A 61,360-nucleotide genomic window follows, 5' to 3' on the forward strand; every position below is an offset into this window, starting at 1 on the left:
TGGTCCATATTGACATGATAGCATCACGCAGTTGCTGCAGATTTGTCGGCTGCACATCTATGATGAGAATCTCCCGTTCCACCACATCCCAAAGGTGCTCTACTGGATTGAGATCTGGTGACTGTGGAGGCCATTGGAGTACACAGAACTCACTGTCATGTTCAAGAAACCAGTCTGAGATGATATGAGCTTTGTGACATGGTGCATTATCCTGCTGGAAGTAGCCATCAGAAGATGGGTACACTGTGGTCATAAAGGGATGGACATGGTCAGCAACAATGCTCAGGTTGGCTGCGGCATTTAAACGATGCTCAATTGGTACTAAGGGGCCCAAAGTGTGCCAAGAAAATATCTGAATGTCACCATTGAAATCAAGACTCATCAGACCAGGCAACATTTTTAATTAAAACATTAACTTTTTTAAAAACATTAACATTTAACAATGAACATGATGATGACGTTTCAATGAAGGCTGTTTTATTGCTAGTCTTCTCAAAACTCATGTTTTCCAAAAAAGCTTTGAAGGCTTTGGCAATATTTGTTCAATCTGCCAATTACAAAACATCAGAAAAAAAAAGACAAAAAATATTAAAAAGTTTTAATCAAGCTGTCCAAATGAATGAAAAAAAAAAAAAAGTTTAAAAAAATTTAACTGTGATGCCATTGATCTGATCCTTGCATAAAATAAAGAACATTTCAAGTGTAAAAAAGAGATCAAAAGCTCACCATCATATTTATAATCCTTCAGCATGTTGATCATTTTATACAATTTTCTTTCATCCTCCCTTTTGTAATCTGCAATGCGAACTATTCTTGTCACCTCTGTGGCAAAAATGACACTCATAATTTGGAGAGACCTCATACTAACTGATCTGTTGGTAAACAGGAAAAAGTTGAAGGACAGCTAAGAGTACAATGGAAATTATATACAACGTAAATTGAAACTAAATTTTAATATTTATAATGAAAATAAAAAGATCATTTAGGCTATCTAAAAAATACACATATAGAGAATGAATCAAGCTTTAATCACTAAAGAGCACAAAAAGAGGAATTGATTTTGAAAAACACCAACATCCAACTTTTATTCTGACATACCTTGTCTATGAGAAATATAATATAATATAATATAATATAATATAATATAATATAATATAATATAATATAATACTTCTGCTGGAGTGTCGTATGTGAAATCAGCTACATAAAAAAAGTAACACATCAGAAACCCAGTACCTGTCACGGTTGGCTCCTCCCAGTCCTGTCCATGTGCTCATGTTTTGGTCTTGTAACTCCGCCCCTGATTGTTTTCACCTGTCCCTCATTGTTCCATGTATTTAAGCCCTGTGTTTGCCCTTTGCGTTTGCCAGTCTTTGTATCTTTGTATCTTTGTATCTTTGTATCTTTGTATCGTTGTACCTGGTCTTTGTTTGTGTTGGTTCTGGTTGTTTTCGTCATGTATTACCCTCGATCTGTCCGTGTCGGCTCATTGACCCTGGACTGTTCTGACCACGACCCTGGATTTGCCCGTAATAAATCTCGCTTATCTCAGCGTGTGCGTCCGCCTCCTCGCTCCCCGTTACAGTACCAGTAAAACCACTCATAGACCCTTTACTGTTTGTAGGCTGTAGAATATTATGTTGGACTGCTCTTTCTTTCCTGTGGTAGGCTGCCATTATTACTCACCGTAGCACTCCGGCTCTCGTCCTGACCACTGGCCACCATCCTGACACACACGCATTTTGGAGTCCAGCAGTTTCAGCTTATTATCACAGCGGTTGAAGTTTAATTTGAAGTTTATAGCCCAGCTGAAGTCCTGTGTAAGCTGCTTTTGATCTTTCTGATGTTTGTGAAAAAGTTATCCACCATCTTTGTTGTCGTCATGCCAACAGCAGAGGTGAACATAATTAGTCAGTCAGGTTTTTTCACTGGTAAATATTTGCAAAAATCAAAATGAGGACCAATAAAATAATGTTGCATTTTTGCCATCCAAAATTTTTTTTTGATGTACAAGATACCATCAATACATGTATTGTAGTATGAGTAGTACAAGTAAATCGCTGGAATAATCATGTTTGGTGTATCCTTATAGACATTTGCTTTGACACTTTGACATAGCCATTTTAACTTTTGTAGTAAAAAAGCATCATGAGTACCAAACTCACAGAAAATTGGCTGCATATAATGACATTATCTTACAAAGGCAGCATAATGAATATTCTGTCCCCATTTAAATGCCCCTGACACCACAAAATGTGAAGGCTCTATAACAATTAAAGTTTTTTTTTCAAGAACCATGTGAGTAAATCAGGAACTATTTAGGAACAAAAATGAGCAAAAAACAAAATAAAAAAAAATGGGATGTGAGGTCAAATTTCTGGGGTTGACCTGGGAAGTGACTGATATAATAATCTCCTGTATTTTTACATAACAGCTATAAAAGTAATGCCAAAAAAGTAATACACACAACAGTGCCATCATTCTTACAGACACTCAGGTGAGTGTGTATATCACATGACAAATTTATTTGAAGTCTTTTAAGATAGTTCTGGTGATGAGAAAGATTTCTACTGTTATCATCACATCCAGTTAATTATCTACTTTGGTTGGTATGTAAATCCAAATCAACGGGCCAAATAAACTAGTTGCTTCATAACAACAGGTATTTTAACAGCTAGACAGAAGGCTAGCTAACGGAGCTGGTTAATATGTGTAACTAGGTTGAAACTAATCTACATGCTCTGCAAACTTGTATGTAAATCTCCTACTTACCTGTCTTTCATCTCCATAGGGACTGAAGACATACTCTTATTTTAATTGTTAGCTGTAAATTTGAGCTAAAAGCCTCTCGCTAATCCCTAGATATATATATCAGATTTCCAAATGGGATGTAGCCCTCCACCATTGATGAACTAAAAAATACAAACTGTATTTCTGGAAAAGTTGGGACAATATGGAAAATAAAAACACAAAACTGCTGTTGTCAATAATTTAACTCAGTCAACTCAGGTATTTTTCCAATACGCTACTTATTTCTTCTTACTTGAGGAAATTACTTTATTAATATTTCTACTTGTATTGAAGTAAACTATCACTACAGTAACAGTACTTTTATTTAAGGATTTTTACTATTCTTTTATACCCCTGGTTGTGGCTCACCACTTTGTCCCAAAGTTCATGAGAAAATTGTCAAACGGTTCAAAAAGAACATTTCTCAATGCAAGTTTGCAAAGAATTTAAGTCTTCTACCATCTACTGCATATAATATTGCAAAAAGATTAAGGGATTTGGGGGAAATCTCATTCCATGTAGGGCAAGGCAGGAAACCACTGTTGAATATACATGACCATTGTTCTAAAGTCTCACGCTTTGAGCGTGTGACACATGCACCTCAGCGAGTTCACATGCTCACATGCCACACATGCTATTTCTCACTCTTGATTTTTTTTTTTCTAAAAAAAAAAAAAAAATCCAATCAAAAATGAATTCGCCCTCTCTACAAACCAGTCACAGCCACTGGTCACAGCGCTTCTGTGCTCAGAGAAGTTACCCAGTTACCACACCCTATTCAGCCAATCCATCGGTTGCATATTATAAAGTACTCTCGTTGAGCCAATCAGGATATAGATCGCTCAAATTGGTTTTAACTCTCCCACACTCGAATGCCGATGCAGAGAGGGTTTTTTCCATGGTGGACTTGAACAAGAACAAAACCAGAAATGCCTTGGCTCTGGATGGAACCCTCTCGGCAATCATGACCGTCAAAATGGCTGGCATTGAGCCTCATTGCTTTAAATGGGAGCCCCCAGTGTCTGTGATCAAGGCATCTAAATCTGCCACAAACACTTACAACACTCAGCATCACTCATGAACACACACAAAATATCCACCATTGTTCAGTGGGGCTAAATTTGTGTTTTTGTTTTGTTTGTTTTTCTTCTTGCTTGTACTTGTACCTGTTTGTACTTTTAATTATATGTCATAGAATAAACCCGTTAAATTTGATCAAATCAAACTTGTTCTCTTTTAAGTTGAACACACTTGGAGGGTCAATGGGTCATTGGGTCGATGGGTGACCAACCCCCCCCCCCCCAAAAAAAATCTCACTCCCACCAACCTTAAAAACTTGAGAGCCCTGTACATGACCATCAATCCTCAGATGGCATTGCATGAAAATCAACATTTTCTAGCTTGGTGGCCGTATCCCATTTCTAGCACTAGTTTAGCATTGATGAAAAAAAAGATGATATAAATGTTATTTATAACAGGCCCTTCAACAAGACACTGACATGCCCAGCTCAGCACTACCTTACCATAAAACATAGTGTTGGGGTAACATATAGACAGGCTCACACAGATGCCCACCCTCCACACATTCCAAGAGTCACTTTGCATGGCCAAAATCCATAATCTAGAGAAAACAATACCTCGCACTGACTGATTGTCAAAACCAGGCTTTTGTACTCTGTGCTCTAATAAGACAGCGGTTAAAAGTCTGGGGATTGTGAGTGCTGATAGGTGACCAGAGTCACAGGCTCTCCCAGGGTATTCTGGGAGTTGGAGTTCAACTGATGAGTCCAATGCGTAACACTGAGCAAGACTTTTTATTTAAGTATCTAGTTATTTATTGTTGGAGATAATTTCCTGTCTGTCATTGTCAAATGTTTTAAATTGTTATTAATTGCTCTATAATTACTAATAAGCATCCTAGAAAATGTCATGGTGTTCCACAATTTCATGTTTTCTCTTCATTTTAGTTGTCAAATTGTTCTCTATCAGTATTCACAAGCATCCTCTACTGAAAAGGTATTGAAGTTTTTTAAAAGGAAATTATGCAGAGGGTCTCACTGTCAGACAACATTTCAATTAGTTTTGTGGACTAAGTAAAACTATATCTGCTGGCTTTAGAAAGATCTTTAAATCTTTTAGTGCTTCTGTCAAATGTGGAAGGACATTTGTGCTTTGTCTGTACAGACCCATATGTGTCTGAGAAAAATTGGAAATAATTAATAGGCGCTTTCAAAATTTCATATGAAAGAACAGTGAACATCAACTCAAAAGCTCAGTGTTGTCCTGCAAAACATTGGAAGTTGGGGCGGAGGAAAACCTAGACTTTTTTGATGAACTAGTTGAGAAGGTGTTTGCAGAAGGCAGATTCTGTGTGGTACTTCACCCCCTACCATAACTTTGGGAGAGCTAGTGGTTTACATCTAGTTTTGAGAAGTAATTATTTATCCTCTAAATTACCCATAAGTCTTTGTAATTTTCTCCAGCAGGCTTTTCTAGCACAAATTGCATGGCAAAAATATCAGCATAACAGAAATGGAGCATTAGATTACACCCCTTAAAATGATGAGTAATGGGAAGAACAATAGTTTCTGCAAGTGTCTGGAGCTTTGATTACTGGAGCAGATTGCATCGCAAATGGCGATGGTCAAAGTCTAAACATGACACACCAGTGTGAAGCATTATGAACCGATATAGGCTTTTTAGCAGATAGAATAGTAATGATGGTCAGTAAAAGATCTAGAGTGGCAACTATTTATAATTATTGTGAATGAGGAGTTTCAATCAAAAGATTGACCTTTTGACTTTGGTATAAAGCACAATTAAGACACCTTTATCATTTAGTTTCATAAAACAGTGCAGTTGTACAGTTTGACTTGTCTTGAACTTGATTTTTAAGTTAATGTTTCATGTCTCTATTTAAGGCAGCACTATGTGCATTTTCTGTTAAAACCAGAAAAAAGTGTCATTACTGTGTCAAGACAAAAATACATGCAAAATATGGTAAGTGAGCACTTCTGTAAGTCACCATGCAAAGCTGTAAATAATCATTTTCAGATTATTCATTAGAGATATTGAGTTGGATTTCGCAGGTTTTGAACCATATCATATACCTTTATGTATTAGCGCAACACACACATGCTCAAAAAAAAGAAGGTCCAGCTCAATGTTTAAGTCTCAAATGCAAAACCAACATTATACTTTTGAAGATATGATGACAGTAGTAGAGATTTCACCTTGATGACATGCCCTGCCTACAGTTTTTAACAGGTACTTAGTAGTCTGTAGTGGCAGAAACTGCATTGTACTGTTTAAGCACTGCTCTGCTAATAGCCCACACAAAGTAGTGTCACACAGATTGTTTGGAGGTTGTATACTGGTGGAACAAGTTTGACTGACTGATAATCCAAATGAATACCAGATATCATGCTAATCAACATTCAGAAAGCTTTATTTTGTCACAGTGTCCAAAAAATGTTCAAAAGGTAAATAGTTAACAAATCTGTATCAGATTTGATGAGGGTAGAATATGTTCCCAATCTATGCCTGTGCCAATAAAATGATAACTCTACTGCTTTCTGCTTTTACAGCTCCTAAATAAGCAATCTGAACAATCCTGCAGCTGTGGTACACTCACTCACTCATACACACTCGTATCCTCTCCTTACATTCTTACAGGAAACCTGCTTTCTGTAAAATAGCAAATATAGAATGTCCAACTGACTGAATAAAGCATGTCCTAAAACAATACAGGCCTTTTCTGTATCTGCTGTTTTAGACTGTAACTTTGTCCATTATTATTTGTAAAAATCACAGAAAATGTTCAAAAGTTACAGTGATAAATTTCTGGTGAAAAGGTATAAAGAAAATAGGTCAAATGACAAGGGTGGACCTCAGCTTTTATCTTTCCAAAAATGTCAGAGGAGTCCCTCTTGTTTCATTACCCAGGTACAACTTAAGAAAATCCTGCACCCCTGGATTGAAGAGGTCTATGTGGAAGTCTCTGGCTGTTGCAAGTTCACCGTAATTGTCGCTGCCTGTGCACAGATCTTTCAGACCCCAGCTGACAACTCCAACCTGTTAAAGGTAAATCAAAACATGATCAAATTTCACACCTTTTGGAGCATGACTTTGCTGGAAGTGCTGTTACTGTTATCTGATTCTTTTTTACACAAATCTAGAGATGTCTTGATTAATCGGTTAAGCTACTTAATCGGTCACCCTTTACCCATATATATATATATATATATATATATATATATATTTTTTTTTTTTTTTTTTAAACAAAGGCTTCCAAGATACTTTGAGCATTACTGTAATCTTTGAAATGCTTTGAATAGTTTGTTATTGTTTAAATAAGTCAATTTATTGTTTGGCCTTTAAAAAACATGAATTACTCAGTTAAAGTTTATACATAATTTAGGTAATAGGTAATAGGTAAGTCAACTCCTAATGATTTGACATAAAACTGAGTCATCAAATCTAAATCAGAAGGGGGAAGGGGACTTGAAGTCTGACCTGGAATGCCCGAACCTGGTCCTGCACGAATGTAGCCCCACCAGAGTCACCTGAAAAATGTCGCTTTCACATGTAAACTTGATCTGACATGGTTCACATGACATGCCATTTATATAATATGGAACAGTAAGACAGATTACAATGTAATTACAAACAAGGGCCTTGTTGTCACTTGTTGTCAGATTAACCATGTAACGTAACATACCAAGAATCTAATGTAAAGAGTCAGATTTAAAATCCAACAATTTTACAAAAATGTCTGCATAACTAAATTGCTGACATGTAAACTACTGTGACCAAAATGAACCCCTATTCCCTCATTAAAAAATAGATTAATTAATTTGGGCATTTTCTCATTATCAGGCTGCGTCAGTAATCACCAGTTGCATAAACACAGCACAGTAATACAATCCAGTCATGATGACGAGCTGGACATGCAGGATGTAAATATTCCCCAATTAAAAGTTTTTTTTATTTATTTTGTTATTTTATTTACAACTATTTTGTGACTATCAACATAACATATAAAAATCCAAAAGATATGTATATATTGACTGGTTGTTTTGGATAGTAAAATCTATTTGGCTATATGAATGGCTATATTGTGTTAAACATTACAACCCCAGGTTCCTATCACATACAACTATAGGGAATGATTTTGGTTACTGAACTGTACTTTTAAACTGAACTTTTAAAATACTCAAAAATGTTGAAAAATTATTCTGTTTCCCCTTTAATAAATTCTGAGGCTGCAGTGCATTTATTCTGTGTCCAGGACGCTGTTCCTGAATTGTGTATGATCAGTTAGTTAACAGTAAATTACCTTTGCAAGAAACTTCATCAACATGATTTTGTTCCTCTCCACCGGTGCATAAGAAATTGTCTGTAATAAGCAGCTTTGCTTTTTCATCTGAGATGTTTAATGCCTTTTTGGCATCTTCAATACATGCATCCCTCTAAAGAAAGAGCAAAAACAGAGTAGTGATACCTTTAAAGCAGTGATCCATTTTAGTGATACATTTAAAGGAGCATGGAACATTTCTGTTCTGATCAAAAGTCTATAGTGCTGTACAAGCAAAGTGTTTCAGCTTTTTTCCCCTTTTTTTCCCCTTTGGGAAAAAAGCCAGGTGAAGAGTCTGAAACAACATGTTTCTCAAGAAACCTTCCAACATGGTTGGGGAAGAAGCTAGCTGAAATCTTTGAAAAACATCTGGCAGTTGTCATACCCCATTAAATCCACTACCAGTGTTTGGGTTTTTGTGACACTGGATCTTTTTCAGTTGGTTTGATTGGTTTCATACTACAATGGCTAAAATATTGATTAAAAAGGTTTGTTGCCATTATGTATGATTTTTCATTTTAAAATTTTGCCAATCAGGTCACTAATGCTTGGCCAAAAATACGCATGTGTCAAAATCAAATGCATATCTGTGCTATTTCTTGCTATGCCCTTATTAACAGCAGCTCATGCTGAAAGTAAATTATGAACAGAACTGGTGTTGAATTCTTCCATTTGCTTCAGATCATTGCAAATCTATATTCCCACCAGAAATGTTCACTGGAGTTCACCAGAAGCAGAATGAGACTGGTGATTTTCACATGACCACAGTTCAGTTGTTGGTGAGGACCTGAATACAGGTATAGTGTTCACACTTCAGAATAGACTAAAGGAAAAGTTCAATTGCCTGGACCAACAGGCTACACAGTACACTTAAATTAGTGTAAAAAAATCATTCAAACCCACTGCTTCAAATTCTGCTTACTATTGATATACCTAAATTAACCTGAAGCCAATATTCTTCCTTATGTAATGTATTGGCATTATATACAGAAAAAAAACATTATATTAAGGGATTGCTGCATACAGTAACAAATAAACAGCTTAGATAAGACTAGAATTACCCATCACTGAGGACTTTAATATCTTAGTGAATATTTGCTATTCATTAAATTCACTTAGTGTAGTAACTGAACACAAACTGCAGCTGAAATGGACATTTTCATCGATTCTGTTAATGAGTTTTTAATTTTTTGTTTCTTGTTTATATGTCAGCACTCTATAAGAATAAGCATGCTGAACTCACTCAAAAAGTAGTGAGTCATTGTACTAGTACTTTGAAAGTGGGGGAGTCAAATGCCCGCTCGCCACTGTGGTTCCAGTGCCCCTGGGCTTCAATGAGATTGTATGCAGTCTCATTACAATCTCATAGCCCATGTAAGTCTATGTTGGGCAGTTAAAGTTTTATGGCTAAGAATTTTATTTTTAGGTTATTATTACTTCTGGTAAAAATGTGATTTTGTGACATTACAAAAGCAAAGAATTCAGAAGTTTTGAAAACTCATTTTGAATTTGAACATTTGGAACTTGATGCCAGCAACATGTTTCAAAAAAATAATGACAGTGGCACTACTACATCTACTACTCTGTTGCATAACCTCTTCCTTTAATAACTCTGTGCGCATTTATAACTGTGGAGATCAATTGCTGTAGTTTTGAAAGAGAACTGTTTTCCCATTCTTGCTTGATATATGATTTCAACTGCTCAATAGATCAGGGTCATGTTTGTTGTATTTTTTATTTCATAACGCACCAAATTTTTAGTGAGTGACAGTTCTGGACTGTAGACAGGTCAATTTAGTGCCTGGATTCTATTTCTACAGAGCCATGCTGTTGTCATGGCAATGAATGTCACTCCAAAACCTGTTTATCATTTAGCATTAATGATTCCTTCACAGATGTGCAAGTCACCTATGCCATGTGCACATAATGCACCCCACACCATGCTGGCTTTGAACTGTGCGCTGACAACAAACCAAATGTTCCCTCTCCTCTTTAGCCAGGTAGACACAGCATCCATGATTTCCAAAACAATGCGAAATCTTGATTTGTCAAACCACATTAGACTTAGAAGTGTTCCTGAGCCCATGCAGTGATTTCCACTACAGAATCGTGTCTGTTCTTTTATGTTTTGCATGGTGAAACGTTGTTCTTGAATTGTTGCACTATTTGATTGTGCAGTCTTTCAGAGAGGTGAACCCTTCCCCATCTTTACTTCTGAAACATCTCTGGGATGCTATTTTTATACCTATTTATTTTACTGACCTGTTGCCAGGTAACCTAATTAGATGTTCCATCAGGTGTTTTTTAGCATTGCGCAATTTCTACAGTCTTTTGTTGCCCATGTCTGAACTTTTTTTTAAATGATTGCTGACATCAAATTCAAAATGGGCATATATTAAAAACAATTCTGTTTCAACATTTGATATGTTGTCTTTGTACTATTTTTTAGTTAAATACAAGATTTAAATTATTTGCATATCTTTGCATTCCATTTTGCACAGTGTCCCAACTTTTTCGGAAACAGGATTGTACATCAGTTTTATGACATCAGTGTTCCTGCTATTTATTTATGTAAGCCTTCCATGTCATGTGCCCTTTAAAGTGAAATAAAGCAGGACCACCAAAGGTTCTTTTGATTATTTGCAATCAGTTTTGCTGTTTTCTGTTGTGTAAAACCTCAAAGACTGTTTTTGTAATGACAGCGAGAGCGACTGTATTTTGGTGTGTCTCATTAATGACTGCAGTAAATTCTTCTTTAAGGACAAGTACCTTTCCATTTTAGGAATGCATTACAAATTAGGAGTTCTTTATAATCAAAAGCAGTAAGACGTAACATTACCTTATGCCCCAGTTTGATCTGGATAGGATTCTTTGGAAAAATGTCTTGTTTTCGTTTAGATGACATAAAGAAAGCTTTAACAAGGTCACCTTTCAAAAGCTCTTCCTCTGTAAGGGAACAAACACAAATGTAACAACATGTCATGTGTATGACATTATTGTTTTATTTGTTGATAAGCTTATATATTTATAAATATTTCTACATGCTATATCTTATTACTCACTGTGTTTTGCGCATGTCACATCACTGCCAGTCAGTCTTAGAGCCCCACTCGTCTCCTTGGTGCAGGGAATGCAAATGGGTCTAAGATTGAATTGTGAGTAGAGTTATTAAAATCGAGTTAGTTCCCAATGATTAAGGTAAGAATGACCTTTAGGCAAAGTGCTTTGTATAACTTTTTTGATGTCTTTTACATTTACGGCATTTGGCAGACAGTATACAGCATAGAAGGCAGAGGTGTTACCCACTACACTATCCAACCAAACATTAGGCCAAAATAATGTCAAGGTTACATATTTGATTCTTTCAATATTATGATTCTTTAGCTTTATTTTATAGTTTGGGAGGGCTTGAGCTTTGTATCATTTTTAACTTGCAAAAATGTAAAGTGGAAAGCTGAGCTGTTCTCGGTGCTATTGCAGTCAATCGCTGCATGAAAAGTTTTTGTAATTATGGCTGGATCAGTAGTATTCATGTAGGCCACTCACCTGAGACTGGCATCAGCTTCTATCTCCTTTTCCAGTTCTATGAGAGCCACATCATATTCATAATACTCCGAAATTCCTTCTGACACTTTACCTCTGGGTTTGTATTGTGGATGAATCTTGAAGTCCTTTGCCTTTAGTGGCTGCGTATCTAAAAAAGAGGGCAGGGATTATTAGTGCCACTAGTAATTACTAGTTAACTATGTTTTGTTATCTTTGTATTGTTTTATTTTATTCAGTTTCAAATGAAAAAGAATATAGCTTTGTTATAATTGTATGCTGTACTTGTGCCACTTGGTATATGGAATGAGATTTGATCAGGAACATCTTCAAGCAACTTGAAGCAGTGGGCCGCAGTTAGAATAAATGAAGGAGTGACAAGCGATCCTAAGCAGTTTGATGTTTGGCCATCATCGCGCTGTGAAGAGCAGGAAAAAATGTACTATATATTTACCTTGTTAGTGTTTATTAGTCTAATTCCTAACAGTTCAAAAAACAAAAGAGTTTCTAAATCAGGGGTGCAGCACTTTGGTGTTGGAGGGCAAGTGTTCAGCACCATTTTGAGATTCATCTACTCAAATACATCCAATACAGTTAACAATTAACAGATGAGTTGCATCAGGTGTATTTGAGCAGGTAAACCACCAACCTGTTCTGGACACCAGCTGTCCAGGACCAGAGTTGTGCACCACCATTCTAAATTGTCTTGCTCAAAACTCATCAACTACAAGGCATTTGTGTTATTAAAGAACGTCTATTCCTACTACATTTCAGAAGGAAACTAATCACGTTTCAATACTGTGTGGTTTGTTAAGGTAGAATATCTATGAATATATGACCTTAAATCCAGAAACAAAATAGAATAAATCAAACAATCAAGACGATGCTCACAGTCACCAAAAAACTGATCATCCAGGGATAGCTGAAGCGTCTGATTTCATCGTTTTGTTCATCAGGACTGTGGCTTCTGTGGAGTCCACACAGACCCACACTAGTGCTTTCATCTATGTGTAGAGAAAACACATACAGTGAAAGGAGCAGGTGCAGTATATAATATACATAGTACAAACACAGATAAAGAAGTATATACCAATCATCTCATCAAACGTTTCTTGCACATTTTTCATGTCTGGGAGTATGAAGAAATGCTTTTCATCTCGTCTGTTTGTCACCCATAAATCGATATTCTCCTTCTCTACATCTTCACCCACTCCAAACACATATATATCTGTAAAACAACCATATCTGTATCAGTACATACATATTGGTTATTATTTACTGAGACATGTGCATCCATAGCACCCAGTGTGTTCAGCTAATCAACATCTTAAATTGCAATTACTCATATATTACAGTGGTTAAGTTTGAGTATTAAGCACTATAACAAGGAAAATATAATGGATAAGAAGGTGTGGAGTCACCTGGTAGCCTATGTAGCAGACTAAAAGACTAGATCAGTAGAATTAAGGAAGTTTTTGAAGTACAAAGATGAGTGCATTTTATTATTCACAAATAAACTGGATTTATAGAATGTCCACTCAGTCATTCATGTCTGCAAACTAAGAGAAATAATGCTGGCCACTAAAAAGAGATTGTAAAAGACTGTAAACACCTCAATGAAAAATCTCTAAAAGTTCTCTATAGTTAAATGGTTAAGATGTAAAGCTATTCAGAGTAGTTTGATGTGAAATGCTGACACCCCAGTGCTCCCACTACAATCCTCCCTCCTTTAAAACAGTTTGCTCCATCTGGCAATCTAAGCAAAGTAAACTTAAAAAAATAGTAATTGATTCAATGTTTTCTGTACAAGAAAAGTAAATATTAACATTAACATAAATACTAACAATCTTAGCATAGCACCTGAGAAATTATAGATAACATTATTACTAATTTTATCAGCTGCAACAAGCCAGTTTAAGCTGGCTCCCTCAGATTTCTTTCTATACATCAAACATAAAATGTTATTTATACTATGGTTTGGCTAAATACTTGATGGTTATTATTTCCTGAGACATGTGCAGCTAATCAACATTTTAAATTCAATATTTATTCAAAAGTCAGTCAATCCATTGCTTTCCATTTTGCATTAGTCCAGAGCTGTAACTAAACTTTGGCTGAGAGACTTGATCATTGTCTTGTTTTAAAATAATGTGCACCTGTGAGGAATTTGCCATCATGTACATATATTGTCTGGACTGGACTGGGCTCCACAGAGGTTGCTGTGGCAAAGCACAGGTCTTATTTAGTGTACTGCAGTTATCTTTCCTGAGCTGCCATTTATATACCCCTGCCCATTGGCCTTCGTCAAATGAAACAAATAGTTGACTAGAGAGTGTTGCACTGACCAGCTAGTACATCAACCTTTGTCTGTTAAACCTTTCTGTCATTTGATGACATCAAACTGATATCTAATTCATATTCATTCTCATGTTTTTTTTCTTTTTTCATTATGATGAAATGATGTATAGTTCTGCGTCGTCCTTTCACCGAAATTGTGAACAAAAAGTAGCTTTGACACAAGGGGGAGGTGAGACTCTTGTGCAATTTGCAGGACCCTATATAGTGTGTATAGCTAGATATTTTTGGTTGGTGGACTATTCTCAGTCCAGTTGTGACAGTGAAATGTTTTAAAATTCCAGCAGCACTGCTGTGTATGATCCACTCATAGCAGCACAACGCACACCAACACACCACCACATCAGTGTCACTGCAGTGCTGATAATGATCCACCACCCATATAATATCTGCTCTGTGGGGCTCTTGACCATTGAAGAACAAGGTGAAAAAGGGCTTACAAATATACAAAGAAATAGTTGGGCTACTGTCTGTAATTGTAAAACTACAAAGTGCACCTCTATGGCTATATAACTACGTATATTCTTACCAAGATATTGATCCCGTTTCACTTCATCTCCATTGTACACAAGTTGCTTGATTTCTTCAATATTGTATACGGGGGTTCCTCCCATATTGTATATACCTGTGGACACAGCCACTAATTATTAGTAAATAATTCATTATTATTAGTAAACAACTAATTAAAAAAATACTGTGTACAAAAGACAAGATCAATACCATCAGTGAACATGATGATGACATGACGAGTTTCAGTGAAGGCTGTTTTATTGCCGGTCTTCTCAAAACTCACACTATCCGCAATAACTTTGAAGGCTTTGGCAATATTGGTCCCTGTTTTCTGTCCTTTATCTGCCGATTACAAAATACCATATAAAAAGCAGATGGTACAGTTTTCATAAAGCTGCACAAAGGAATTAAAACTGTCATGTTACTGCCACTGATTCTCTGAATATACAGATCTGTGCATATAATAAAGAATACATTTTTCCTGGTTGGCATAATGGTTATACATGGACTGTGTTTAGAATAACTGGAAATGGAAACATTTAGTCCATTTTAGCTCAGATTAAGTGCAAACTGGTGTAAAATCGAGATCAAAAGCTCACCATCATATTTATAATCCTTCAGCGTCTTAATAATTTTATACAATTTTTTTTCATCCTCCCTTTTGAAATCTGCGATGCTAACTATTCTTGTCACCTCTGTGGCAAAAATGATGATCTCATAATTTGGAGAGACCTCATAGTAGCTGATCTGTTGGTAAACAGGATAAAGTAAGTCAGTCAGGACTGCATTCAGTGTAAATCACAATCAACAATATAACTGTGAAACTGATGCTGAATTATTGTGTGCATTTTGTTTGTGTTTTGAATTCAGCATGTGAACATTCCAAAACCATTCAGGCTGCATCTTCAAAATAGATAAACTCAAGTAATAAGGCTTTAAACATTTAACTGCATATTTTGAAAACAACCTAGTCCAACTTTTATTCTCACATACCTTTTCAATGAGCTTTATAATGACCGCCTTTGCTCGTTCAAAGTCTTCTTCTTCTATGCTGTCAGATGCATCCAGAGCAATGTAGATGTTGAGCTTTCCTTTCCGGTCCAATGTGATTTTCTTCCCTTGTTGATCTGATGTGTTGTGCACGCATTAATGAGGTCAAAATTATAAATAGATAATGTAATGAATGTCAAGAAAGGCTTCCAACAAATTAGTTGTTAAATTCATTGTAGAGTAGCAGCATCAAAATGGAGGTATTAATGTATTTATAAACAACTTTAGTTTATTGGAAACAGTGATTCTGAATAGTGATTCCAGACTTTTGAATGTTAGTGCATTACAAATTGAGAAAACACTTGTCTTTATTTCTTTAACAACTTTTATTTGGAAAATGTATGTTGTGAATTCCTGCTGTACCTTTTTCCTCATGTATGGTCAGAGTAGTCTTTAGAGTGCTGCCGAAAGCCTCCGCTACTTCTGCTGGAGTGTCGTATGTGAAATCAGCTACAATGAGAAAACAGGAATACATCAGAAACCCAGTATCAGTAAAACCACTCATAGACCCTTTACTGTTTGTAGGCTGTAGAATATTATGTTGGACTGCTCTTTCTTTCCTGTGGTAGGCTGCCATTATTACGCACCGTAGCACTCTGGCTCTCGTCCTGACCACTGGCCACCATCCTGACACACACGCACTTTGGAGCCCAGCAGTTTCAGCTTATTATCACAGCGGTAGGTCACTTTGTCATCAATATTGAAAATGTGCCCTGTTCTGCTGCCACCAGGGGGCGTTCCGGGATCAGGGCAGTGATCAGCTGTGGGTTGAAGACGTTTCATCATTAAACACAGAAGGGCAAAGTTTGAGGTTTGTGCAATGAGTGTTTAATTAAGACTTGTACAGGGTTTATCATGGAGAACCAAATTTTCCTCACTTTTCTGAAATAAAAGCTTTTGGGAACTAAGCTGCAAATACAGACCATTTTGAAAATGTTCTAGAAGTCCTAGATATGTCCCTGAATGTGAGCAAGAGTGGTAGCCATGATCAGTGCATTTACTGCTGAATGAGAGCTCTTTACAGAAAGCATCACAGAAACCTGCTACAAGGTAAAATATGTTAATATGTCTCTTACACACTTTAAATTTAATCTAAAACGTCCAAAAATGTTTGCTATTAGCTTAGTTAACATATGACTGGAATCCCACAGAGGTGCTACAAAATGAGCATTTTATAAGAAGTGTTTGATAACTGAAGGCCTTACTGTAATAATTATACACATGGCAAAGTGACAGTAGAGACAAAGAAAGACATAAATAATCAGGCTAAGACCACCACAGAGGCTCTGTACTTACAGTCACGGCTACAGATCGGCGTGCTGCCGCTCCATTTGCCGTTGAGCTGGCACACACGTGTGGGGGACCCCCGGAATGTGTAATCAGAATGACACCTGTAGGTAGTCGTGTCATTCACATAGTACAGCGGCTTATAGGGCTCCACGACTCCATTGTCCAGAACATTTGGATTAGGACATGTAACCTCTGAACAAATGGGAGATATAATGGTGAAAAGTTGCTGAATGAAAATGACGTGGTGCTAATCTTTTAAAGTGATTCATTCAGGATAGTTTGTTGATACTTACTCCTGCACTCTCGCTGTCTCCTGGTGGGCACAGGATCCCACTTGCCTCTGGAACACTGCCGCATTTTTACAGGATATGGATAATAACCCTGTGGACAACGGTACCTCAGGATGCTATCTTCATCATAATTGTTAGAGAGAGTGAAGGTGCCTCCAGTGATGTTTATGTTTATATCTGAGCACTTAAAATGAGATGGCGTACCTACACAGAAACAGCCTGATCAATAGGATCAAATATGTAGTGAAAGAGCAAGCAGTACGATACAAGAGCAAAGAAAGTATGGAAGTATATCAAAAATGTAATATGTAGAAGAGCGGTGTATATGTATGCTTTTATTTAAATTTCCCACTTATATACGCAGCGTTGAGCTCAAAATGAAAATTCAAATTCAACTGCAATTTTTATTTGCCATTTGGTGCACTAGTACTGACACTTCAAAAAGATGTAAATGATTATGAAGAGCTTTGTTTAAATAAAGAAGCATTTCCAGAACTGTATGTAATTATGCAATAATTGTGCATATGCATATAATGTGATTATGCAATAATCAAAATGATCATTAAAATACAATTTATTTTTTATGCATTTTCACTGTCTAATAATGCATTTGAATATGCATTTGAAATTTGAACACCAAGTTAAATGTCAAAATTTAGATGTAACGAGGGAAACAGCTCCTCTCCTGTTTCAAAGATGCCTTTGAAAAGGTATTTGACCAGATTGCATTTTCATTATTACGGACTTCCCAACCTGTCGATCTTCTCATGAGGGTGGGGCCAACAGCATGCTCAGTGGAAAAGGTTTTATCTGAAAACATGACGGCTGATGTTTCTTTAGAAGATGGAGCAAAACAGAGCAATATATCATTTTGTCTTGATTGCTTTGTCATTATACATGGTCCACAAAGAATGCCTGATCAAACACATAGCAGATATTTTGCTTTTTAATCACTTGGTTGAAGTGTTTGTGTCTGTTAGCCGACAGATGCGGCAGATACAGATTAATCCAGCATCGAGTTCTGTTTTCCAACTGACAAAGTAAACATAAGATGTGAATGTATTGCTGTGTCAAACTTAATCTGTAACCAAAAATGTACTCATCAAACAATTTAGTTGCAACTGTACTGCTACACATATACGTAAATCACACAACCACCATGCTCTAGTAGCTGAGTAATTATATTTCAACCAAATTCAGCTATGAGATCTGCTCTTTTACAGTTATTTACAAGAGGGAATTAAAAGAAAGAAGAACTGTCAACAAGCTCTGCTAAAATAAATGTAAACACATAAGCAGGGCCATAAGTGTTCTACTACTATATTTACGGATCTTTAAGTATGTGGATTTTCTTGGATAATTTGAACCTTTGAACTTTTACTCCACTTCAGTTAAAAGCCATGTATTCTACCTCTGGTGTTACAGTATTGTCTAAAACCAGTTACTGTGCTGTTTATTTCAAACTGATGTAAACTGGCAAAGACGGCACCTATAATTTTGATGAAGCTATATTTCACTATTTGTTTGGGGATTTAGGATCTATATACTCTACTCTAAAATATATTTGTAGGTGTTTTATTCAATATTTAAAGAATTTTGAGAACAAAAAGTTATCAAATGATGAATAATATACTGTAATGAATTTGAGATCTACACTTTGACAAATGATGAATTTTGTATATTAATTTTATGTTAAATTAGTCTTTGTTGTTGTACAGCCTTTTCTGCGATTTTAAATGAAGCCAAAGCTTCATTAATCATTCTAGACACTTTTCTGGAAATCCTGGGAATTTCTTCTTTTTTGTACAACTTCAAAGCTTCTTACTAATGATGTGAAACTTGTGATGTTGAACAAGTCTAGCAGATTAGAATCATTTGTACTAACTTGTCTGCAATTGGTTTTTATTACAAAAAAATTATATTACTATACATATAGATAGATTGTGTGTGTGTGTGTGTGTGTGTGTGTGTGTGTGTGTGTGTGTGTGTGTGTGTGTGTGTATGTATGTCTGACATATATATTCATCCTAACTTTTAACTTGCAACATAGTTTGGCAAAAAAAATCAAATGTAAATCATTTTTCACTTACGCAATACATGGTTGATTGGCCACAACATGGTGTTTGAGTTTACTTGGCCAAAGTTCAGCTTTCAAGGGGACTGATACTGCTGTTTTTAACTATTTAGTGTCATATCTAAAGGTATTTAACCACATTATCAATTCTGTTTGAGGTTTCTTAACAACACATTTTGAGGCACTATAGTCATTTAAGCATGAATTTACGCAGAGATAATTGGTGTTATATAAGCTTCAATATTAGCTTTGCAGATCCAGTGCAAAAAAAAATGTAAATCTTGTTTTTGCATTTTTTGCGAAGGAGAAAACGGAACAATTTGTAAGGAACTGCTCATACATGTCCTGTTAAACTTTTAGTAAAAAGTCGATGTGGATGCTGAACGTTTCAGCACAGCAATATCACATTGTGTTAATGTTCTGGGGTTTTGTGCACTTTGTCTATCACTGCAAGTATTTTCTTTAGCAAGGAATAAGAGTGTCAGAGCCATTTTAAATATTAGCAATAATTTCTTTCACAGGCTAAAAACATCACATAATCTGTGATATTGCCATATTCATGAAGTTCTTGGTAAGTGTTATAAAAAAAGGAAAATAATGAAAAATGTAAAGATACAACTTACAAAGATAAAATAAATGATGTCAAGCTATCAAATACACATCAGATAAAGAACCCTTGAAGAGCCCCATCATTTTTACAATAATGTGTAAAAAGATGAGTGTCTGATCCCAAAGATAAAGCCAACATAACTCACCAGTCACAAGAGGACAAATGCCAGTCATCACAAAAAAGAGTAAATAGCAAAGCACAGACTCCATGTTGTCTCCTGAAGCTTTCTGTAAATGAGATGTGAAGTAAAGAACTGGAAGAGTGGCACCACATTTTTATAGGGGGGGCAGGCCTGTTCAAGCAGAGCACGTGACTAAGACTTTACGGTCACTGTTTAACAGCTTATCAAACAAAGAGGATCAATGACCAACAATCCAGTGACTTGCTTAACAGACTGATTATCACCACTGTTTTCTCCCAGTCTTAGCAAAGAGTGAAATTTCAGGTTTAGGCCTATAAGTAAGGAGAATCTATGAAGGGACTGTAAATAAGAGCTACTTAATTTTCTCTTGATCTTCCTATTTACTCTTTAATGCGTAAAAGAGAATTCATTTTCATATCACTACTGGCAATATATTAAAATGGACACAGATAAGGCTCTATTAGATAAACAAGATAAAGACCAGTCTAGCAGCTCCTGATATGCCAACCTATTCACTTAGACTGTTTTTCAAGATATTGTGATCCACTGCATCAAAGCCTGCAAGAAGGTCAATCAGCAGTAAGAAGTAAACTTGCCCAGACTCAGAGTGCATTACAATCTAATTTAAACTGATCACAAGAGCTGTTTCTATGCTATGCTTTTGATGAAATCCACATTAAAACTTTTGAAAAATGCTGTTTACCTCCAAAGCATGCAGAAGTAGTTTTGAAACCACTGTCCAAAATGAGTTTTTTTAGAGTTTAGAGATGGATCTAAAGCTTGAACAATCTTTGGGGGTAAGTCCTGGTTCCTTCAGAAGAGGCTGCACACTGGCCACTTTAAAACAACCAGGAACACACTCTGAGGTAAAAAAAAAAAAAAAAAAAAAAAAGACAGTTGAGAGAAGAAATTACAGGGACTAGAGGAGTGTTGCAACGGCTGCACCACCTCTATTAACTCATCCAGAGTGATAGGAGTAAACTGATTCAAAATCAGTGTTACAGCTAATGTGGAAAACTTCCATGCATGTACAAGAAGATCAGCTCTAATATCAATAATCTTGTCGATAAAAAACTTTAAAAACTGGTTGCAACCAATGTCAGAAACATGAGTGTTTGGTTTATCACCATTGATGAGAAAATCTACACTGTAAAAAATAGGCGTAATTTAACAGTAATAATTCCTGTGCTTTTTTACGGAAGAATTCAATTATCTTATAATTACGGAGCTTTTTCAGTAAATTCAAACTGTGCGCGTGCGTAGTGTGTGAACGCGACCAACGGTCGCTCTCTCCTCAACACACAATTTCATCTTCTCACCCTCTTTATTGCAGTGGCACCTCTGTGGTAAATATCATCCATTTTTGTTCGCGTAGGTAAACTTGTAACTAAAAGACTACCAGCTAGTATCACAAAGATAAATAATCCCATTTAGCGAATTTAATATAGACAACGAATTAACGTTAACCTACGATGGCTGTGGGTTAGCGTTAGCTGTAGTCTAAAACTTGCCACAGATTTTCTGGACAGGCTAACGTTAGTGTTAGCGTTAGTGCTACTGTCGCTTCTTTGGTAGCTAAATATCGACGTAGTTTTGACACCGATAATCTTTGCTGCAATGAAAGACTGAAAACATGTGCATTTTTACATTCGAGGAGAAAAAACGTTCCCCAGAATGGGCAGACTAAAAGCTAACAAGCTAGCTAACCCTAGATACAGCTCATCCAGCAGTATCAGCTAGCGTTAGCTAAGTTACCTCAGGTCAGAGAACACCAACGGGACAAATAGGAACAAAGACTGGCAGTCTGATGTTTTCATTTGTCCTTAAATATTCAAAAAAGACCTGACAAGCAAAATAAACTGTGGTGAACGGGGAGAGAACACTCTAGAATCTTTAAACTACCAAGCATGGACATGGCACACAAGCTGAATGTTTGTGTTTGCTGGTGTTTGTCCTGTCTGTGTACTCTGCACTGTACTCAAATGGCCTGCTTGTTGTGTTGCGTTATAATGTGGGAGAGTTAAGGTTAGGGCATATACTCTCCATTGTCATTACAGAGGACAAGACAATGTTTTTTATGCTGAGAGAAAAAGTAGCTGAACTTATTCCTAGCCTTGGAATCTATGAAATTAAGGACAGTATGAATAATATTACAGGTCCAAAGCTAGATGGTCTTGCAGAGTATGTCCCTCACAAATGTTTCCATAGAGGTGCCAAAATCTTTTTTCCACTTAAGCATCGTTATGTCGCTATGGATGCCATCCAAGGTTTAATCAGTGGAGCTCTGCCATTGCTTGTGGGGAACCTCCTTGATAAAGTGATTGAAAGACTACAAGAAATTGGTGTTTCCCAAATCGATGACCTAAATTTGGTACAACCGAAGATCTTGAAGGTGTCCTGAAGCCAATACAGTGTCGCAGGCTGATTAAAGCATTCTCTGCCGGTAAGTGTTTCTTTCTTTTTTCATCCTTCTAATGTTTTGAAGTTGAAATTGTTTAACATAGTTGATGGCTTTACACTTACAGCTTAGAATTATAAGGTTCTGTCTGTGTTCAGTGCAGTTTTGAGATTGTGAAACCAAGTAAACCTTGCAGAAGAGCGCTCTAAAAAGGCCAAGTGGTGAAAGACTTCATTCGAACAAGAGAAGCAAGTGCTGGTGAAAAGATGAACCAAGGACCTTTGGAAATGCTAAGATGCCTCACAAGTTACTTCAAGGAAGCAACTGTCCTGTTGGTTGCAGACAAGGTAAATCTACATTTGAATGCTTACACACCATGTGAATCAGGATTTCAGCAATCTTTTGGGATGTTCATATACTGTGCACCAAATTTAATTTGGTACTTTGATTTGGTACAAATTCACTTTGGTTTCTTTACAACAGTATAACATAATTTATTCATTTGAATATCGGATAAAACTAAAACAATGACACAAAACTCAAGACATCTGTTGTCTTTATAGGATGGCCAGAAAGAACTACCCAGCACTCCTTGCATCATTGTCATTGGTAAGTACAGACTAAGTATTGTATCTTGTTTCAGAGAACTATTAAGTCAAATGTGTAAAAGTGAAAATATCATTAATCATTTTACCATTTGCCATTTTCAGTCGTGTGAATCATTTCCTCAGTGACAGAGTTCATTTGTGTTTTACTTTGAATATTGAATATACATTTGTTATGACTTCTGATGACTTTAAAAGTTTTAGTGGCTCTGATAAGGGCAACATTGAAACTGGAGACTGCTTCAGATCAGTTTATTGTGGTGGAGAAGAACTGGTACTGCTGGCACCTGTCTGGGTGGTACTCCACTCACAGGTAGCAACTACCATTCTTATTCAGTGGTCATATTGTCTTGCAGCCTGTGTCCTCTGATCTCGGTAATGTGTCCAGGGGGTCATTCTGAACCAGTTAAGAGGGCCTGCTGCTGAGCCTCTTCTTAATCAGCCAGTAGTTCCAAAAGCTCATCAATCATGGGCTTCACTTTGTGTAGTTTGGCTATGAGCTCAACTTTGCCTGCATGTCACCCTCACTGCTTCTTACTGTGATACATGCAGAGACATGGCTTATCAAAGCTGTATTTGAATTAAAGGGCTATAATTTCAGATTCTGTCATAGCAATACATGTGCACGTGTAGCTGGGCTTCAAGCCGATGTTTAATACATTATTGCCACCTATTAGAGATGTATGGAGTTGTAGCATTTTTAAAATGTAAAATAATTTTGTTCTTCAGGGCGATTTTGAGAATCAAAACAAACAATTTTGCTTGTGCTCTTTTTGTGTTTGTTTCTGTCATGAACATTTTTTTTCTCATGATGTGTTTAAAAATAATTAAAATAAATCAGTTTTCCTTGTCACTGTAGGGTCTCCTGGGGATCAACACTGAACGTGGCTCAAAAGCTGAATCGAAGTGCAAGAAGCACTTCAAAATCAATCCTAAGCTTCTGAAATTCCTGAAGGACCTCAGTGACTTTCAGAATCCATTCAAAATTTAAATGGACAAGGTAAGCACCATGCAGATTTTTCTGTTATAATGCAATGTTTAAGCTGATGCTTAACTGCTTATAGGATGGCAGAACTAAGCTGAAACAGTATTAATGTAATACAAATAAAACGTTAAGCAACAATATTTAACTTTAAGTTGTTTTTTTGTTAATAAATACCCGCAACAGATTTGTTGGAGGATGTACTGTTTTATGTTGATAATAAATGTGCAATATTTTAGATTTGAAATATAATCTCGCAAAATTTAGGCTATAAGTAGTTTTGTTATATTCATTTTTGCACGCAGTATTTTAAGACAGCAAATCTTATTTTCCTGATTTGCTCCCATAGGCCAAATCTCAATATCGTTTTTAGTTTGAGTTCAGCGATCCCTAGCTCGGAACTGAGTGAAAACTCGCTATTACATGCTTAATTTTTTGTAATTGCAATGGTGATTGCATTCTCAATTTTTGCACACTTCTTTATAGATTTTATAATATGTCTAAACTATATAAACTTTATATATAGTTCAAATGTCTCACGTCACCTTTTTATCTCTCAGCCAGCAAATCAGCATCAGTACTGTGTTGGTACAGTGCTTAAAATCTGCGTTAGCCCAGAGGGTTAATCTGGTTAGACACACTAAGTATGTGTGGAACTGTAGTAAATATCATTTAAATATGATTAGAGTGAAAAAGGCCTGCAAGTGAGTAATTTAGTCATTATAAATATTGGTTGAAGTAGTTTCAGTAAAGTGGCAATGTATTAACGTTAACAGTTGATTTAAAGTGATAATTATTCTTAGTGTTATATTTGTACCCATTAATATTTCTGCTTAGTTCTGCTGTTGTGTAAGTGTTCCTGATGAGGCAAACTAAACATTTGTAGCTAAAAAGTTGGAGCACAGCTGTAATATTTTCTGCTGTTTTGCATTAATTAATTGTGTATATTTAAAAATGGAAATACATAAAAATGTAAAAACACATGCCTACATGTTATTCCATAAATTAGTGTAAGATGAAAGCTGATTTACCTTTTTCCCCCATCTTATTTTTAAGGCATTTGGAGCCCTCAGATGCTGCACAATGGACTCATTTAACAATTTGAAATGAAGTGTTAGGATGAGAAGTCCTAAGTTCTGTGGTGTTTACAACATTTTTGTAATGTTGAATTGTTAATGGAAAAAAATACATGTTTGTTTTGGACACAACACTTTAAATATGCAGGAGGTAGAGTTTTTATATGTAGGGCTTATAATACATGCTGTTTTGAATAACAGTCGTTGACCAGCATTGTTCTCATGCCAAATTTGTTTCAGTAAATTTATTGCATGAGATATAAGCACCCAGTAAGCTATATTAGCAGTATATAAAAAAGTGTTAATACTATTCTTGCTCCTACACATTTTTTAAATTTAACTGTTTTTTTTTTTGCTTTTCATAAAGGAGCTACAAGTTACCAGATCAATAGACATGCCTACTATGTCCCTGTGCCCATCGACCCATCTATCAGGCAAATGTGCTGTATATAGGTACACTTTGTAGATTTACAGTTACATACTACAGGGAGAAAAATACACTCTCCAAGTTATGTCATTCCTGCAGTTTCTTTCCAGTGGTGAATGGGTTGGGTGATATGGTGTTCTTTTGTGTACTGATGATATCCACCATATGCTGAAGAGCATATTGTTACATTGACAATTTATGACAGGTAACTGGACTGTCAAATGAACTGCAGTCAGTAACTGTAAGCATGCAAAGTGCACCTAAATGGGAAGTATTTCCAATTAGATGCTCAATGACTGTTGTTGAATAAATTGGCAAGGAAGATGTTGATGTTAACTTTATCTGTATTGAACTGAAATCAGTGTTGGAAGGCTTGTACTGACTGTCTATAGCAAATTTTTATGTAAATTTACAGGAAAAAGTGATGACAGCACTGTAAAATAACAGGAGACATTTTGTTAAATAAAGAAAAACTTGTCAATTTACAGAAAATATCTGTTTAATTGATGAAGGAAAACTCTGTGATTTAATTGAAAAAAATCTGTAAAAAAATGTTTTTTTTGTTAATTTATGGAAAAAATCTGTTTAATTGATGAAGGAACATTCTGTAAAATAACGGAAAAAATCCAGGTAATAAACTGCCAGTAATTTTTTTTTACAGTGTAGAGTAAAGAATAACATCTTGGGTTATGCTGATTAGCTGTAATTAAATCATTAAAATATGCAGCTATTGCACCCCTAATTTTATTGTTGTACAAAACCAACAAATCTTTCGTATACAGATAATGAACCCAGAGCTGAGATGGAGTTTCCATTTACACTCTTCCTGTCTGCACTTTTCAAATGCACGTCAGCATTTAGCCAAGGAGAGCGATTAGTTAACAGTTTTGATCTAACCTTAAACAGAGCCGCTTCATCAAGAATAGCAGAGCATTAACTGTTCAAACAGCCAGCCAAATCAGTAACATCTGCAAGTTGCAAAAACTGTGCAGCCGAACAAACATAGTTGAAAATTTAGCAGCACCTTGTCCATTTAATCTTGCACAGTAAAAATGTCCAACAGGCACAATTCAGAGAGTTGATTTCTCTCTTTTTAATAAACATAAAATCTAGATCATTTGAGGAAATAAAGTCATTCAGCATAAAAGTCTTAATCAAAAGCATTAACAGTGCTAGTTTCACAGCAAAGCAATAGCTCCAATGGAGATCCACAGGAGATTTTCTGCAAATTATTGAAGTTGATAATTCCAGATCTGAAAATCTTCAATCACCTGGACTACTGTCCAGGTTGCTGTGATGTAGCTGTATTCTCCTCTACGCTTATAACAATTAAAATGCTGTAATCTCCTGTAATTTTACATAACAACTGTAAAAGCAATGCAACTCTGTAGCCATTAATTTACTGTAAATGTACATATTAGAAAAATGACTTTTATTTACACCGAGACCAACACATTTATTTTATAAAATTGTAAATAAAATAAAAGATAAACTAAAATAAAATATGCACATGAATATACGCAATGTATATGCACAGAATATGTCAAATAAGCATTTTTAAATGCAAATACACATTTTACAGACAGTTTAACTTTGCTTATAATATGCAAAAACCATGATTCTCTACTATTGTGTCAATAATCCTCCACTATAAAGCTTTAACAGTCTTTAAAACAGCAAATCCTGAATCTTCAGAATAAAAAAAAAATTTAATAAAAAAATTAAATGTTTTTATTAAAATATTTATGGCTTTTTAAGTCTCAGTTGCTATCATACTCCATAATACTGTGCAGTACAGCTGCATGTTAATCTCACAGTAATTTGTTGTGTTATTACAGAAAATATGTCAAGGTAAGATAATATTATGATAACGGTGTTTTACTATGAAGAAGTAGTGATAGATATTGTGAAATCCTAGCAATAATTAACAGTGTAACTTTTATTTATTTTTTGTTTAAACCTTCAAAGAACTCATTATACATTTTTATTTGAGATTTTGAAATTATTTTTTAACACTCAGCAATTTTTAACACTCAGCAAAAATGGGTTCATTCTAGTACTGAGAAAGGGTTCTTCTAATAAAACTGGAACACATTATACTGCTATAGAACCATTTTTAAAGTTGTGCTTTAAATAACAATGTGTTTATGCATTCGAATGGTTCTTTGAATGTTAATGGTTCTGTATGAACCATTCTACAAAATTAGTTCAAGCTGCTTTAAAAACTGTTTAAATTAACAAATGTGCGCACCTTCAATAACTGCAGTGATTATGTTGATGATCTATTTAAACCCAAGACATTAGTTGAGATAATAATAAGCTAAATATATACAAAATCATCATTTATGATGTTTTCTGTTGAGAGATGACTCTTCTAAACTGTAACCCCTAAAATTTAAAAACAATAAATAATAAAAATACCTTTTGTTTTGCTTTCTTTTTGTTGTTTCAAGAAGGTATTTTTGTTATCTTTTCTTAAAGTGGAGCTGAAAGATTTAGTGATCATGAGTTTCATTTTTAAATGAAAAAAAAAATGCTGTCCCATATTTTCTTGTCCCTATCAAAGCACTTGTAGGTGTATTGGTCTATTGGTGGAGCCTTATTTTAGCCACACCCTTGCATTTTAGAGCAGGAAGTGAGGTTGTATCCCTGTGCCTCATGGCCACATGGTGAGCACTTAAATCATTGTTTTGATGTAAATGTGTCCTAAAGTCTGAAAGACTTTAAGAATTGTTTGTTTTAGTAATTAAAATAGCAAAATTTTAGTTTTAGAATTTGGTAAAAAAGAATTCATAGCACAAATATTTTAGTGTAAAGTTCAAGTGAGTTAAGTCTCGTTGAACCATTTCAGTAGAATGATTCATAAAAAAAAGAAATCAAAGTTATTAATTATTAAATTAAAATTATATAAAGCAATGACGGATCAAATTAAAAAGATAAATACAAAAAAACATGTACAATTGTAATTAAACACAAAATTAAAAAGACACCTTTTGAAATGTCTTTGTGAAGATGTTAAACCCAGAGGATTTTGGGATTTACGTGTGGCTTACTGGTAAGGTCTGTGAGGGTGAGACAATAGGGTGGGCAAGACCAAAAGTGTAGTGCACAAGCAAGCAGTTTATTTACACGACACAAAAGCAAAAACTGGACAAAGTAAAAAATAAACAGAGGATAAAGTACATTATGTACAAACACTAAGCGGCAGGCTTAGTCATGGGATGGGAAGCAACTGCGAGGCTGGGTCCCAACTCTCTTTAAAACTTCCCCCACACCATTACTGTAAACACTGCAAGCAGCTAGTGTTCACAGCGGCCAACAGAGTCATGGAAAGAAGTAGTTCCCTTCTCTCAGCAACCCTCAGGTTTTAAGTTCGCCCTCTGAGATTTTATTCCCAACCATGAGGTCAGAACATCGTGGTTTACACCAGATACAAACAATAGCGCTATACACAACAGTCAACCTAGGTTAAGCAATTCATTACTGGTAAGTACATCGCTTTGGCCATCAACTTATAACAACTAATTATTTTCTTTTCCCCCCCCACAGGATATTAGACCCCCCCCCCATCCATTTTCTCCCCATTAGTGGATCCTCCCGATAAGGATGAAGTAAATAGGTCTCCCTGCTGTCCCCCTTTTGCTATTTTCCCTTTCACAGGAAGACACAGGTAAGTACCTTCTCTCTCTCACACACACACACACACACATATTTTATAGTCCAAAGGATGGTATTAGTTGGTGATGGGGTAGGCCTCGCCTTACCACATCACAGTCTCTTAAGAGAGGGCACTGAACTTAACTGTCTATTAAAAAGTGGAATTGAGTTCTACAGTTATAAAGTATAATAACTGAAAGAGGCTCCCTCAGGTTTTCTCTATTTTACAGAAGGTATTTTTGGAAGGCTGGTATCTGCAGATCTAAGACATTATGTTTGAACATAAACAGACAGACATGATGTGAGGCTATTTAGAAAATTAAAAACTAGGAAAAGACTTCTTATCTGTTCTAAAAGTTGTAGGCGGCCAGTGCAGGCCTTTCAAAATAGGAGTGATATGAGCTCTGTTTTTGTCTTTGTTAGGATCTGTGCTGCTGCATGTTGCATGAGTTGCAGAGGATGGGTTGTTTTCCTAGGAAGGAATGTATGGACACGTTTCTGCATTGCTCTGAGATAGAAAAGGTAGAACCTTAGCAATGTTTCTGAAAGGATATGCCAGGGATTTCATGTATCATATTCAATGTCCATCTTTTGTTTTACTGTTTTTCACTTTAGAAATCACAAATAATTTACAATGAACATTTTGTTCAAGTACATATAATTAATAGACAACATGAAATGTAAATACATGCATTTCCCATTGTTAGGCTTACTGAAAGCAGCAAAACGAGACATATGAAGGGCTCATGCTTGTCAGCAGAAACTGCAAAAAAACCCTATGGTCACACAAGCTGATGATCACAAATTCGTTGTAACACCGGTACACACAGCAGAGCAGCAGCAGCTTTGTGCCTGTACATGCAGCATAACAGCAGCTTGGTTATAAATGTTCTATACTTATGGCCAATTTTTAAAGCCACCTAGACAATGTCCAGGCTTTGACACCTTGCCCTGTAGCTGACCTTGTGCACTTGAAATTCTTGTTTTCACCTGCTCTACACACCTTTTAGCTGATGAAAGCAGAAACTATTAGCCAAAGATATAGCTCAAGTGTGTAAAATCAAATTATTCAGAGCAGGAAAGGGAGCAGGGGGTATTTCACAAAGCAGGATTTCTCAGTTTAGCCAAACAACTTAAGCCAAAAGTTAAGCCTGTCCAACTGGTGAAGAGCTGAGGAACATTCTTACTGGACAGTACTGAAGTTACCTGGCTAAATGAGAAATCCTGTTTTGTGAAAACCCACCATTCCAATATTTGTTTCAGTGCGATACCATACAATCTTTAAGATGTTTAATGCTTGATGTTTTTCTAAAGTTCTCTGTAATCAATTCTGCTGCCATGCCAATGGTTAATTGAACAATTTTGACTGTACAAAATTATCAAAACGTTACCTTAACTTACAATTGTTGAGCAATATGTGGAATATACAGAGTCTATGTACAACAGAGTTATTCAAGTTAAAACAAAATGTGGGATTACAGTATAGAAGGATGCTTATTGAAGCAACTTTCCTACCTATCTAGGATTATGATGACATTTTATACATGCATCCTCTTTCTTTCTTTCTTTCTTTCTTTCTTTCTTTCTTTCTTTCTTTCTTTCTTTCTTTCTTTCTTTCTTTCTCTTTCTTTCTTTCTTTCTTGTCTTTTGTTATGTTGGTCTATTTTTGTAATGGGCTTTTCTTGGTTCTGACCTTCGCCTGTTTTTTTGAATATGTCTGTGGACTATAGCCAAACCAGTAAAGCCTCATTTGTTGATTTTATCTGCTCACATCTGACAAGTTCTGTCTCATTACAATTATTATTTTTTATTACACATCATCACATTAATTCATATTTCTCACAATTATACAAATACCTAGTGTGTCTAATCTAGGGGACGGCAACCCACAGGTTAAGAAGAGCACTTTAGTCCTTTCAACAAAAATCAAACCACCTTTGCAGCCACAACATTTTATGTCCTTTTTAATAACTTGGCTGTAAATATGTCTTTGTATGTGCTATACAAAAGCTATAGCCGCTTTTGTATAGCCGCTTAGGGTTTAAGATCATATATTATTAACAATCAAGAAAGCTTTATTTTACTGCAAAAGAGGATTTTTGTTTTCCTAAAAATGTAATTCTGTTGTCGAGCCGCAACAGGACAGTAAAAGAGAGGCTTGCGGCTCTGAAGCCACCTGTTGCAGACCTCTGTCCTAACTGGCTAGTTTCTTTGGGCTAGTGCAGCTCTTGAATGGTTTACCGCTGCCTGATTAGCGTCATGACAAATTCAGAAAGTTTATTTAAAAATGAACAAGTGAAAAAACAGAGAGAGCAATCACCATTGCTATCACAAAAAATTAAGTGTGTAATAAAGAGTTTTCACTCAGTTCTGATTCACGGATTGATGATGGGAGGCTCAATTCCAAAAGAGCGGATTCTTCGACTTTAACGCGTCTTTGAGTCAGTCTGGATTCTTGGTCAGTGTCTCTGAGAGTCCAGATGCTTGGAATCGACTTTCAATCGTCATTGATATTTTAAACATTGAAAAGGATCGAGGGCCATTGAAAAAACCTTCAGGGCTATGGCCCAATAGGCTGGACCTAGTTAAGCCCCTGTAAAGGACCAAAGCCCCTGCAGTGTTGCATCTATTTTGTTGTAATACACAATCGATCTGACAAATGTTAACGTTAAATTCTTCATAACAGCCTTCACAACTGCATTTATCACAAATAGCTGCCCCTCCTCCTTCAAACTAACCCAGCATGGACTAGCAAAATGTGTTCCAGTACAGTAAAGATTTGGCCTCAAAGTGCTAACATATTCTACGACTCCAGTGTTTAGGTAAGAGTTATATATTTACTCGAATCATTTTATTGGAGCACTTCTTCTCCCTGTAAAGAGAAATTTGTTTTGTTTACTGATTTATTAGACACAATGTGTCCTAATTTCCCTAAACACAACAGTATTTAGATATACAAAAGTTATTAAGATATACAATATACACTATTCTATACTGTAATTTAGAAAGTATACTATTTTTCCATACTATTAAGTATGGTTGTAGCCTACGTGATTTTGGATGCAGCCTCTGAATACTCTTCTGACCCTTCAGAGAAGGCGTCTGAAGCACAAGAGATGTTACACACTGTTGTTTTGTTTGTTGTGTGCAATTACACATTTCCTCCAGAGAGGACAAATACTGAAATCTTACACTGAGTAGCTTAAAGATACGACTTCAAAGCAGCAAGTTATCCAAATGTAACGGAAGATTATCAGATTACGTTAATATAATTCTTTGGATTAGATAACAGATTGAAGTTTTTTTACAGGTAATTAGTAATTTGTACCTAAAAACATTGTTAAAGTAACTCTCCCAACCCTGTCAGTTTAGCATGGTATGTTTGCTTGATCAGGAAATTAAACTTCAGTCTGCTGCATGTAGTAACACCAGCTACACCAGCCACAATATGTTTCTCTTTGGTAAGTGATAGAAACTGTATTATACTGTTTAAGCAGTGTTCTGCTAATGCCACACACAGTAGTTCACACAGATGTTCTGGAGTTTGTTTACTGGTAGTATACAAGTTCAGGTGTTATGAAACACTAACCCTGGAATGAACTGCATACTACTGTTAAGACAGCATATTCTCTTAAAGCAGTGTTGGATGATTGATCAACGGTGCAAATGAATACAGCATATCATGCTAATTAACATTCAAAATGCTTTATTTTGTCACAGTGTCCAAAGCATGTTCAAAAGTTCATCTTTTTAAAATAGTCTCAGTTTTAGACTGTAAAACTAAGGATAGAGTGATTAAATTCTGATGGAAAGGTATGAAGAAAATGGGTCAAATATCATGTTTACAGTAGAAGACCTCATCTTTTTAAAAATGTCAGAGGAGTCCCTCTTGTTTCATCACCCAGGTACTTTTTAAGAAAATTCTGCACTTCTGGATTGAAGAGGTCTATGTGGAAGTCTCTGGCTTTTTCACGTTCATCGTAACTGACTTCTGCTGTGCACACATCTTTCAGACCCCAGCTGACAACTCCAACCTGTTAAAGGTAAATCAACATATAATCAAACATCTTACCTTTTTTTGAAGCATTACATTGCTATATTTTCAGAAGGGAAAAGAGATTTGAACTCTGACCTGGACTGCCCGTAAACCTTTCTCTGAAAATGCAGCACCACCAGAATCACCTGAAAATTGCCGCAGACGTTCACATATGACATGACATTGCATTCATATTATTTAAAACAAGAAGACAGATTACAATGTAATCACAAATACAGACCCCTTTGACAGCATGTATCACCATGTAAACCATGTATCTAAACTAACCAACAATCTTCTATAGAGATTCAGGTTTCAAATCTAACACATTTAAAGAGGAATTCCACAGATTTTACAAAATGTCTGCGTAACACATCGAAATGTAAACTGCTTCGGCTGAAATCCCTATTCAATCATTAGTACTGCCCTATTTAAGAGAGAACTATTTCGTTTCCTAATAGCACAAAAAAAATCAATAAATACATTTGGACAGTTTATCATTATCTGCCTCACTAGTCGTGTAAACAAAGCAACATGAGTTGTTTGAGAGGCTTAAGTTGACTTCTTATTCATAGCCATAGATATGAGCGTAATGTAGGGAAAAGTGCCAGTGAGTAAAAAAATGTTAAAAACTATTTTTTGTGTCAACCTTGATCATTTGCTGAATGCATTTTTATGGGACAACAAACCCGCACGTCTCAAGAGGTCATTTCTCCAGCTCTCAAGGTCTGAAGGAGGCTTGGCGCTTTTGTCACTACTATTGGGCTTGTAATATTCATAAATGACTCTACTGGGCCTATTGAAAAGGACCAAATGGCCTTCCACCCTGGGCTCATATTGAGATGTTGTCCTCTTGTAGCTCCCTATTTACTGTACTTTGTTCCCAGCTCCCCATATCTGTTAACAAAGCTTCTACGAATCCAGTTGTTCTCAGTGCTCTTAAAATTTGGCTCCAATTTAGGAAACATTTTGGTTTTCATAGTGCCTCTATCCATATACTCATCTTTAAAAAATCACTTGTTTCCTCCGTCCTGCTCTGACCCGGCTTTGCGCTTCTGGTCAAGTAAGGGGCTTATAAGGAGTTTTATAAGGGTGGGGTCTTTTCATCCTTTCCAGACATGCCATTCTTCTTAAATGGAAACAGGCCTCTCCACCATCACATGGTTGTTGGATCCGGGATGTCCTATTATGCATCAAGCTTGAAAAGCTAAGATTCTTCCTTGAGATTCTTCTGTTTTACGCGAAGATAGCGATGCCTAAATATGTGAATTGAGAGGTATGTGTTGCCTTTTTCTATTTTATTTATTTTTTATTTTTATCATTATTGTTAGTATTTTATTTTTTTTTCTTTTCTCTTTTTATTTAATGTAATCTTCTAATGTTATTGATATTTGTAGATATTGTAATCTATTAATTACATTTAGTATTATTTACACATTGATTTAGACCACACTTGTTCTGGTAGATATTCTGTTTATCTCTGTCAGATTCCCAGGAGCAGCTTTAGTGGAAGTAGGTGTTCTAAGGGGGTGGGTGGGTTATGGTCTAAGGGTAAGGGGTTGATGCAGAAATTCACTTTTTGTTTTTACTTGAAAAGTGTAATATGTCTGTGATTCTACAAAAGGCAATAAAAAGATTTGGAAAAGAAAAAACAAAAAAACCCTTATTTTTATATTTAAAAAGCTTTACCCTCAAATCCATCCCTGCCTACTTTTTTTTAACAAAAGTTTTAAAACAAGGTTTTGCCTAAGCTGTATTGTAAAATATAGTCATGAAAGAGAGAGACATGTAGGGCAGTTTGAGGTAAAATAGTGACAAATAAAACCTCAGAGTATATGTGTATGTTCACTGTTTGCTTTGCACAGTCAAAACATATATTTTATATATATATATATATATATATATATATATATATATATATACAAAACAAAACAAAACAAAACAAACAAATATATATATATATATATATATATATATATATATATATATATATATATATATATATATATATATATATACAAACATAAATATATATATATATATATATATATATATATATAAAATTTCCTATCACTGCCATTGAAAGAAAATCAGAGTGGGTATGTTTTACTACAATCGCCTATCAGTGAATCACCATGCTGAATGATGTTGATGCTGAACTGTTTAGTTAACTGTTTATTAAATGATTCATAAATGTAAAAAAAAAATGACTTGTGTTTTATCAATTAATTAAAAGTAAATTACCTTTGCAAGAAACTTCTTCTACTCCCTCTCGTCCCTGTCCACCAGTGCACAGGAAACTGTCTGTAATAAGCAGCCTTGTTTTTTCATCTGACATTTTTAATGTTTCTTTGGCATCTTCAATACATGCATCCCTCTAAAGAAAGAGCAAAAACAGAGTAGTGGCACATAATCATTAGTGTGAAATAGAGATTAGTGATACATTTGAGGCAGTACCATGAAACGTTTTTGTTCTAGACAGAAGTAAATTGTGCTGTACAAGCCAAATGTTTCAGTCCCCCCACCTTTGTTTAGCCAGATGAAGAATCTAAAACAACCTGATTCTTAAGAAGACTTGCAAAATATCAGTGTCCAAATAAAAAGAAATGTCTCCAAAAAAATACTTTACAGGAGAAGGCAAAAACATTCCAAACTTTTAATGGGAGTTAAGATTTTATTCCAAGTTATTTTTTTCAGCATTTCTATTGGTCCATTTATCATGAAAGTGTAAGACAATATAAATGACAGCTGCTGTATTTAAATGATGTACAGAAGTAAAGATCAAAGCATAAGCCAAAGGCACAATAACACACTCAACCTTGAGTGGTCTATTACTTTTATATAATAGTTAAATAAATAAAGTAAGAAATAAATAAATTGGGCTGTGAATGTGGTATTTAATATGTTTTAATGTCAGCAATTCCTTCTGCCAAATAAGTTCCTTAACAAGCAGCTTGTTGCTCCATCACAGTTGTTTAGGTGTTCTTCTGTTACAGCTACCAACTGAAAAGCTTGCTCTGTGCTTAATGACAGTTTTGGAATTTGGTGAAGTCTCATCTTCAGAGTCTGACCAAATTAGCAATCAGTCAAATGTGATCTTGAAAGTATCCATTTTCTGTTTGTGCGCAAAGTACAAAGTAAAAACGCTCAAATGGCTACAGCGCCCCCTACAGCAGTCAAAGTTGTTGCTTAGCAACAGCGTCTCAGCGGAGTGATAGTGTTTGTGAAAAAACAGAGTGTTTCTCAACCAATCAGCTTGCACAGCCACAACAAGCTGTTGTATAATAAAGTTTTAATAAGAGGAATTAACTGTATGTTGTGTTTTAGCGTTGCCCCTAACTGAATCATCAGCATAACAAACTACACTCCACTACGCAGCCTGATTCTGATTTCCACACCTTTGTAAATTCTTCTCTTCATCTCTCTCTGACTTTACTTAAATAATACAGACTTGCTCAAAAAACACTTCTGCAACTCAAACAGCCCAATAATTATAAATGATTTCCACTGAGCAAGCAGTACTCTTGAATGAGTAAGGTCAATCAAATTGAATCACACATTCTTCTTTTTGTAATTTATTGGCATGAATTAAAACAGCTTAATTATATTAATTGGGCTATTTTGTACAGTAAAAATAAACAGCTTAGATGAGACTAGTATCACCCATCTCTGAGGACTCTTAATAAGCTTAATGAATATTTGCCATTCATGGCTTTAGGCCAAACTGGTAAACCTAAACATAAAACACCAACACAGGAGAAACATAAAAACATGTCAAATGCATCCAGACTTTGAAAAGTTTGGAAGGTTGAAAAACGTCTGGCCTACAACTGAAATGGAGATCTTGTTTTGTTCTGCCAATCATTCTCGCTCTGTAAGTGTAAGTGTTCTGAATGATTGCAGGTCATCGCTCTGCCACTTTAAATAGTGGAGGGTCAAATGATTGTTCTTTATGTAAAGACTGAAAAGTGTTTTAATAATGACAGCAAGTGCTACTGTATGTTGGTGTGTCTTACTGGACTGGAGTAGATTCTTCTTTAAGGACAAAGTCTTTTCCATTTTTCTATTTTAAAAATGCCTTACAAATCAGGAGTTCTTCATAACCCAAAGCATTAAGATGTAACTTCACCTTATGCCCCATTTTGAACTGGACACTGTTCTTTGGATGAAAGTTTCCTCTTGGTTTAGATGACATGAAATATGCATCTACAAATTCACCACTAAGCAGCTCTTCCCCTGTAAGAAAAACAAATAAAAATGTTTCAGTTTGTAATGTAACAATGGTAGCACTTTACAGATCGGTAATAAGAGGGTAATGTTATAGTAGTATCGTGGTAATGAGTTGTATTTATCCATAAATTAAATGTCAATTTCATAGTTGTTATGAAACATCATCATCATCATCATCGTCGTTAACCGCTTAATCCAGATAGGGTCGCAGTAGCAGTTGGGAGAGCAGAGACTCCAGATGACCCTGTCCCCTGCAACTTCCTCATTCCCAGGGACCCCAAGCTACTCCCAGGCCAACTTGAAGATGTAATCCCTCTAGTGGGTCCTAGGACGACCTGGGGCCTTATCCCAGTAGGCCGTGCCTGATACACCCCCACCGGGAGGTGTCCAGGGGCATCCGAATCAGATGCCTGAACCACCTCAGCTGGCTCCTCTCAATGCAGAGGAGTAGTGGTTTCCCACAGTAGTGGCTCCTTCCCCGAGATGGCCGAGCTCCTCACCCTATCAAATAGAGTGTAGCCCACTGTATGGTCATTACCCACAGCTCATGACCATAGGTGAGGGTCAGGATGTAGACCAACCGGTAAGCAGAGAGCTTTGCCTTATGGCTCAGCTCCCTTTTCAGCACTACAGTCCGGTACAGTTACCGCATTACTGCTGCCGCCTGTCCCAGCCTGTGGCCGATCTCATGATCCCTCTTCCCATCACTCGTGAACAAAGATATATTTAAACTTCTCCATCTGGGGCAAGTCCTTTCCCCTTACCTGGAGTGGGCATGAAATCCTTTTCCAGGCTAAGACCATGGATTCAGATTTCGAAGTGCTGATCCGCATACCAACTGCTTCACACTCAGCTGCAAACCGCTCCAGTGAGCACTGGAGGCATCCATATGATTCAGCCAAAAGAACAACATCATCTACAAATAGCAGAGATGCCACCCTCTGCCCTCCTGACCTTGGCTACGCCTTGACACCCTGTGCATGAATATCAAGAACAGGAGTGGAGACAGGGCACAACCCTGCCGGAGCCTAACAACTTAATGCTGAGTATACGAACACAGCTCTCACTCTGGGAATACAGAGATCGAATGGCCCGGTGTACCCCATACTCCTGGAAGACCTCCCACAAGATATCTTGGGGAACCCAGTCGTAAGCCTTCTCCAAATCCACAAAACACATGTAGACTGTGTTGGCAAACTCCCATGCCCCCTCAACAATCCATGAGAGGGTGAAAAGCTGGTCCATTGTTCTACGGTTCTTCAAAGTGCTCCTTCCACTGACTGACAATATCCTCATTTGAAGTCAGAGGTACTCCTCCCTTGCCAACTGCAGCTTGGGCACAGCCACCCCGACCACTCCTGAGTTGCCAGACAGTTGTCCAGAACCTCCTTAAAGCCGACCGAAAGTCTTTTTCCATGGCTTCGCCAAACTCCTTCCATGCCCTGGATTTTGCATCTGCCACCAACGTCGTCCACTGTTTGCAGAAAGTAAATCTACTGACCGAGATGAAACTGGATTATATGCGTGGCGGGTGAAAATGCGGAGGAGCAGCACTGAGGATACAGATTTATCAGAAATACACAGAAAAACTAATATTAATGTTAAAGTCAGCAAACAAATACTACTTAGGGGTATCTAAGCTGTTTGCCAGCATATTTAAGTACAAATACTATTAAAAGGTGATGCACTGAATTTACTTTGTTCAAATGTACCTCATTTCCACATGAATAAAAAAATCTTTTCTGAGCGTTTTGTCAGATCTGTACTTTATAATAGAGGAACCGTGTTCTGTTAAAAGGTAACACAAAGGGAACATGTGATGTTGCATTTTCCAGCCCTGATTCTGTGTAATCTCAGGAAATTACCTGAATCTATCCCTGTGTAAGTACACTTGTAAAGTAGTAGAACAGCCATGAGATCTAATGCAGTAATTCAGTCACTGTTTCTGTGCAGTTACCCAGACTGTTTTGCAGAGCTGATGGTATTACATGATGTGAGATGTAGTAAGTGAGGAAAAAGATGGAAAGAAACAAGCTGGCATTTTACAACTGATACCCTTTAGTTTCACTGTGTAACATCATCCTGCCTCTGACCACTTAAAGACGTAACAGCTAAGAAACAAAGTAGAAACAGGTGATTAGTATTTTACAGCACTAAAACCACATAATTTCAGCAGAACTACTGCTTTGTTTTTGGACTAATAACCCTAATATTATTGCCCTTTTGATTGATGGGCAATGAAAGTTTGTTACCGTTATTTTTCCACATTATTATCAACTAGTAATCACTACAGTTACTGACTTGTTATTTACTAAGAACTAGAACATTTGCATGAATTTTCTAGGTAAATTCAACTTGTTACCCTTATTTTACTATTTTATTACTGACCACCGCTGCAATGACTAACTTCTTATTTTTTAATGACTAACAAATGTGCATGTCATTTTTAGGTAAATGCAACTTATTAACTTTATGTTACCATCTTATTACAAATTTGTTATCACTCCAAACACCAGCTTATTATTAATTATGAACTAGAAAGTATGCAAGTAACATTTTGGTACGTACAACTGATGATTTTACCATTTTATTCCTGACTTGTTTCTGCTACAATTACCATTTTATTATTTCATAACAACTATGAAATTGACATTTAATTTATGGATAAATACAACTAATTACCAAAATACTACCATAATATTACCCTCTTATTACCGATCTGTAAAGTAAAGTGCTACTGTAAAAACATTTCCTGTCTGTGATTTTATTGTTATACTTGTTGGTAAACGTATAAATTCATACATATTTCTACATGCTATATCTTTTTACTCACTGTGTTTTGCACATGTCACATCACTGCCAGACAGTTTTAGAGCCCCACTCGTCTCCTTGGTGCAGGGAATGCAAATGGGTCTAAGATTTGAGTTACAAATATGAATTAGCTCTCACTTTGGAACAGAAAGTGGCTGCCTAGATCATTCTCTGGGCCTTTTTTGTTAAACACTTGCAGGAACCATGTTTGTCAGGTTTTTGTAATTATGATTTTAATAGTGGTATCATAGGTATCAGAGACCACTCACCTGAGATTACTTTGAGCTTCTATCTCCATTTTCCAGTTCTCTATGAGAGCCAACATCAATTCATAAGACACTGAAATTCCCTCTGACACTTTAGCTTTGGGTTGGTATTTTTCATGAATCATGAAATTCTTTGCCTTTAGTTGTTGTAAGTCTAAAAAAAGAGGGGGAGGTGTTTACTAGTACCACTAGTTATCACTAGTTAACTATGTTTTATTTAATTCACTTTCAAATGAAAGAGTATATAAGTGCATACTGTACTTCTGTCACTAGGTGTCTCGAGTTTGATATTATCAGGAAGATCTTCAAACTTGAAGCAGTGGGCCGCAGTTAGAATAAATTTAGGTGAGACCAGCGACCCTAAGCAGTTTGATGTTTTGCTGTCTTCACGCTGTAAAGAGCAGGAAAAAGTATGCTGCTTATACTTGCCTTGATAGTTGCTGCTAGTCTAACTCTTAACAAAAAAAAAAAAAAAGAATTTCTAAATCGGGGTGCACTGTGGGGTGTGCACAGGGGTGAACTCACCCATTTAATTTGACAATCAATTGATGAATTGCATCATGGGCATTTGAGTAGGTAAATCACCAAACTGGACCAAGAGTTGGTCCAGTTTGGTGTACACCTCCGTTCTGAATAATACTCAGAAAGGTGGCCTTAACTCAACCAATAGAAGGCACATGTGTTATTAAATAACATCTATTCCTACTACCTTTCAGAAGGAAACTAATCACGTTTCAATACTGTGTGGTTTGTTAAGGCAGAATATGTATGAATATATGACCTTAAATCCAGAAACAAAATAGAATAAATCAAACAATCAAGACGATGCTCACAGTCACAAAAAACTGGATGAGCCAGGGATAACTGGGGCGTGCGTTTTGAACGCTTTGTTTATCAGGTTTGAAGCTTCTGTGGAGCCCACACAGACCCACACTAGTGCTTTCATCTATGTGTAGAGAAAACACATACAGTGAAAGTAGCAGGGGCAGTAGAAGACATAAACATCATAAAACACAACTATAATATAGTATGATCTCATACATATACAAGAGGAAAAAGGATCCTCACACAAACTATACTTAGTACAAACACAGATGAAGAAGTATGTAAGTACCAATCATCTCATCTAAGGTTTGTTGCACCTCTTCCATGTTTGGGAGTAAGAAGAAATGCTTTTCAGGATGTCTTTTTGTCACCCATTCATTAATTTCCTCCTTCTGTACTTCTTCACCCACTCCAAACACGTATAGATCTGTAAAACAACCATATCTGTAACAGTACATACATATTATTATTTTACATTGTCAGAATTGCTGAAAGTGGTGGTGATAGAAACCAGATGTTTTAAGTCTTTAATGCCTCTTTATGCTTCCTCACAGAAAGACATCACATGAGATATTTTTGAATACACTGCCTGATGCAGCCTGCTGAGACACTGTATTGCAATAGCTTTCAGAACAGATTTTGGACTAAAACTATTTGTGTTATTAGAGTTTCTATACTGGACAATATAGTGCTGAGTGAAAATCATTTTTTTCAGATTTGTAACTAACTTATAATTATGAACATTTTATACAATGATCAACCTTAACATTACACCCATCTCATTGTTTCTACACTCACTGTCATTTTATCAGCTCCACTTTCCATATAGGTGCACTTTGTATTTCTACAGCGACATTTCCAAAAAAGTTGGACGCTGTGCAAAATGTAAATAAAAACAAAATGCAATGATATGCAAATCATTTAAACCCTATATTTCATTGAAAATAGTACAAAGACAACTAATCAAATGCTGAAATCACAGCACTACTGTGTCTGATCACAGCACTACTGTGTCTGATCCACTTGTATGTACTTTAATGGACAATGATAGTATATACAAGGAGGAGATTCGGCCGGTTGCTATATATTCTCACCAAGATATTCATCCCGATTCACTTCATCTTCATTTTTCACAAGATGCTTGATTTCATTGACATTGTATATGGGGGTTCCTCCCATGTTGTATATACCTGTGGAGACAGCGAAACAGAAGCCACTGAAATTAATCATTTTCTTTGATTGCGCTTTTATGCTAAAAAATACTGTGTACAAATGACAAGATCAATACCATCAGTGAACATGATGATGACGTGACGGGTTTCATTGAAAGCTGTTTTGTCGCGGGCCTTCTCAAAACTCATGCTGTCCAAAATAGCTCTGAAGGCTTTGGCAATATTTGTTCCAGATTTTTCTCCCTTTTCTGCCAATTACAAAATGACCATATAAAAAGCAGATGGTACACAGTTTTCATAAAGCTACGCAAAGGAAATAAAACTGTCATGTTAGTGCCACTGATACTCTGAATAAACAGATCCTTGCATATACATTGCATATGCAAGAATACATTTTTCCTAGTTGGCATAATGGTTATACATGGACTGTGTTTACAAGAACTAGAATTGGAAATATTTATTTGTTTATTTATTTATTTCATTTTAGCTCAGATTAAGTGCAAACTGGTGTAAAATCGAGATCAAAAGCTCACCATCATATTTATAATCCTTCAGCGTCTTAATAATTTTATACAATTTTCTTTCATCCTCCCTTTTGAAATCTGTGATGCCAACTATTCTTGTCACCTCTGTGGCAAAAATGATGATCTCATAATTTGGAGAGACCTCATAGTAGCTGATCTGTTGGTAAACAGGATAAAGTAAGTCAGTCAGGACTGCATTCAGTGTAAATCACAATCAACAATATAACTGTGAAACTGATGCTGAATTATACACACTTAAACAAAGATTGTTCTTCAAGGGTTCTTTAGTAAAGAATATGGTTATATATAGAATCATGAACACTCAAAGAACCCTGATTACAGGCTTCTTTGCATTGTGAAGTAATTCTTAAGATTGATGGAGAATGTGCTGTAGATAGTTCTATATAGAGCCTCTAGTAGCACTGAAAAGGGTTCTTCTATTGTATTGACCATGTTACAATTGCAGAACCCTATTTGGAGTTTTCTTTGCTGTGAACATTCCAAGACCATTCAGGCTGGATCTTAAAATGCTGGTATGGAGAAACTCAAGCAATAAGGCTTTAAACATTAAACCTTAAATTTTGAAAACTACCAAGTCCAGCTTTTAATCTCACATACTTTATTTATGAGCTGTATAATGATGTCCTTTGCTCGTTCAAAGTCTTCTTCATCTATGCTGTCAGATGCATCCAGAGCAATGTAGATGTTGAGCTTTCCTTTCTGGTCCAATTGGATTTTCTTCCCATGTTGACCTAATGTGCGGTCTTATGTATGCATCAATGAAGTTAAAAATATAAATAAAGGATGTGATGAATGTCAGTAAATGCAGATATGTGTAATAGCATTCAGAAGTTTGGAATAACTAATACCAGTCTTTCTTTTATTCCTGGATTTTATATTTTTTTCTTACCAATTTGGTACCATTTTGAAAATGTATGTTGTGAATTCCTGCTGTACCTTTTTCCTCATGTATGCTCAGAGTAGTCTTTAGAGTGCTGCCGAAAGCCTCCGCTACTTCTGCTGGAGTGTCGTATGTGAAATCAGCTACAATGAGAAAACAGGAATACATCAGAAACCCAGCATCAGTAAAACCACTCATAAACATGTTTGCAGGCTGTAGAATTGGATGTATTTTAGACTGCTTAGACTCACTGTAGCATTCCGGCGCTTGTCCTGACCACTGGCCACCATCCTGACACACACGCACTTTGGAGCCCAGCAGTTTCAGCTTATTATCACAGCGGTAAGTCACTTTGTCATCAATATTGAAAATGTGCCCTGTTCTGCTGGCGCCAGGGGGTGTTCCAGGATCAAGGCAGTGATCAGCTGTGGGTTGAAGACGTTTCATCATTAAACACAGACGGTCAAAATTTGAGGTTTGTGCAATGAGCATTCATGCAGACAGTATTAAGCCTACAGACTATTAAAGAGGCATATCATGGAGAACCGAATTTTCCTCACTTTTCTGAAATAAAAGTAGTTGATGTATGTAAACACTGTTAATATGTAAAAACAAACCAATCACTCTCCAGTCCATACAGTCCATATATGGGAAATAAGCTGCAAATACAGACCATTTTGAATATATTGTTTCTGTGATGTTCCAAACTTTATTTATTTATTAACTTACTTGGTCTACAGCAGTTTAGCCCCACCCATTCATACTGAACTTATAAGCAGTGTTTCTTTTTGAATGGTACATAGTACAGTGCAGTCAAACAGAATAGAGATCATTTTTAAGAGACAGAGTAGAAAATTGAATTATAAAAATGAATTAGAACAGTTTTTGGTACCTAAACCCACACAAACATTATAACTGGACCTCAGGGGAAAATGTAACATGCAAGAAGAATATAAGCTATGCAGCCTTGTTACTAATGTTACATTTAAACATGTATTGTAATTCGCTTTTACTTTACACAACTTATACTGAAATGAACTTTCCCTTAGCTTAGTGCACCTAGTGCAGCAGAAGCCTGTAGTACTGCAATCATGTAACGCCAGCAGTTTTTTTTCAGCTGTCAATTTTAACCCAGCAAAGCAATTTAAGCTCTGGCCAGTAGGGGATGAAGTGAAAACTCCAAATGTTTTTGCTTTTCATAATGATTTAATCAATAACAGTCCTGGCAACCCTACACTGTGCACATCTAGCATGCCTGACTGAAGAGATTTTATTTCTGTAAAATAAAAATATATGTCTCAATCTTTGGTGTAATATTATTGTCATGTTTGTTGTATTGAAACTGCACAAAGTATTGTGATATTCTTATTTCATTATTTAGTTTTGGTTAGAAACAAAAAGGTTAAATTCCTAAAATAACAGAAGGATAATTATTCAACCAGGATTTTTCTCTGTGGTAATGAGGCAGATACAGCCATGTGAGCTCTCTCATTAGTTAGGACTTCAAGAGATTAGCTGTGTGAGATTAACCTCCAACATAATTAGGTACTGACAGGGGACTCAGCTAATCATGCTTTGATTTACAAGGTTAGGACTAATTTTGTCAGATTTGTCAGATCTGTACAGAGGCTCTGTACTTACAGTCACGGCTACAGATCGGCGTGCTGCCACTCCATTTGCCGTTGAGCTGGCACACACGTGTGGAGGACCCCCGGAACGCGTAATCAGAATGACACCTGTAGGTAGTCGTGTCATTCACATAGTACAGCGGCTTATAGGGCTCCACGACTCCATTGTCCAGAACATTTGGATTAGGACATGTAACCTCTGAACAAATGGGAGATGTAATGGTGAAAAGTTGCTGAATGAAAATGATGTGGTGCTAATCTTTTAAAGTGATTCATTCAGGATAGTTTGTTGATACTTACTCCTGCACTCTGGCTGTCTCCTGGTGGGCACAGGATCCCACTTGCCTCTGGAACACTCCCGCATTTTTACAGGATATGGATAATAACCCTGTGGACAACGGTACCTCAGGATGCTATCTTCATCATAATTGTTAGAGAGAGTGAAGGTGCCTCCAGTGATGTCCAGGTTGCTGTTTGAGCACCTACGTTCAGGTGGAGCACCTACACAGAAACAGATCGACTGGTCATGTAGGAAAAGAGCAAGCAGGATCATAGAAGAGGAAAGAGAGCTGGAACTGGAGGAAGAGAATGAAAATATAATTGTTTTAAGATTATGTGACTCTTATTAGTCCTACAACAGGGAAATTTCACCTCTGCATTTAACCCATCCATGAAGTGAAACACCACATACATTCTAGTGAGCACACACACACTAGGGGGCAGTGAGCACACTTGCCCAGAGCGGTGGGCAGCCCAATCCGCAGCACCCGGGGAGCAGTTGGGGGTTAGGTGTCTTGCTCAAGGACACCTCAGTCATGTACTGTCAGCTCTGTCAGATCAAACTGGCGACCTTCCGGTCACGAGGCTGGTTCCCTAACCTCCAGCCCATACTGCCCAATTTATTTTAACAAGGTAACTGAAAGAGTTGATCTACATAACATTATTCCTTTTGGTTCAAGTAAGCACTCTTTTAGAGTTATTTTTGCTATCTGTTATATTTAGACACAGGAGGTTTTCTCTGACATCTGTCAACAAGCTGGAGCAAAATAAATATAAACAAATAAGAAGGGCCAAAAGTGCTCTACTACTGTATTTAAGGGACAATAAGTATTTAGCCCTTACTGGACAATTTGAGCTTTTACTCCACTTTAAGTAAAATGAATGTATTATGTCCATTAAATGTCCATGTTTCAGTCAGAAGTAACGTCAAACACCGGCTGTATCCCAAACGGCTCTGTACTCCCTACACACTGTGCTAGCTATGACAGTTTAGAAATTCTAGCCATTGCAGCCACTAAACAGAATATGGATGGGGCTGAGTCACAAATGACTTTTTCTTAGCTATATTTGGCTCCTTTGGGATGCAGGAACCAGTATATCTATTCTTACATAGTGCACTATGCAGGAAGCAGGGAGCCATTTCCAATTCAGCTCCTGCATGAGAAGAAGAGTACCGCTGGATTGGTGCTAAATAAGACTCGCAGTGGTAATTTGGTGAGTGAAAAGTGTTAATAAAGTGAAATATTTTACATTAACCAGTGCTTAAAAAACATCATGAAATGACTGCAATATACAGCGATGAGCAACCAAATGTTCTCCGCATTCAGCAGTCCATGTTTGCTTGGCAACAATACCGCACTCTAAAGAAACAACACTTCTTGGAGGAATACTTGTTTATGTTGATTATTATTAATAAAAAGTTATTTTCTGAAAACGTATGTATTTTATCAGATTTTATGTTGGCTGCCATTTTATAAAAGCAAGAAGAATTATAAAATGGCAGTAACACACAGCCTCTTGCGCCTTGTTGCTTTACTGTATAATTAGGATGTAAACAGTCATTCAGACATGTCTAACATGCCAGACAAGTTCTAGTATAAAAACTTACAGAATAGTTTACTGTGGTCTGAAAAAGGTTTTTTTTTTTTTTGAAAAAGATGGCTGATGCCTGAAACATTGTTTTACAACAGTTTGGCCTGAAATAACTGTTTAAATGCATGCATGATACAGGATTTATAAAGCAAAACATATATAAATATAAACATATCTAAAATAGATTTTTCTTACATTTTAGGTTCACTCGTCATTTTGGATAGTAAGTTACATGTTTTTCTGTTGTAGATGTTTGAGAGTCCCAGTCCCTTCATCATCACTGTAAAGAAATCTTTATCGAAAGTCAGTAATTTCTAAACGATTGACCCTTTCATCTCCAACCATTCTAAAAGACTTTGTTTACATCTAGACCAAAGAATTACGTAGAAATTTCTCTTTAAGTACTCTCTTATAAAAATCTCTTATAAAATAGAGTTCTTAATAACTCTCTTATAAAAAATGGTTTATTAGTACCAAAGTAAAACTTTTGTTTTTGTTTTTTTTTTTACGGAAGAACAATTTTAGAAGATGAAATAAAGAACTATTTAACAATGAAAAATATATTTAAATATTCAAATAGTTATTATATTTATCTTGGTTCTACATATAACCACTGCTTTTATTAAAGAGCCCACGAAAACCCCCTTTTTTAAGTGTGTACTCTAAACATTGGTTTCAAGAATGAGCGAGGAATGTCTGATCCCAAAGACAAAACCAAAATTACTTACCAGTTACGAAAGGGCAAATGCCAATCATCACAAAAAAGAGTAAACAGTAACAAAACACAGACTCCATGTTGTCTTCTGTAACTTTCTGTAAATGAAACATGAAATAGGGAACTTGAAGAGTGGCAGCACATTTATACAGCAGGGGGCTGGCCTGGTCAGGAAGAGGACAGGACTACAACGAATCAAATAGAACTAACAGCAAATCAAAGAGGATCACTTCCTGACAATTTAGCGACTTTCTTTACCACTGTTTATCTCCCTGTCTTAGCAAGCAGTGGAATTTCATATTTAGATCTATAAATAAGGAGAGACTATATTTATGTATGGGAGGGCACCATAAATAAGAGCTACTTATTTTTCTCTTGATCTTGACATTTTGTATTTAATGTGTAAAAGAGAATTAATAAAATCACGAGTGATAGTAAAAGGGAGCGGGAGATTGACAGGCGGATTGGTGCTGGGTCAGCAGTGATGCGGGCTTTTTACCGGTCTGTTGTGGTAAAGAAAGAGCTGAGCTCGATTTACTGGTCGATCTATGTTCCCACCCTCACCTATGGTCATGAGCTTTGGGTAATGACCGAAAGAATAAGATCACGAATACAAGCGGCCGAAATGAGTTTCCTCCGCAGGGTGTCTGGACTCTCCCTTAGAGATAGGGTGAGAAGTTCAGTCATCCGGGAGGGACTCGGAGTAGAGCTGCTGCTTCTCCATGTCGAGAGGAGCCAGCTGAGGTGGTTCGGGCATCTGGTTAGGATGCCTCCTGGATTCCTTCCATTGGGAGGTGTCACAGGCACCTCTTTTTACTAACTTTTTTCCTGGTAGCATGAATTAGCAAGTGAGCTGTAGTCAGTAATACACACAGCAATTTTCTTAGTTTGCTTAGATAAGTCATTTAGCAACTTTTATTGTGAACTTTTATTATATGTTTTTATGTTGAGACACATCACTAAGAGTGGCCTTAGATGTTTGTGCCTTGATAATGCACATAAATTCCTCTCTGAATATTGGTCTTATTGATGCAGCAGTCAAGACCATTTCAGATCCTCTTGGTACACCCAGCCCCAGAGAGCCAATGTTGTTCTTTGTCTGTAAAGTTCAGCCATAATAATTTTAAAACAATTTTAATACATCAAGCATGAAATTGAAACTCTCAGTGTGCCCAGTTGTTCCTATGTTTGATTTTATTTGTCTGGAAAACAGACTCTAGGGAATGTAACATAGAGTCAAACACACTGCATCAAGTAATCTTAAGAACCACATTCGGCTCCCTAAATCTTTCATTACTTACACTTAACAAGTGAAGGCCATAACCATTTTGCTAGCCATCACTTGTGTGTACATAGAGGCATGGTCCAGTTTCATGACATATTTACAGAAAACATCATTAAGTAGGCATACTAAGGCTGTGAATTGTGATTGGTTGGCATGTAGGTGATTTTAATAGCATTTAATAACATCTGTCATTTTTAAACAAGCATCCTGTTTTTAGATATGGCTGAAGCACATTTAATAAACTGATGAAAACATGTTAAGTAGAGACACAATTTCTGAGGTGTGAGAATCACTGCCCTAAGACCTTTTCACTGATTTTTTTAAGTAGAACCATCCACTCAAGGTTCTTTAGTGTGGCTCTTTCATAACAGTGGTTTTCAACCTTTGTGCTGCTGTGCCCCAGTGGGCTGTGAAAATATGACTAATATTTTTTATTTTTTGCAAAGATAAAATATTTATATTGAGTTCACTATTATTCTGGCAAAATGCTAGCTAGCTATGTTTATATTTTCAAAGCATGTTAACATAAACCATTTTACATTTCAGTTGTATGTACTTTTTCCTGGTTAAAAAGGCTCAAAAGGTCTCTTAGAAGGAAAGATCCAGAGGCTAGGCCTTCTAACAGTGAAGCAGCCACCATTACTGAGATTATTGAGAAAACTAAGAAAACCAAGCATAAACCAAAACAAAGAAAATACAGCAGTGAGTAGCATACACTGGGCTTCATGTGTGCGTTAACTACAAATGAGTAACTGCCGCTGGTATGCCGTTTGCTCAAAATTCTTGTTAAATCAAGCTTTGAATCCCAACAATTTATAAAATCACTTGAAGGCAAACACAGTAAATATTATATGTATCTAAACCTGTGAACTTGATCCAGAACTCTGCCACTTTAATAGCTGGTGGTTGGTATAGTGTAGTGGATAACATCTCTGCCTTCCATGCTGTAGGCAGGGGTTCAATCCCCACCTGGGGAAAGCACCATACATTATACCAATAACTGTCCTTTGGCAAGACTCCTAACACTACCTTCGCCTACCTGTGTAAAAAATTTGAATCAAATTGTAAGTTGCTCTGTGTAAGAACGTCTGCCAAATGTTGTAAATGCAAATAAGATCAGCTGTCTCGGTAAGCAAGTCACTAAATGAACAGTTCTGTAAATTCTTCTTGAAGACTCTGGAACCTTTTTGAGTTGCAAAAGTTTGGGAACCTCTGTTCTACAGCAGTGCTCCTTTTCGACACCTTTATATTTAAAGGTGAAAATGTCAGGGAGTAGTGTTGTACAGTGCTCCATCTAGGCCTGCTTTAACATTTCAGAGAATTTGTGATGTGAGTGCAAATTCTTCTTTTGAGTCTTCACTTGGCTATGCTCTTTAAAAACTAACTATAGCATTGTATTATTTATGATATTTTAAACCACAATTTTTGCAAGCCTGTTTGATTTCTCAGGCTTCTTTTATATTCATTTCCAGAGGGCTTGTGTATTTTAGCGAAGTCAGATAGAATAGAGAACCTACTTTCCGGTAGCAGTTTTCTTAAGTTGTGTAAACTGGAAATTTGTCTTCTCTTATGTTATGCGCTTTCTAAAAATGATAAGGATCATGAGTTGTATTTTTGTGAGAGGAAATTTTAGAAATGCATTCTAAGGTCTTTGAAGCAACATGCCTGGGTTTTGCAATGTACTGAAATACTGCATTGCAAAACTGCATTTCTTCCTTTCTTGTAAGTTATGGTTCACCCCTTTCTGAGCCCACCAGTTCCTAACTGCTTACTTGATAGCTCAGTCATTTTGAATATCATTGTATGTCATTTCACAATAATAAGCCTTAGGATGTGGACATCTAAATAATCTCAAAGGGTAAAAACAATACTAAGACATCTTTCTTGGGAACCACCACATTTTATACAGCCATACGTGACCCAGTATCTGTAGCATTTATACTACTGTGCTATATGTGCAACAAACTGCACACACACTTAGCTGATTAGTCAACATATTTAACCCCTTAAAGTCCCAGGCTTATTTCATACTAAGGCTTACCTTTTCAGTAATTATAGGAACTTCAGGGCGAACTGGTTAAGCTATTCTTAGATTATAGAAGTGTGTAATAAAACTTTGAGCCCACAGGTAGGCATTGGAAACCAATGTGATTATTGTGCGTACATCATAGCAAACCTTCTAATATGCAGTGACATCTTCTCTATGTCCAGCAGTTCAAAACTCCAGCTAATTCAATATAAAACCCTTCACAGGACATATATTACAGCCTCTAAACTACACTGTATGGGATTCAGTCACAGTGATAAATGCCAACATTGTCCAGCTTTAACAGACAACTGCTATCATGCTTTCTGGAATTGTCCCCTGATCCAGCAGTTTTGGTCAGAGGTCATGGAAAGGCAATCAGAGATTTTGGGCCTTGTTATCCCATTATGGTGTGTTATGTCCCATTGTAGTGCTACTTAATGACCGTTCTTCACTTTCGTCATCCAATCACCTCAAATCCTTTATATTCATATCACTTACCATTGCCAAAAAAGTTATACTGCTGAACTGGAAGGACAGAACCAAAATTTCAATAAAGCTTTGGTTCAACCTCCTCACGGATCACTGGAACTTGGAAAGACGCAAATTAAAAAAAAAAAAAAAAACACAAAATAATTCAGGGAAACCTGGTCACAATTTTTGCAATATATTGAGAGTTGACTTCTCTCTCCAAACTCATCAGGAAAGGGTTAAAACCCCTACATGGGATTTGATAACTACACACGTTATAATTACATATAAAAACATTTTTTTAAAAAGGAAAAGGAGCATTACTGCTTTGTTTATTATTTTGTTAAGTGTTTGCATTTGTCTGTCCTGTATGTCCAGTTTGTCCATTGTTAAGTGTTATTATCATTCTTCTTATTGTAATGCAGAGCGAGGAGGTGGATGCACTTGCTGAGATAAGTGACTTTTATTGAGGGCTTAAATACGACACCGGGAAGATGAGGGACAGGTGAAACAATCAGGGGCAGAGTCCCAAAACAAGGGGGCAGGAATAGGGATACCAAAACAAAGAAGCACTTAGACTATCTAAAGGTAAACAAAAAGCACATGGGGGGGGTGGGAGGGGCCAAGCATGACAATTATTATTATTATTACTATTATTGTTATTTCATCCTTTCTCTTTACTTCTTCTCTTTTGTCTCTGTTATTTTTGTTTTTTGTTTTACTCAAAGCAGGGGGTGGGTGTGGGGGTGGGGGTGGTGTTTGGAGGGGTGTTGGGTGGTTGTGGTGCCACATCACCTTATATCTATATGATCATTAATTAACGATGACTTGTGACATTAATAACAAAGTGAAAAAGAAAAAATAATAATAATAATAATAATATGTCCCCTGGAAAAGGGTGGGTGGTGGTGTGGCAAAGAAATGTTGGAATATTTTTAAAAATGCTACTGTAGGAGAACAGAAGAGATAAAAGCCTGATTTGAGCAGTATATCATATTTACAGACTTAACTAGCACTGTATTTAAAATGGGCAGCATGGTGGCCCGGTGGCTAGCGCTGTCATCTCACAGCAAGAAGGGAATGGATTCGATTCCCCGGCCGGGTGACCAGGGTCTTTTCTGTGAGGAGTATGCATGTTCTCCCTGTGTCTGCATCGGTTAACTCCCACTGTCCAAATACATGCTGTCAGGCCAATTGGACATGCTAAATTGTCCCTAGGTGTGAGTCAATGTGTATGTCTGTCTGTCTGCTCTGCGATGGACTGGAGACCTGTCTAGAGTGTGTCCTGCCGTCCACCTGATGACAACTGGGATAGGCTCCAGCAACCCCCATGACCCAGAAGGAGAAGCAGCTTAGAAGGTGTGTATGTGTGTGTGTGTGTGTGTGTGTGTGTGTGTGTGTGTGTGTGTGTGTATTTAAAACAGCCTCTTCTTTCTGCATCAAATTCAATTGACTTTATTGCAAGTAGGTTTAGCTTTTAATACTATTTTCCTATTTAGAATTGAAATTTATGATTTAGACATGTGAAAATGACACAATTGCTAGTAAAAATAAATATCTTACAAGTAAAAACTAAATTTTTACTGGACAATATTTAACATTTAATTTTCACATCTAATCGAATCAAGCTTCTGATATCAAGAAGTAAGTATTTACTAGTAGAAATTTCATTTTCACATGTACAAACTGAAGTCCTGAGCTTGAGAAAAATAGAAAATAAAAGCTAAAACAGTATTTCGAGTTTTAGCATGTATTTATCAAAGTTTTTAATTGCAATTTTTAAATGCATTTGGAAAATAATATTACTATTTTTATTCCATTGAGAAACTACATGTTAAAATATAACTTCTTACTTGAATTTTAAGATGATAATTTGATTGATACATTTATTTGATAAAGGAATCTTGTTTCTATGTGGGCTGCATTTCTTCTGTGTTTTATGAATGTGGTCCAATGCCCAAAAAAATTATTTTAAAAAATGACAGTTTTCATAAAAGGTTAATGCACAATTAGTTTATATTTGATGAACGTCAAAAAAAGAAAGAGACAATAATTGTGGTATGTGACAAACATTCAGACACCCTACTAAGTCAGTACTTAGTAACACCCTTCCTTGGAAGATATCTTGAAAATGCTTTTTGTAGTCAGCTTTCTGTTCTTGTTTTTGGAATTTTCACCAATTCTTCCATACAGAACTGTTCTAGTACTAAGATATTTTTACTTTTCCAGTCCACAACACATATGCTCCACATATTTGCACATGCGCATGTGTAACTTTACTTTTATTTCAACTTTGCACATACTGTACACTTATTTGCTTTTACTTTTTACTACTGTTTTTTAGAGTTATTCTTATATTTTCTTTTTTTATTCTCTTAAGAGTATATATGGTGAATGGAGCAACAGCAAAGTAAGAATTTCATTGTACAGTGCAACTGCCTGTTCTGCTGTGCATATGACAATAAAACTCTTGAATCTCTTGAATCTTGAATCTGTTTCCAAAATGGCCTATCTGGATGTTATTTTGCATAATTTAGATGTTGATGATTGTAATGAGGTACGTTTTTTTCAGATGAATCTTCCACGCAGGACATATTTGCACAAACAGAACAACAGTTCAACTTCAACTTTGGAAACTTGATGTTGAAACAGTGCAGTTACTACTTGTCATATGGCATGATAACCAGAATGCCTTATCTCCACAAAGCACATCTACATTTTTGGTGTCAATATGCAGTGCTGCACTTCTTTTCTTTACTACTGTGGAGTAGAGAAAGAGCAGTGTCTGAGCAGAGAGAAACTCTTGTCTGCTCTTCGATTTAAATGCAGAAGTTTTTTGCACCTTATCACCATACAATGCACCTAATAGTTTTGCAACAGCCTGGAGATGCCACACTGAATTACACAACTTCATTTCTTCCTTTATTTTGCAATTTGGGGTAAAGCAGTACTTCACTTTACCTGCTGTGCACCAATAGTATTCATATTGCAGGAATCAATCAATTGGAAAAAACAGTGAAGAATATATAAATATATGTTTTCTGATACCACTTTTCTTTTCTGTCTGATACCAAGTTATACCAAGGCTAATATCCAGAATACAATACCAATAAATTTAAAAGGGGGGACTCTTTGCAATTTCGACAGTGAAAAGTTTTTTGCATTTAACAAAAGCAGAGTTTATTACTGTAATGTTTTTTTACTGGACTTCATAAGAAAACAATAAAGCCTGCACAACATGCAGCAGCACAGATCATAACACAAAACAAAAACCGAGCTCATATCATGCTTGTTTTGAAAGATGTGCACTGGCTGCCTATGACTTTTAGAATAGATTTTAAAGTCTTTTACTAGTCTAGTTCTTTACTTTTACTAGTTCTAAATAGCCTTAAATCACCTGTGTACCTCACAGGATGTCCATCTGTTTATGTTCCCACTTGTGATCTGCAGATACTGACCTTCTGAAACTAATTTCTATAAAATACAAAAAATGGGAGGAGGCCCTTTTCCGTTATTATGTTTTTAAATTGTAGAACTCAATTACACTTTTTATTAGACAACTGAGCTCACTGCACACTTTTAAGAGATATTTGAAAACATTTTCTTTAATTCAGTGTTTAAAATCCTGTTTTTTATATATTTATCCTTTTCATTTGATCTATGTCATCAAATGATTTAAAATTAATAACATGTATTACTTTAATTTTTCCTGTATAGATGATTCTACTGAATTGGTTCAACATTTTTTAATCAGTTAAAAGATGATGAAGATGAAATAACCAATTTAGGTATTGACTAAAATCCTTTTGCTTTGAGTGACTCTATTCCTTAATTATGTTTGTTATTCAGTCAAATGACTGAACATTACATTTTGTCACTACCAAAATATTCCTAACACTACCCAGACTTACCAAATATTTCAGTAGTAGGCTAATTTTAAGCAGAACTCAAAGACACTAGCCAGTACATGACACAGCTCTGAACAGTCGCGCACACACACACACACACACACACACACACACACAACCTCTAAGCCGCTTCTCCTTCTTGGTTGCCGGGAGGGTCGGAGCCTGTCCCAGCAGTCATTGGGTGGGGCGCAGGATGCACCCCGGACAGGTCATCAGTCCATCACAGGGAAGGCACCAACATATATATTCACTCATACACTCACATCTATGGGCAATTTAGCATGTCCAATCAGCCTGACTGCAAGTCTTTGGACTGTGAGAGGAAACCAGAGAACCTGGAGGGAACCCATGCAGACATGGAGAGAACACAGTTGCACAAACATAAAAACAAAATATTTTTCATTAAAACACAAAAATGGGTGTGTGGTTGATAGATCTGTCGCCTCACAGCAAGGGGGCCTAGGTTTGATTCCCAAGCCGGGTGACCGGGGTCCTCTCTGTGTGGAGTTTGCATGTTTGCCCCATGTCTGCGTGGGTTTCCACCCACAGTCCAAAGACATGCGGTCAGGCCAATTGGACATGCTACATTGCCCCTAGGTGTGAGTGTGTGAGTGACTGTTTGTGCCTGTCTGTCTGCCCTGCGATGGACTGGCGACCTGTCCAGGGTGTATCCTGCCTTCCGCCCGATGACCGCTGGGATAGGCTCCAGTACCCCCCGTGACCCTGAGGGAGAAGCGGCTTAGAAAATAGATGGATGGATGGAAAACACAAAAACATTTACATAACAGAAAGTATGTGCCTCGCTAGTGATAATCCTTAATGATAATTCTCCACAGTGATTTTCAGGGGCACGTGTACTTCATTATGTGGCTATGATGAACAGGATGACGTCCCACTTCCTGCTCTAAAATGCAGGGGTGTGGGTAAAATAAGGCTCCACCTATTGATTAAAACTATGCGGGACAGCACTTTTTAAAACTACAAAAAAACAAGTATTATTCTCACATTAAGATTAGGGTTTAGGTCAGCCTGTACTGATGCTCTGACACTGCTGAGTCGTGGATGATTTCATGATGATTGTGAAAAACTGTGCTTTTTAACCTTATGGATCTGAAATAGTCCTTTTATTTAAATGAATTTAGAGGAATTTGATAGTGACTTGTTTGTCAAATGACATGAACATGTTTTGAAAGGATGCATTATTTATCCATGAGTTCATCATCAATCAATAAAAGTTACTAAAAGAAAGAGTGCTGAACACCGGAGCTGTTGCGCAAAAATAAACACAGTGAAAACGAAAGTACACACACACACACGTACTCCTCCTCACTTCCCGTAAATAGAGTGATTCCACATCAGTTGTTGATAAAGAGTTCTGGGATTTTTGTTTTTGCACACTGATAAGATAGTCCAAAGTCTCAGAAACAGGTAAGCTGCGTATTTCCCTCTGTTGACCTCATTAGACAAAGAAACTACAAATATACATAAAACATTGCAAACTGCAAGTCATAGAAACGTGGAGTACTTAAATATGAAAGAGCTGAAAGGGAGCGTGTATAAGGTGTAGCCCAAAACCTGACTAGTACAACCTCTAGACATGTAGCCAAAAAACAGGAGTTTTACCAAATTGAAGTTCAAACAATGAAAAGACACAGAAAAAACTTTTAACAACCATTCAAGACCTGGTAGACCTTCAAAACTATCACCATCTGATAAACAGCACTTAAAGCTTTCGTCTTTGAAAGAGAGGAGAAAATCAAGCTGTGAGAGGAAAACTAAACACTATGAGTCTGAAAGAATGTGTAGCTCTCAAGAAGCTGTTACAGAGAAAGGACAAAAAGGAAAAAAGTCAAAGAAATCATCTTCTGGAGTTCTCAGACCAATGGACTGTCCACCCTAGAGTCCAGACTTCAACATTATTGAATGTATTTGGAATTATTTGGATCATAAGAAACAGAAAATGGATTTCATTTCATTAAAAAACTGAAAGTAAAGCCTGCAGAAAAGTATGGAAGCTGTTCTGAAAGCACAGGAAACACTGAAAAACATACTGAACATGAAAAAAATATACTGAGTCGTTCAGGTTTTTGTGCAACTTCCTGGTAAATATGTTTTCTGCTCTTTGCTAATGCTGAGAAATAAAACAGAAAAAATGTCTGTTTTGATTGAAAATGAAATAAACAGGTACTTTATATCTGTTGCACTACTGTATTTGGCAAATCCACTGAACCAGAAAGCCGCCAATGATTCTGTTGATCAGCACTATGGAGGAACTGTTTTTGACATTTATACACGGGAAAGTTCAACAGTGTTTTATAGTTTTCACAGAAACATTGAAAACTGTTCTGCTTTGAAGAAGCCAGAATTCCACTGTCAAACATAATGGCACAAAATGTAAATGATTTATCAAGACTAAAAATTCATTCATGCTTTGTAGCTGCATCTGAACAGATTTTCAAGCATAGACAGAGGACAGAGGGAGATTCCGTCCTCATGTACACCGAAGGCAACAACACACTTTAGCAGTACAGACATTTTTGAGGTTTGCAACCTCTCATGGCTCCCTCTTCTTTATTTCTTATATATTTGCATTATTTCATTTGATTTGGCTTTGTTTGACCAAGTTATTTGTTATCAACATATCGCTGTTGTGGGATGAAAACCTCGTATCTCCAAAATTGTAACTTTACAGGAGAAGGAAAAAACATACTCTACTTTTAATGTAAGTCAATTTAACCAGACGTCTTTCCAAGTCATTTTGGGCCGTTTCTTTTGGTCCATTCATCATGAAATTTACACACAATGTAAACAACAACATGTATTTTCAAATTAAATCAAAAAATGAAAAAAGACTAAAATGGAGATACAAGGTTTTGTTCTGACAGCAGATATACAGATAATTACAAAACTAAACATACAGTGTATTCCATATTTCTTCACTGTTTCTTTAACAAAAGAGTGGCACGTATCAGAGTGGTTCAAAGGTGCACTTCAATCCAGTTTTTATTTGATCATTTATCAAAACACTCATTCAAAAGTTCAACCAGCTGGTATAAACTATTTGAAACATTGAAAAATCTTTTCAGTCACAAGACGTCCATCTCTTTGAACATCCTTACAAATGAAAAAGGCTGAGGCAGTAGCCTAACACAGTAGTAGCCAGTAATTCAGTGTAAATTTACAGTATTATGTTTCTCAGTGTGTTCTTGCCCACATGCAACCTTTCTGGATAAATAGTACTAAACATTTATATAAAATTATGAGTGTCTTATTCTTTTGACCTAACGCGTTAAATATTCATATGTTCATACGCGCTGAGCATGATTGCAGTGGACTCTCACAGAGACCTCGTCATCATAGAAAATCATGTAATCCTGTGCCACCTTGTGGCCTGTTTCCACAGCACAGCTTTAAATCTCCCTCATCCACACGCACGCAGGGGCGTAGCACCTCATTTTGGGCCCCTCCCCTCACAAGAAAGTAAAGGGAGGAAAACAAATGTAATTTTCGGAGCCCCGCTGGTGACATTCTGTAGAAATAAAAACAACGCGTGGCCACGCCTTATTAATGCGTGGGAACGAGGCCCTAATGCGTGGACATGACATAGTAAGGCGTGGGAATGGGATGATTAAGTCGTGGCCACCACTTAGTAAGGCGTGGGAACGAGATCGCGGCTTACTAAGTCGTGGCCATGTATTAGGATCTCGTTCCCATGACTTAATCATCTCATTCCCAAGCCTTACTAAGTCGTGGCCATGCATTATTTTTATTTCTACAGGATGTCACCGGGGCTCCATAGTAATTTATTTATTGTGATGTATTGATTTATGAGGTTGTTTGGAATGCATTTAAGAGTTAGACAGCTGACAGCGTGTGCTTTGAATTAAGGCTGCACGATACTGACATAAAACGTAATGTTCAAATTATTTTTCACACAAGAACAAATACGCATGTTTGTTTCGCTTTATTGAATAGTGTGTAATGTATGTTGAATGCAGAGCGTGGCGTTAGACTCGCGGGGTTGTATTTAGTATAAAAATAACGTTGTTCATGCTTTTGGTTGGGTGTGTTTAGGCACTGTGTTCTTAGGTGGTCTGGGACTCTTATTTTGAAGGAGGGGGGGCACAAATGACCAGCATTAGAAGAATAATTAGGATCTTTTGATCGAGTAAATCACCTCCTCAGTGAGTGAGCAATAACATTAAAACGAGTCTCCACTGAATTAACATGTAAAACAATAAAATGTTTGAAACATCAAGTTACTACGCTGTCGTAATGACGTGCGCGTGCACGTCAGAAGACCTGTTAGTGTAACGACGTCTCTCTGGCGCTGCATGTATGAGGTAGTTTGATGCAGTCAGTCATCTCAGCGTTAACAGTGTGTTTGCTGCGGAAATTTATATCGTGATAACAGTAAAAAAATGATTAGTCGAGCAGCCCTACTTTGAGTCATCTTGCTGTGTTCAGTAAGTTAAGAATTAAAATCAAACTCTGCTGAAAAGAAACGGTGAAATTAGAGGAAATTTCAAAAGAGAAAAAAAACGTTGTAACGTTAAGTATTTAAATATTCTGTCATTTTCACTGAAACTGCTCAACAAAAAAATCCTGCTTGCTGCATTTAATCAAATCCTGTGCTCCTATATCAGCTTTGTGTTGGTGAACAAAGCACTGCAAATGTAGCTAATCGCTAAGTAGCTAACCTAGCTAACTTCAGCTCGCGTTACTAGCTACAACATATTTACTGTTTTGCACTTTCGGCTCACTTGTTTCTGCCCTCTTTTTACCTTCTTTCTGTGTCGCTCCACTCTTTTAGTTGGTGAATACTACCTGCAGTCCAAAGCTGCTGCTTTTCCGGAACAACAAAAAGAGTACAGTTGGAAAAATATCTGAAAACCCAATCTTAAAGCCTTGGATTTTCTTTAAGGAAAAACAAAAACTCTTTATTTGCTTTACTAAGTTAAATTCCCACAGTGGCCCTGAAATCCAAACGTTCTGCAAATCAAAAACGTGCTGCAGAATTGCAAAACATACTCATCAAAATGAAAACACACAAGCTACATTTTACAAACACAACTTACTTTTAGTGTTGATCAAAATGACTCTGACAGTGTCCCTTTCTGCCTGTCATATCTGGCAGGATGATTTATTGAACACATTTTCTCCAACTGTATCCATTCTCAGAAATTTTGGAGTGATGTATTGAAGGCTTTTAGACAAAAAGAACACTTTCCTTAAATAATAATAAAGACTGCAGTAAGGATGCCTGCTGTCCATTTTTGGATAAATATTTTAGCCATAAAATGAAATGAACTAATAGAATCCCGACATAGAAATTGTTTGAAGATGACATTTACAACAGTTATAACGTTTTGGAGCTTTCAACCTTACAGTTTTTTTTACAATTGCTTAAGCACAGTTTAGAAACACATTTTGTCCACATAAGCAGCAGATCACCTAGAATCCTTTGCAAAATTAAACACATCATTCAAAACTGTACAACAATTTACAGAAACCCAGTTTTGTGATCGTATGGCA

At 36.5% G+C, this 61,360-nt stretch overlaps 2 protein-coding genes and 1 long non-coding RNA gene across 3 annotated transcripts; 1 reads left to right on the forward strand and 2 right to left on the reverse strand.

Moving 5' to 3' along the window:
• Positions 1-6,220: 6,220 nt before the first annotated feature.
• LOC108428042 (complement factor B-like) lies at positions 6,221-20,148 on the reverse strand. The gene is made up of 18 exons (XM_017698744.2): positions 20,014-20,148; positions 17,188-17,388; positions 16,901-17,086; positions 16,192-16,365; positions 15,968-16,054; positions 15,548-15,681; positions 15,154-15,301; positions 14,765-14,896; positions 14,574-14,669; positions 12,780-12,917; positions 12,581-12,693; positions 11,975-12,107; positions 11,693-11,840; positions 11,209-11,288; positions 10,986-11,092; positions 8,129-8,261; positions 7,306-7,355; positions 6,221-6,864 (listed from the first exon to the last, which is right to left on the reverse strand). Exons 1-18 carry the CDS (start codon positions 20,075-20,077, stop codon positions 6,688-6,690), a joined length of 2,301 nt encoding a protein of 766 aa, XP_017554233.1. The 5' UTR covers positions 20,078-20,148; the 3' UTR covers positions 6,221-6,687.
• Positions 20,149-21,554: 1,406 nt separating this feature from the next.
• Positions 21,555-25,490, forward strand: LOC119265447. The gene is made up of 5 exons (XR_005131652.1): positions 21,555-22,453; positions 22,567-22,755; positions 22,972-23,017; positions 23,873-24,013; positions 25,052-25,490. It is a non-coding gene; the product is annotated as an uncharacterized LOC119265447 (long non-coding RNA).
• Positions 25,491-32,844: 7,354 nt separating this feature from the next.
• On the reverse strand, positions 32,845-48,234 carry LOC108428044 (complement factor B-like). The gene is made up of 18 exons (XM_017698747.2): positions 48,149-48,234; positions 45,849-46,049; positions 45,562-45,747; positions 44,172-44,345; positions 43,977-44,063; positions 43,638-43,783; positions 43,029-43,176; positions 42,612-42,743; positions 42,418-42,513; positions 41,613-41,750; positions 41,332-41,444; positions 40,760-40,889; positions 40,502-40,652; positions 40,255-40,334; positions 37,321-37,427; positions 35,436-35,568; positions 33,288-33,337; positions 32,845-33,189 (listed from the first exon to the last, which is right to left on the reverse strand). Exons 1-18 carry the CDS (start codon positions 48,213-48,215, stop codon positions 33,013-33,015), a joined length of 2,316 nt encoding a protein of 771 aa, XP_017554236.2. The 5' UTR covers positions 48,216-48,234; the 3' UTR covers positions 32,845-33,012.
• Positions 48,235-61,360: the final 13,126 nt, after the last annotated feature.

This window comes from Pygocentrus nattereri, chromosome 16, assembly GCF_015220715.1.
Source record: "Pygocentrus nattereri isolate fPygNat1 chromosome 16, fPygNat1.pri, whole genome shotgun sequence".
NCBI classification, from domain to species: Eukaryota; Metazoa; Chordata; class Actinopteri; order Characiformes; family Serrasalmidae; genus Pygocentrus; species Pygocentrus nattereri.

Bases quoted from the DNA above. Each gene is read 5' to 3' on its own strand.
- LOC108428042 (XM_017698744.2), bottom strand. From the start codon at position 20,077: ATGGAGTCTGTGCTTTGCTATTTACTCTTTTTTGTGATGACTGGCATT. The intron at 14,670-14,764 runs GTATTGATCTTG...CTGTGTCCACAG, and splicing joins CATCATCATGTTCACTGATG to GTATATACAATATGGGAGGA. The intron at 7,356-8,128 runs GTAATTTACTGT...GACATTTTTCAG, and splicing joins TGATGAAGTTTCTTGCAAAG to GTGACTCTGGTGGGGCTACA.
- LOC108428044 (XM_017698747.2), bottom strand. From the start codon at position 48,215: ATGGAGTCTGTGTTTTGTTACTGTTTACTCTTTTTTGTGATGATTGGC. The intron at 40,335-40,501 runs GTGAGTGGTCTC...CTCAAATCTTAG, and splicing joins GAAGCTCAAAGTAATCTCAG to ACCCATTTGCATTCCCTGCA. The intron at 33,338-35,435 runs GTAATTTACTTT...GGCAATTTTCAG, and splicing joins AGAAGAAGTTTCTTGCAAAG to GTGATTCTGGTGGTGCTGCA.